This window comes from Acomys russatus, chromosome 8, assembly GCF_903995435.1.
Source record: "Acomys russatus chromosome 8, mAcoRus1.1, whole genome shotgun sequence".
Classification (NCBI taxonomy): domain Eukaryota; kingdom Metazoa; phylum Chordata; class Mammalia; order Rodentia; family Muridae; genus Acomys; species Acomys russatus.
Genome location: NC_067144.1, coordinates 64,453,324 through 64,520,133, shown reverse-complemented (window position 1 = coordinate 64,520,133; position 66,810 = coordinate 64,453,324). Strand labels below are relative to the sequence as shown.

Here is a 66,810-nt window from a genome sequence, read left to right as displayed (position 1 = left end):
TTTAGAGAGATCTGGGATTCAAGGCACTTTCCTCAACTAATAAGGCTATAGACAGCAAGCCAATAGCCAAATCAAAGTAATTGGGTGAGATACTCAAGGAAATTCCTCTAAATCGGGAACAAGGCAAGGCTAACCCCTCTCTCCATCTCTTCAATAGTACTCGAAGTTCTAGCCACAACATAAGACAACAAAAGAGACCAAGGGTATCCAAATGGGAAAGGAGGAAGTCAAATTATCCCTATTTGCAGATGATATGATAGTGTACATAGTGACCCTCAAAATTCAACCTGAGAATTCCTACAGCTGATAACATCTTCAGCAAATAGCTGGATACAAAATTAACTCAAAAAAGTCTGTAGCCTTCCTATACACAAATGACAAGCTTGCAGATGAATATTAGGAAAAACCACACCCTTCACATTAGCCACAAGCAATATAAAATATTTAGGAGTTACTCAACTAAGCAAGTGAAGGACTTGTTTGAAAAAAATTTCAAAACTCTGAAGAAAGAGATTGAAGATGACCTGAGAAGATGGAATGATCTTCCTTGCTCATAGATTGGGAGAATTAACATAGTAAAAAATAGCCATCCTACCAAAGCAATCTACAGATTCAATGCAATCCCTATCAAATACCTACACAATTTTTTAAAGACATTGAAAGTTCAATTCTAAACTTCATATGGAAAAACAAAAAACCCGAATAGCTAAAACAATCTTGTACAATAAAAGGTGCTCCGAGGAATCTCCATACCTGATCTCAAACGTACTATAAAGCAATAGTAATTAAAACAGCATGGTACGGCACAGCAACAGGCTGGTTGATCAGTGGAATCGAATAGAACCCAGATATGAATCCACACACATATGGTCACTTGATTTTTGACAAAGAAGCCAAATCCATTCAATGGAAAAAAGATAGTATCTTCAACAAATGGTGCTGGTCTAACTGGATGTCTATGTGTAAAAAAATGCACTGGACCCATATTTCACCTTGCATAAAAATCAAATCCAAGTGGATTAAAGACCTCAACATAAAACCAGAGACACTAAGTCACTTGGAAGAAAAAGTGGGGAAGAGCCTGGAACATATTGGCACAGGAGACAACTCCCTGAACAGAACACCAACAGCCCAGGCCTTAATGTCAACAATTAATAAATGGGACCTCATGAGGCTGAGAAGCTTCTGTAAGGCAGGAGACACTGTCAAGAGAACAAAGCGACAGCCTACAGACTGGGAAAAGATCTTCACTAACCCTACATCTGACAAAGGTTTAATATCCAAAATATAAAGAACTCAAGAAATTAAACACCACCAAACCAAATAACCCAATTGAGAATGGGGCTTGGAACTAAACAGAGAATTCTCAACAGAGGAATATCAAATGGCTGAGAAACACTTAAAGAAATGCTCAACCTCCGTAGTCATCAGGGAAATGCAAATCAAAACACTCTGAGATTCCATCTTACACCCATCAGAATGGCTCAGATAAAAAATTCAAGTGACACCACATGCTGGTGAAGATGTGGGGAGAGAGGAACACCTTTCATTGCTGGTGGGAATGCAAACTAGTACAGCCACTTTGGAAATCTATCTGGTGTGTATCTCAGAAACTGGGAATAGGGCTTCCTCAAGACCCAACTTTCCACTCCTTGGAATATACCCAGAAGATGCTCCAGCACACAACAAGAAAATTTGCTCAACCATTTTCATAGCAGCCTTATATAATATTCAGAACATGAAAACAGCCTAAGTGTCCCTCAGTAGAAGAATGGATAAAGAAACTGTGGTACATATACACCATGGAATACTACTCAGCTATTAAAAACAAGGAATTCCCGAAATTTGTGGACAAATGGATTGAGCTAGAAATGATCATAATGAGTGAGTTAACCCAGAAGCAGAAAGACTCAAATGGTATACTCACTTATCTACATACTAGCCCAAGGGACATGCCCTATGAAAGCCTTCACTTACCAGAAAACTGGGACAGAGGGGACATCCTACTGGGACTCTAGATGAGAAAAGCATGGGAGAATAGTAAAGTAAAAGGATCTAGAGGGTCCTAGAAACCTACAAGTAGAACATTACGAAAGGCAGATTTGGGCCCAGGGGTCCCGCTCAAACTAAGGCACCAGCCAAGGACAATACAGGCGGTAAACTTTAAACCCCTACCCAGATCTAGCCAATGGACAGGACATTCTCCACAGTTGAATGGAGAGTGGGGTATGACTTTCACACGAACTCTGGTGCCTCACATTTGACCATGTCCCCTGGAGGGGGAGACCTGGTGGCACTCAGAGGAAGGATAGCAGGTTACCAAGAAGAGACTTGATACCCTATGAGCATATACAGGAGGAAGTAATCCCCCTCAGGGACAGTCATAGGGGAGGGGGAAGGGGAATAAGGGGAAAATGGGAGGGAGGGAAGAATGGGAGGATACAAGAGATGGGATAACCATTGAGATGTAACAAAAATAAATTAATAAAAAAAAATTTAAAAATGTAGTAGAATCAGACAGAGGCCTAGGACCGGAAATACATACTAAAGAGGCAAGTGAGGACTGGCGATATAGGAGGAAGATGCCATAGCACGACTCTAGCTTTGTCTCAACAGGAACAGTGGGTTTAATATAACTCCAAGTGACCGATAAGGTTGTGTCTTTTCAGTCATAGCAAGGGTGCCCAAATTTACACTAAACTTCTAAGAAACCCTTCATTAGTCTCAAGTTTGGAAGACATTTTTCTCATGACCCTTTACTTTCTGGAATTTTAGCCACTACTACTGAGCACCTAGAACCCCAGGGACTGAGCCAATGTGGCTTCTCTTTCATCCTGACATTTTTGGGTACCTGTTATGGTTGGGAGTGTTGAATGGTTGCTGAGAGGAATAATGAAGTATTGGCTAGGAAAATAACTGAGGAGATAGAAAGGGCTTGTGTCTTAAGTGGATTGGTGTGGTAAAAAGCAGGGTAATCTTTTTGTCTTCTATTAGTCTTTGTGTCTTTTATAAACAAGGTTCACTAGCCAAACAACGCTGAGTGAATCCAGACTGTGAATCTTCTGTTGAGAATGAACTCATTTTCCCATTGCATTGGGGAAATTCCTACTACCTTGTGGGAAAAGAACTACTCTGCTCAAAATGGAAAACAAAAAGACATTCCTGGGATGACTATTTGTCTTTCTGTGCCCAGTAGGAGCCTGGGCTTTGTTGGTTGTTCTCCCAGGAATCTCAGCCACCCACACCCAAGCAGGAAATCAGAAGGTGTCCTGGGTTGGAAAAGGATGAAGTGCAGGGTTAAAGGAGCTCAGGGCTCCAAACCCCGAGCCTGGTAGCAAGGAAGGCGTGGTCTGGGTTGCTCACAAGGCAGCTAGTAACAGAGGCTCCCATGGAGCTCTGAAACCGAGAGAGGCAGAGGTGGACATTCTGTTTTGACTAGGCAGACAAAATGACAGCTTTGAAAACAGTCAGCCAGCCACTTGCTCCCTCAGACAGGCATTATAGTGGGCAGAGAAGTGTTATACAGAAAGTGGCAGCAAGCTGCACTGACACCTGTTAATGGCAGAAGCTCATGGAGGTCAGCAACACATGGCTGACTGACGAGAAGCTAAGCCCTGATGGTCCAATGATGAATCCTTCAGAGTGTGAGTTCAAGGCCAGCCTGATCTACAAAGTGAGTCTAGGACAGCCAAGGCTATACAGAGATACCCGGTGAAAGAAAGAAAGAAAGAAAGAAGAAAGAAAGAAAGAAAGAAAGAAAGAAAGAAAGAAAGAAAGATATATGAAAATTAGGAAAAAAATATTCTATAATTTTATGGTCATGTACAGTGGAGCTCTCAAATAGACTCTTGAATGTCTGAGATTTTACTTTAAAGTCCTCACTACCTGAGAGCTAGCTGCTCTATTGAGAAAAGTTCAAAATTCAACTATGTGTCAGAATTTGTCAGAGAGCATATGTGTTCCGACATAATATAGATAAAGGGGAGAATGGTAAAATCAAGCTGGGAGAGAGATGAGGGCCCAGAGCCCAGCTCTCAGTCACATCACCTGTGTCCTGCAGGGGCCCAGGTCTGCTGCTTTATTGGGGTTCCCACAAATCTCAGTCTAAATGGCAATGTGAAGCTTACGGATGCCCGCACTTAAATGCCCTGGATTCTGAAAAGATGATTCTGATTCATGCACTATTCTAAGATTTCAGAAACTGTGGGAAATGAGAGGAGAATAGATGAAGATGACAAGTCATAAATATAGATCTTGATTAGACCAGTCTTTGCTCAGTGAAACACATTGCTGTAAAGTGATTGGTACAAAAAAAAAAGCCATTTCAGTATCAGCTATCTTTTGCAGGAAATCAGGTCTCTCTGCCCTCCAACTCTCTTTCAGAAACTAAGTAAATTGTGCATACTAAGCTACTAACAATATTAAAAAAGAGTATATGGGTGTTGTTAATACATTTAGTAAGACAAGTTTGCTTAAAAATGGCAAGCCACACCTTGCTCACAAGTCCTGAGAAATAGTGTTCATGATACAGTTCGCACTTCAGACCTGAACACAGCTTCATAACCCTTTGTGTGTGCAGCGGCTTGGCAGCTATAATGGGGTTAGATCTCTTCAGCTGTCACAGACACTTGGCAGAGGGAGAGACTCCCAGAATTTCTTTCTCTGGCAAACACAGGTTTTTGGGTTTTGATGCTGTAATCCCACCTATCTGAGGAAGCTAAGATACCAATAACCCACTTAATCCTTGAAGGGTAAGTGGGTGCTTATTTTCTCTCCTATGGAGACCCTGAGGCAGTGAAATCTTATCTTAAACAAACATTAACTTAACATTCATTTCCTTTTTATTTATGTGTATGTGGGTCTGTCTTTGTGAGTGTCTACCATGTGTATACTGCTGCCTGTAGAGGTCAGAAGGGAGTGGCCAATAGTTTGGAGCCAGAGTTACAGGTGGCTGTGAGCTTCCCCATGTGGGTGATGGAAGTAAAACTCAGGTTCTCTGGAAGAGCAGCAGGCACTCTTAGCAGCTGAGCCATTTCACTAGGCCTCACATTAACATTAAAATTCAAATTCTTTATCACATACTTATACTTTTCTATTTAAAAATAGACTTGAAAGAAGGTAATATGCAATAAAGATAACAATACTAAAGTGAAGAAAACAGAACCAACAGGAGAAAAGCAAATAAATCAGCACCTTGAATCAGCATCAGATCAGACTGACTGTGCAACTAGAATCCAAAGAGAAGAAGAAAGAGTGAAACTCAAAACTCACCTCATTTGAAAGAAATTACGTGTTCCATTTCTTCAGTCTACACAAAGGCTTCAGGTATCTCAGCTGCTCATCTACATTTTCACCCTGGACATAAATTTGAATCTTCAGAGTGATGTCAAGCCCAGTGGTCACAAAGGAAGGTGTGATCACAAGCAACTTCCTGGTGTGCACGCTGACAGGAATTCCCACACTGCATGTCAGAACAGTTCAGGGAGTATGCATCTAGCATTGATCCAGTGCTGTAACAGATCTATGCAGAAATGGAGTTGAATCTTTACCTCATGACTTGGTGTCATCAGAGCTGGTGCAGAGACTGGTATCTGGAGAGCCCCCTGCAGGTTGGTCTGACACAGGTCTGACAGGAAGGATGGACCTGTAAAGTATGGGCACAGAGCTCAGTGGGCTCAAAAAGAGGCTCTAGGAATTGGAATAGGGCCTAGGAGTCAATTTGTAGGGTCTGGTGGATATCAGAGGAGATAGAAAGCACCTGTTTCTGGGGACGGCTGAGTCCATGATTTAGATAAAGCTATCCATCTTTCAGTGTGTCTCCTTTGCCAAGGAACATGTTTCTTTCCTCCAGCTGGTACTGAGATGTGTAGGAAGATGTCAGAAAGAGGATATGTTCTGTGGATATGGAGTCTCTGGAAGCAAATAAATACCCAGGCCACTGAGTCAGCTCTGGCATTACCCAGAACCACTGGGCCCATGGAGGTCTAGTGCCCCTGGCAGTGAATTAGTTCCTCTGATGGGAGTTGGGACACACTAAAAATTTGGCTACAAGGGGGCCACTGACCATGGGAGTGTCCTTGGTGGTGAGAAAGTCCCTTTCCTTCCAAAGGATGGAGTGGGTGTGAGCTATTTAAAAAGTATACTTAGAAGCAGTGTAGATGTTAGCCTGTTGGTCCTTGGCTATTTGGAGTACCCTAGTTAAGGGAATTAACTCAGCCTTTTGTTTTCAGCAGAGGTGACTATAAAATAGTCCATCTGTCTATGAGAGAGCTCCCATCCATAAGGAAGGGGAGTTGGAGGTCTGTCAGGGATTTGTCGAAAAGAAGGCTGGGTTAGTATAGGGCCTTCACAGCCTCTGTGCAAGAGTGAGAGGGAGTTGGGGTGGGAAGGAGGGTTGCGGGGTTCAGCACAGGACTAGAGAGAGGTAGGGGTCATTTGGAGGTTTTCTAGAAACAGGTGATAAAAGGGCTTGGACCTTTGAGGACCCAAGGAGAGAAAGAGAGGAATGACCGAGGAGGTCAGAGAGGCAATGGGCAGAGTATGCCATGATAAGCTGGAACAGGGTGATCTTGAGAGCTTCCTGGGTGAGACCCACTGTCACTGCTAGGGTTGTCAGACATGACTGCCATCCACATACAGTGGGATCTAGCTGTTTGAACAAGGAAGCCATTGCCTGATGAGAGGGCCCAACAAGTGGACCTAAAACACCTGTGGCCACTCCCATCCTCTTCTCTGTAAAGAGGTAGTAGGAGAGTCCAGGAATGCCAGGGAAGGGGCCTCTAGAAGGGCATCTTGTAGTGAAATGAGGTGATGGCAGGCTGTGGCCAGGAGGATGAGGAGCCTCGAAGGGGTCTCTCTGGCTGCCTAGTACAGTGGGTTAGATGTAATAGCAAAACTGAGGATACAAAGTCTGAAGAATCCCACCCAAATTAACAGAATTTGGTCCACTGTGGTTGGGTGCTGCAACTCGCAAACCACAAGTCATAGGTGAGGGTCTTAAACCCTGGGCTGAATTGGACTTTACACAACATTGAACATGTACAAGAACAGGAGAACACAGCTGAGCTTTAGAGGGAGAGACGCGATGACCCAGGGAACCAAGGTGGTTTAGGAGGGTAGCAGAGTTTTGTTGGTACAGAGACAGGGAAAGGCTGAAGAGTAAAATGTCATCTAGTTAATAAAGAAGTGTGCTAGGATTAAGGTCTAAGAAGGAGAGGTTCAGAGCTAAAGCCTGGCCAAAAAAAAAAAAAAAAATCATGGACTGTCCTGGAAGCCCTGAGAGAGAACTGTCCATGTGAGCTGTTTTGTATTTCATGTACCAGGGTCCTTTGAAGGCAAAGAGAAATTACGTGTGTGTGTGTGTGTGTGTGTGTGTGTGTGTGTGTGTGTGTGTGTGTGTGTGTTTCTCTCTTTGTCGCTCTTCACATGCACAATTTTCTGTGTCTCCCCATATGGCATCTTATCTGGCCCAGTTTGTTGGGATCAGTGAACCCACTGAGAGCTGCTCCTAATAAACCTACATTTAAATACTTAAATGAGTCTTGAATTACCTCATTTTACCATCCTGAAAATAAGGTTTATCATATCCCAGGATGGAAAACAAGCCAGAAACTAGAAGAAACATGCCTGGAACCATGGGGCCTAGACAGAAGTGAGCCTGGGACAGATTGCAAGGGGACAGATGACCACTTGCTTTGAAGGCCAAGCAAGGAGAGTCTGAGAAGACCACCAGATCAGCAACATGGGACCCAGACAGGGAGGTAGCCTGAGATGACCACACAGTCTGGAGACTGGAGCCACACAGGCCTGGGGGTGGGGGTGGGGCGAGACCATTCCTGGGATGACAAGTGCTCAGTGCCATAATGCATGGACAAGAGTTGGTCTCATTGCAGTCGAGAGCAGAAAAGCTGTCCCTGGCCCTCATACACTGCACAATTGGGGAGCAGGCCTTTCACCTCACCTTGGTAGCACAGATTAACCTACATCAAGGGTGTGGGCATAAGGTTATTACGTAATTTAGATGCTGATTTTTGTACCTCCCCCCATATCTGTTTGCAATCCTCATTCTGAGAATCTCCTGTCTCAATGTTGTGTAAACACTGCTCCCTGATTGTTCCCTGATATACCAATAAAATAGCTTACAACAACTTCCTGACTAGGTGAGGGAATAGGCCTGGACTTCCTGTCAGCCAAGAGAGGAGGAGTGAGAGGAAAAAGTAGGGGATTTAGCCACAGGTAGAGGTCCAGGAGTGAGAAGGATTCAGCTGGAGCAGAGAATGCCATAAAACACAAATCTTGTGGATTTACTCTGGAAGGAAGCCAAATTAGCTTAGAAGGTTAAGAATAAAGTTCATACTGCTCAGGGTTATGGCATGAAGCACAATAAATAACAGGTTCACACACACACACACACACACACACACACACCAAAAACATAATACAAAACAATAACACAGAGCCACAGGTGATTGGGCCCCAAGGCGGGTAGCATAAGAGAGATGGCCCAACAACTTGTCTGCCATGTGGCAGCATGAGACAGGCAGAGATAATGCCCTGCCCCACCCTTGCCCCTTGCCACCTACAGCAGGCTGGAGAGGTGGCCCTGTTGTCACAAGAGCAGGAAAGCAGACCTTGTTCCTCACCTGCTGCAGCACTCAGGAGAGCAGAGCCCTGCATCTCAATTGGGCAGCACAGTAGTGCTGACCCCGGATGTGTGGGTTGCAGGTGAGCCTGCACACAAAGGGTGTGAGCACAGGAGAGCTGGCCCTGTCTCTTGTCTGGTGCTTGGTGGTGTAGAGGGAAGAGATGCTCTCTTCTCTGTTGTCCCTCACCATCTATGGTATATGGGATAGTTGGCCATGATGATTTGGAGAAATGGCCGTGCCCTTCAGCAGCTGCAGCACTCGGGAGAGCAGGTCCTGAACCTTACCTAGGCAGCAGGATAAAGCTCACCCTGGTTGTGGATGTTCCAGGTGAGCTGGCCCCAAGGGCATGAGAGCCTGTGGGCTTACACATCTCTCAGGCCCAGATACAGGCCTCTGAATTGGCCCACCTCAACATTTACCCCATTAATGAATCACTGGAATACGTGAAGGGGCCAATTGTTCAGATCCAAAACTACAGCCTCTTCATGACACAGGACAACAGGATATCTGAGAGGAGTCCCAGTGAGGTTTCAGTATTGACAGAGTAGCAGAAGCCAGAGGCCTTCTACCAGACCAACAAGTCACTGCAACGGACATTTTCAAGCAAAGACAAATGGGTACTCTGTGAGACACATTGTAGCACACTACAGCTTCTACAATGAGATTTCTTTTTCTTCTCTTATTGCGGAGGTTGCAAGGGTGGAGGGCAGGTATTAAAAGGCAGGGGGAGAAACAATTCCTTAGAAATGGTGTTTTTCCCCCAAACCTTGCCAGTTTGAAAGGCAGCATGCTAGCTTTGTACACTTGCTTCCATGGGTTAGAACATTCCACAGGTGCTGCCCTTGGCTGATGACCATAGCTCAGCTCCCACAGAGCATCAACAGACACAGAAGCAATATCCTTCTAGACCAAGCTAGGAAATGGAGGTAACCAACTAGATTAAAAATGGAGGGTGCTTGGATCGTTTCTGGCTTTGCTTTGGTTATTGATGTCATGGACCTGGCTGCAGTATGTTCCACTGTGATCATGGTTTCTGTGCCCTCTTTCCTAAAGTTCAAAATAGAACAGACTTCAGTCGGGAGGAAACTGAAGGATGGAATGCTAAATTAAGAACAGTATGAATGGGGGAAGCAAAAGGACTCTTCCCAATACAGAACAGGTTAGTTGCTGCTGGAGATTAAAGCTCTTTGGCCACAAGATGCTTATCAGCTATTTCTGGGAAAGGACTGCTGATGCATTTTAGCAAACAACTAATTCCAAGGAATGACGAACAAGGCTTTGCTCTGCAGCTTGAGATGGCAAAACTTATAATTTTCTTCTTCCTTTGCTTGGTAGAGTTGTGATAATTTGGATTTGCGATGAAATATTTGAGCAGGGCAGTGGTGTCACATGCCTGCCCTTGATCCCAGCACAAAGGAGACAGAAACAGGCAGATATTTAAATGCTGGATCAGCCTAATTTGCACAATGAAGTCAAAGTGGGACCCCTTGCTGATAAGACAGGGCCACTTACAAAAACAGTCTAGGATTCCAAATGATGAATTTGTCCTTAAAGTTATTATATAACTTTTTTCTTAATATTGTATAATAATGTCATTGATATAGATGATGAATACACACCAATCTCAGTTTTATGTAAGGAGAGGATGATGTCACACTGCCCTAAAAGGACAGTCAGTCTCCTTAGAAAATGAGCCTGCCATGGGAAAATTGGTGCCAACAGGCATTTTGGCTTAAAATGGATATCTTGTTAATCAATATAAGGATCCAAAGCTAGGCTGGAAAATGAACACACAAGCTGCATGCCCCCCACAGACTAAGCTATTGAATTCTGACGGAGGCGAGATGTCACACTTCTCTGGGCAGCTGGTTTATCCCTTTAAATGTGAGGCACTTTCACGGAGGACAGGTAGCGGTCACACCTGGCATAAAGAGACACAGATGGCTATATAGGTGGTAAAGGTAGGTCCCCAAACTCAAAGGCTATATTATTCCTGTTTTTTGGAAGGCAGAACCACCCATTCCATATGGAGAAAGGGGTGAAACAAAAACAGCAGCAACAAATGTAAAAACCCAGGTACAAGATGCCTAAGGTGTACTTAAGGGAGTTTAAAGCTGGTTTTAAAAAGGCAATTGCTCCTATTGCTCCGAGCAACCAGCTTATCCATTTAAACACGAGGCACTTCCACAGGGGACAGGAGGCTGTTTGGCCTGATGGTACAGGTGCCCAAGAGCCCAGAGGAAGATATTTAGACACTTTAGTCCTGTTTTGATTTCAGCATGATAATAATTGCATAATCAATGATAATGGTGATATTATACATACTCTTGAGAGAGGTCCAAATGAAACAGATCAAGGTAAAAGAAAGACTGATAAATCAGTCTATTCTTACATGACTTCAAACTGCAGAACAAGCAGGTGATTTATATTGTTGATCCTGCCACATGAAAATAGCTCTGAGACTGGCTGAGACATGAGAATTATTGGCTATGCTTAGCAAATAATTCTTGTTGGCTATAGAATCTCCATGACTTATTGTTATATGTCATCCTTCATATGGCATTAATAAAGATTTTACAGATATCTTTCTTCTGCTAGTCAAAGAGTAGAGAACCATCTCTAGTTGATCTGTGCATAGTGTACAGCTTATGCATTTATTAATTTAGAACTATATATTAATTGTGAGAAAGTATTAGTCTTCAGAGCAAAGGAATTGGACACTCGTGATGCTGGATAATACCTGTCAGGATCCATCCTCCAGGATCCTGAGACTCTGACACATCTGTCCCAGCATCCTGCATGTTCCATCCTAAATTGCCTTGGTTGTTGTTACTCATCAAAGTCTGCTCCCAGGACAGCTTTGGAGAAAGCTGGTGATCTCAATTAGTCCATCATTTCAGACTGTTCAAATTAGGACTTTATATCAAGCCTGAAATTTCTCGACATTTAGAGACTGGACCACAAATGTTACTGCTAGCTTGCTTAACCATTTTTTCCCTCAATTTCTTTGAGGCCTATAAATAGGATTCCTGTGCCCCCAAACCAGAAGGAACTAACCTTAAGATAATGATGTCCCATTTCCCTCAAAGGGAGTTGAGTAGATTCTTGGTGGTTCTAATGGGCTATGAATTAAGTGAGTTGGTTATACAACATTAACGGTGTTAATCAGAAAAAAAAAAAGGTATAAAAACTTAGACTCAGGGATTTCTCAATTTTCCTTTTCTTTTTTCTATCTTTATTTCTTTCTTAGGTAAGGAGACAAGAAGAGGGAATATAAAATCTTATAGGAATAATAAGATGAAAGGTAGATTATTGCATCTACTTTTCAACTTAGAGATTTTGTTATATTTAAATAAGGTTATTTTGATACATTGGTATAATTTTTGCTACAAATTCAAGGGTACTTTGCTACACACACACACACACACCACACACCTGGTACTAGGTATTCTATCCAAACACCTCTTTTAAATACAAGGTTTACTTCCAGTGCTTTTAAAGCTGCTATTACAAATTGTTTGGAATAATAAAATAACTTAAGTTAATTGTTAGTCATGGTCAGGCCAGATATCAGTCTATTATATCACAGGAATATACATCCTAGCTTTAACAGATAGACATGATTCTATATAGATAGATTGTATAAAAATAAATAGATAGGTCATACCCCACTCTCCACTCATCTGTGGAGACACACAAACTCTGGTGCCTCATATTTGACCATGTCCCCTGGAGGGGGAGACCTGGTGGCACTCAGAGTAAGAATAGTAGGTTACCAAGAAGAGACTTGATACCCTATGAGTATACAGGGGGAGGAAATCCCCTCAGGAACAGTCAGAAGGGAGGGGAATAAGGGGAACATGGGAGGGAGAGAGAATGGGAGGATACAAGGGATGGGATAACCATTGAGATGTAACAAGAATAAATTAATAAAAAATTAAAAAAAATAAATAGATAGGTCTTCAAACACCTTAATGACCAAGAACATGACATTTAAGGATGTTTTATTATTTTAAGGACTCCTTGACAATGAGGCATGTCAGCTGCTGGCAGCACCCAGCCTACCTCTAAGAAGATGCTGGCCATTGATGAACCTACATCAGGAGATGGCTTTAAAAGTGGCACACAAACCATCTGGGCAAAGAAATGTCTCTGTTTCTACCATAGACAGAATTCTGCCTAAAATGGGCAAGATTGGATGCAGGCCAAGTTAACTGCTAAGATCTGCTAAGAAAGGGTAACTCCTTTGTAGTTCCTGTTTTACAAATATGCCTGTTAAATTCACTAGTCCAGAAAGCTTAAGCTAATGCACCAACATTTTGAGTGGGCACCCAAGCAGCAAACTGACTCTATCATTTTTATGTTTTGGAAGCTGCTAATCTTCAATTTCTGTTTACTCAGGTAATTAATGTTAATCCTTCTCAAGTCTCTGATGGAATTGAAGACAAATTAATTAGTTTTCTATTTTGACTTAGTTGCTTAGGACTTAAAAAGATATTTTAAGGTCTAGATAGATGTTCTTAGGTTGGCAGATAGAAACTATGGTAAAAAAATTTGGATACAGAACTCTGAATCCAGGATACGATGGAGAAAAAGGATACTTTTTTCTAAGTTGCCAAATACCTTTAGACTAGACATTATGTATCTAAGTCTTCCCTATAGGTCTTAATAATAGTTTCATAATTGTTTTTATTTTTTGTTACTATATTTAAAATGGCTTTTTGTTTGTTTGTTTTTCGAGAGATGGTTTCTCTGTGCAGCCTTAGCTTTCCTGGATTTTCTCTGTAGTACAGGCTGGTCTTGAGCTCACAGAGTGCTGCCTCTGCCTCCCCAAGTGCTGGGATTAAAGGCATGCACCACCACTGCCTGGCTTAAAATGGCCTTTTTATTTAGACAGAAAAGAGGATTTGTGGGGGCATGATCTGGTGCTTTGTATTAGATTGCTAATTATTTTCTCCTCTGAGGTCTGCTTGCTGTCTTTAACAAGCAGACACTCATGTTCCCCAAAATGACGTTTGCAATTCTGGCCTCCAAGTTATCCTCATTGGCTGAATAAATGCCTACACACCTGGGCAGGGAAGAGTGAGGAGGGTGGTCAGTGTTTGCAGGCTTCCAGGAGAGAGGGATCCTGGGTAGGAGAGAGGAGTACAGGAAGAGAAAAAGGAGCAGGATCGTCATGAGATAGGAAACAGCCACATTGCCCAGGAGGAGGAACTCTGAAGTTCCACTTGGAAGAAGCAGCCCGGGTGAACAACATAGGCAAATATTTTTGGATTATGGATGGGAGGCAGCCCAGATAGAAATGTTTAAAACAGATGACATGGGAGGGCTGGGAGATAATGGAAGGTAGTTTAGGGGGTTAATATCTGCCCAGGCCCAGGTAAAATGAGTCTATTCAAAAATACAAATAAGTGTCTGTTTTTCATTGGATATGATAGTGGGTTAGATAATACTACTTTAATCGTTATAGGCTAATATTATGATAAACATTATTAGATATTTATATTACTACAATAAGGTCTACTGGAAGTTTGTTCTCTTTGAAGGTAAAAGATATTTTCAGAAAATATGATGGATCCAATTAAAGCCCCTCACAATTTCCCTCATTTCTACCTTCATTTTAACCCCTCTCCTGGTAATCCTCTTACTAAAAAGAACACTGTCAGGACTTTTACTGAGATTGTGTTCAATCTGTAAATTACTTTTGGTAGAACTGTCATTTTCACAATATTAATTCTACCAATCTGTAAGCATGGGGGGGGGGGGATCTTTCCATTTGCTGATGTCTTTCTCAATATTTTTCCTGAGATTTAATGTTTACATTATACATGTCTTCTCCTCTTTTGTTGGAGTCATTTCTAGATTTTTTTTGACTGGCAGTGCCCAGGAAAACTTGCTCACAGATAGAATTGGTCTTTCTCTTCTCCTGCTCTGCTTGTCACAGTATGATGCTCCACAGCAGGTTTTCCATTTGGGCAGAACTTTGTGGGAATCATGCAGGGTCATTGGTCAGCCATCAGGAGCTCTTTGTTTCTTTTGTTTGTGGGGGGTGGAGAGGGAGGTTGTTACTTTGTTTGTTTGCTTTCTCTGTCTGCACTTTTGGCTTACAGAATGTTAGTTAGGGGGGCACTATACATAATTCAATTTTGGCAATAAAGTTTTCCAGAGATTTTTTTTTCTAGATGGTCATGGGTTAGTCATCCTTGTTCTCTTTGAGTCCTCTGAGTCATCTGATGTGACAGCAGCTTTGCAGTAACAATTAAGATGCTTGAAATGATTCACTGGCTAATTATACCTCAGGCAATAACCAAGAAGACAGTTAGTGGTTCACTCTTGTAAAGCTATATGAAAACAAGCATTTAAATTGCCATAGACACATAATGAAATTATCATAAAGTTTATCTGGGCATTCTCTAGATATGTGGTTTACCCTTTCTCCCTCTTAGGCATGAATTATTTTTCTCCTTGAACTATTAATATATATATAATATGGGTATGTCAGACATTCATTTTTAGGATGAAACTGTCCTTTGGCTAGCCCATGTAAATCAAATTATGACACTAACTATGGCAAAAACAAATCAAAGTCTTTTGTTGTACTTCTAAAGAATTTTGTTTTCATAAATAGCAATAAACCAAGAATGGAGCCATGCGAAACTGTACAGACAACACTCTCAGAGATGAATGTGAACTTCATCTGGATACAGGTCTAATTTTTTTATAAAAAAGTTGTGTATTAATCAATAGATTAATGTGATCAATAGAAGGAACCTACAGAAGGATATTTTATTGACTATCAACATGCAAATTGAAGAACTATAGAGAATAGAGTTGGCTAATGGATCTAGATGCTGTTCTTCTGGAATCCATCACCACATTTCACCTTCAAACATGTTTTCTATAGATTCAGTGATGTTAAAGCATTTTTGACCCTGGGATGCAGGATTCTTCTTAGTGGCAGCATTGTTTCCTAGACTGTGTGCCGATTTCCATGGAATGTCTCTTTGACTGGACATTATCCTGGCATGCTTCCACCAAATGATTCATTTCTTCTTCCTTCACTCAAAGTTTACTTTTCTTTCTAGTTCTGTGATAAAGACAAAAAACTGAGCTGCATACTGTTACTAAATAGAGCATGCTATTAAGAAGTATCAACGCTATTCTGTTGTCTCCCTCCCTCATCTTCTAGATATTTTATGGCCTAGTCCTGGGCTCACTACAGCCTGTGATGTTCCAGAAAATTATCATGTTTTGCTTAAGCCCAAATAGAACCTTCCCTACTATATTTGAATCCTTAGAGGCAGAGGCCAAATATTTGCCTTTTAATAACTTCTGCTAAAGGATTCACATTTAAAATGTACAAATTATTCCTATATGGAAGGAATGATGAAAAAAGAAGAAAGACAGAAAAGACAGCAGCATGTAAATAGGTACTAAATGTCGTCATAGATGATTCACATAGATCACAATGGCTCTGTGATCTATGTGTCACTATGCAAACTATAGAGTCCCCATCTCCTAATAAATGGTCAGCTCTAAAAATGTCAGAATTAACCTGAAAAAAAAAACAGAATTAAACCTATGAGGTGCTTCCTTTGAGTAAATCAGAAACTCTAAATGGAAGCGGAATATTTCATTGAAAGAGGCTATTGCCTTCAATGGCTATAAACAGAGCAAGAAAGCTCAGTGCTGACACAAACTTTAAGGGAAATGAAACAGGAGTCCTGTTCATTGGAACCCATGCATTGATTTCTTTCTCCATCTTTAAAAAGAATTTCAAATGAAGTCTAACATGGCAAGACTATATGAATCAAATATTGACAAAGTCAGAGAAAATGTGAGCAAACCTTTGATTCACTCAGCTTTCTAAGCTCTCTGAAGTATGGACAGACACATACATTATTCCACGTCAATGGTCATTCATCCAAGAGAAAAGCTGAAGGAGCAAGTCTTACTTATAAACTCTGAGTCATGAGGTTGAGCTGAGTCTAAGACAGGGCAAATGTATAGATCTCAGCACTCTTTTCTTTAGAATCTTCTTCCTCTCTACATAAATATATAAACTTACAACTGTGTCAGTATGTAGATGCATGTAACTCAGGCCTGAGTCATAATGTATCAATATATATCAAGAGAAATCAAACATGTCTTCAGCTCCTGAGAGTAATGTAGGCCCTGGACATTTTTTTTCCTTCCCTTGTTGAATGAGGCAACCTTATCCAAAGGAAACAGCAGCAATGCTCAGAAAATAAGTCACAGAGACTGTGGACTTCAAGTCCATCCTAAGGTGGCTGATGTCTCACGAGAACGGAAGAGGTGTTGTGTAGGAGATGACAAAAACAAACAGTAATGGGTAAAAGAAACTTGAGAGATACTGAGCTATGCCCTCATGTACAGTAGCTGCCACTCTCTGTAGTGATATACACCCTTAAAATAAGCTTTACCCTACCAATAGGTTACTAGGCAGCTATAAAAGCTCTGGAGATCTAATATTCAGCTCTTTCTAGTCTGTGTGAGCATGTATAGGAAGAGGACTGATGTCAGGCTATACAACATTTTTCTTCTCTTCTGAGCAAACCTAGCCAGACATCCTAAAATAACATGATCAAACTTCAGGACCACCTTCATGCAAATCAGGATTACATGGAGGCTTTTAGCTTTCTTCTGTGTACTGCTAGCTACCACAAATTACTCCTTAACAGTGAAGAACTAAAAATGTGAATTGAATTTTCACCTACTCCACTATTATTGTCAATTAGTTCCTGATAAAATGTTAATAAAACGACCCTTTAGTAGAAAGGTTTGGACCTAGGCCTGATTCTTAAAAGGTGTGCTGAGAAGAAAATGCCAGCAAGCACAGTGAAAGCAAGCTGCATGGAGGTTCATTTCACGCTCTTGTGTGCAGCGAAGCTTGGGCTGCACGGTTGCTGGCTCTTGCCTTCCTTAAAGCTGAGGACTGAGCCACTGCTACGGTCCAGGTTCTTTTATGGTAATATGTGACCCCAAATAAGCAGGACTTTCCTTTCCCCTACTGTTTTGGCTTTCTACCCCTCTACCTGTCTCCCTCACCCCCGCCCTCCCCCCACAGGAATATACACAATGGCAAACACTTTATCTTTTTTTTTTTTACATGTTGAATGTAAGTCTGATCATTGTAACAGATACCAAATAGCTCTCAGGTTTTTCACCATTAAGAAAGTCTAAATATTGGGAGGATTAAAAAAAAAAAACACTTTAGTTTCATTAATTACAATGATATATTTATCTAAAGACTCTGTAATAAAGGCTTCATGAATATTATCTAAATTTCATTCCCTCAACATACCAGTGAGATAGTGTAGCTGTTAAGGTTTTTGGGTTTTTTGTTTGTTTGTTTTGTTTTTGTTTTTTGTGATAATAAATACATTGTAAAGTACAAGCTTCAGAAACAAAGGGAGGTGACCTAGGAAAATGTTCTAGGTAATTTTGATTGGCTGATAACTTTTGATATGGAAGAAAATGTAAATGAGTATCTAATTCTCCACTAGAGCTTTAGCTTCCAAATTGCAAGGACATAGATAAGTGATAATTATTGGCACCTCACTAACAAAATGCTGTAAAACAATACAGTATTTTCACATTTGGCTTCCCATTTCAATTTGCTTCTATGTCAGTTATTTTTAAAATTGACTTAAATCATAAAAGACAACACCAAAAGTGCACACTACACACATACATTTATAGCATTAGTTGAGTATCAGTTTAGCAGTGACTTTTTCTCATTGCTATGACTAAAAATCTGGCCAGATTCAACTGAATGGAGGAAAGGTTTGTGTCAGCCTACATGGTAAGGGAGTGAGGCAGGGTCAGAAAAATGAGAGAGGTGAGCTCTGCTCACCTCCTTTCAGCCCTGGAATCCCAGCCCACAGAATAACACTGCCGAAATTCAGGGCAGCCATTCCCACCTCGGTTAGTCAGTCTCAAAACTCACTCAACAAACGTGCCCAGTGCTTTGTTTCCATAGCTGTTCTAAATCCTGTCACACTGACCACTACTATTACCACCCAGTTGTTCAATGTCTTTTGATGCAAATTAACAGCCACTAGTTCCCAAGAAAAGGACACTGTTTCATTGAAAGTTTGAAGATTTCTCAATGGTTTCTTGTGTCCTAATTCTTGAAAATCTGTCTTATTCTTTCTACAAATGCTTACAATATTATGTCAGTTTTGTCTCTAACTCTAGAATGAAAATAATTCTTCTCGTGTGTCTAAGTCAGTTTATTTCATATTTCCATGCTATTTTCTAAGCACCTCTTAACTGGTCAGTTGAAATGATCTTTACTTTTGCCACTAATTCTTATTTAATCATTTGGAATGTCAATATTAAAGGGTGTCTTCCTCAAAAACAATATGGCTCCACTTCTTAGAAAAGATCTATTCCTTGTGTTGTATTAATATGATTAATGTGTGTCTGTGCATACATGTGTACATTCATGCATACCTGCACGCACATGTGTGTGTGTGTGTGTGTGTGTGTGTTCATATGTGCAAATGAGACATTTTGGCAGGCTGGTGTTTGTGTATTTCCAAAGCCTTATTTCCTGTGGCCCACCATTTGCTCTAAAGATTGGGGAATTACCCATCTAAAAGAATGGTCCTCTTTTCCCTCATGTATCCTCAGAGGGTCCTGCCAACTCATTCTTCACTGGCAACTGTCATCGCCTAGCCTGCAGATCAGGTTTCCTTATTCTTCCCTTCTCTCTCTCTCTTGCCTTAGCTGGCTGTGTCACAACTCTGTGGGTGGTCTGTTGTCATCACACTCAGCACCTGTCCCAATTAGCAGGCCTGAGATGTTGCCAACACAGCAGGCTGTGTGCTGCTAACTGCCTTATGGTGTGACCTCATGGCTGGCCAGGCAGCATCTGGATGGTATGTGGTGTCTAGACAACGTTTGTTGGGAAGGCGTGGTAGGAGAAGGCTTTGGTGCTGGAGCTTTCTCACAGCTGTGTTCAAGGTCTGAAGAACACTTATGAGAAAATTAACATCTGGGACCAACTTATTCATCTCTGTCTTCAGCGGACATCACAGGACCTGACACATACTAGCCACAGATATTTGTTGAATTGGCAAAGCTCTTAGCAATTCTGATTTTCCTTTGTGATCACAAAACCTAGAATAGTCTTGAGTCCAAGGACATGACTGCTCATGGGAAAAGACATCTGAATTCACATCTTTCTCTGCTGTATTTCAGCACTGTGACACTGACTGTGTTTACAATGACCCTCTCTCTCAGCTTCCTAATCTGTTAAATAGGCTCATTGTGTGTATATATATATATATACACAAAAAACATGGCCTTAAAAGTGCTAAATATATAACTAATGGACAAGCTCAGAAAATACTGTATTTTTGTTTGATTTTTGTGACAGAGACTAATGTGACTCAAAATGGTCTTGAGTACCTAAAGATGGCCTTCAACTTCAGATGTTTTCTGTAACTAGCTCCCATGAGCTGGGATTATAGGCCTGTGCTACCATGACCAGTTTATGTGGTTATTGAGATAGAAACAGACCTCATATATGCTAGGCAAGCTGTCTATCAACTAAGCGTCATCCCACCGTAACACTGTCAAGCTTTTTCTTGTAGTTCTTTTCATCTGTAATCTTCTAGTCAACCTACTTACAATCACTTTTTTTTTCAGTCTGGTGTTCTATAGTGTGTAACATTACGTCAAATGCCTATGTAACAATATCACAGGTAAGTGAATTTAGTCAAGGGTGATTCTATACCTTCTTGTTCTCCAGTTCTTATACTGGCCTCAGTACAGCTGTCATGAAGACGGAGACTCCTGGCAGCCTTCCTGGGACTTCATAAGAAAGGAGAAGTAAGGAAGTGCCCAAATCCCTCTAAGGTTTTTCCTTAATTACGTGGCACACAGGCACCAATGAACCACACACCTCAATCTTGAATTGTGTTATTATTATATGAAGTTATATTGAAGTCAGAAAACAATAAGGTGACAAATGGAAACTGGGATCGTTTTGAAGCAAACATTCCCTAGAATGGAATGTGACTCTAGGTTTTGTGTCTGCAGTTCATACAGCGAAAGGATGAATGTACTGTGGCAGTCAGGTGAGGCACACACCCACAGAGGTGAGCTGTCCTCAGAAAGGCAGAAGGGAAATCAAGGCGTACCCTGCTGGAAGAACTCTGGCAGACTCTGATGACTGTGGGCTCAAGAGGATTTGGGATGGTGTCATTAGTTTATTCATTGCTTTTAGCCAGTGGCTAGAGAGCTTCCCTGGGGTGTGTGTGTGTGTGTGGGATGGTGACACCTGCTTTCTCCCTGAATTCATCATGAGAAGTAGAAATAAGGGGACAGTTAAATGAGTTGTTTTCCTGTATCCAAGACACCTACACCCACACCCACACACATACACACACACACGGGGTGTGTGGAGAGAGGGGGGGATTTTGTTTGCTATTTGTATAGGAGTTTGGTTTTAAAATATTAAATCATTCTGTCAAAAAAAAAATCAAGAACAAAGAACAAAAGGAAATGCTTTTGGCCTGCTCTCTTGTGTGTCTACTTTGTATGAATTTAACATAGATACAAACATATTCCTAAGTATAGCTTCCTCACACAACAAGAGTAGGTTATCTTGGTGGATCTATATCCAGATTATGGATAATTTCATGAACTATTAATTAATATGGAAGTAAAAAAGAAGATCTGTTTTACACTATCATTTTATGAGTTAGATAAACTTCCTTATTCAACCACTAGATGGCACTTTTAACCCACAATCTGCTGCCACTAAAACTATTATACTTATTCATACATTTTTTACAGTTTGAGAAAGGAATGTAAAGCTGAAATATTAGAGAATGTTGTGTCTTTAAAATCTTAATTTTAAATAAAATCTAGAAAAGTATGCTTGAGTATGGCTTTTTAAAACATGAGCGTCATTAAAAACAAACAAATGTATGGCAAACTATGATCCTAGACTTTTTAATGCACCAAATGAAAGATTTATGTAAGCCTACAATTTGAAATAGACTGACATGTAAAATGTAGCACCCATAAATAAGGCAGGAAGCCTGGATTTTCTATTCTACTCCACTTGACTCCTGAGAAACAGAATTCATGTGTCTCCTTGAACCTATGTTTTTGTAGTTTACACAAGTCAGAAAACCATTCTCTAACCAAAGGTTTGGGACAAGGTCTAAGTTTGACCTTAGCTGATGTTGATTACATGAAAACAAAGGACAATGTATGACGGGCATTCTCAAAGCAATGAGTACCAGCTGACCACATATGAGGAGAGGTGCTTAGTACAAAATGTGTTTTTCCAAAAGCTAACACCAGATTTGACAGTATGGGCCAGTGCTCAGTTACAGGAGATCTTAATAACCTCAAACACAGTTCCAATTCCCAGGAACACGGACAGTATACTGGGTCCAGAGACCACAGTTTGCAGGATACAATCAGTCATACTAGGTATCTCCTGGTAAAATTTAACCAACATTACTATCAAGAACACCCTCCAAAGAGCAACTGTCACTTTCAACAGGCCTTGCAAGAAGGTAAAGAGAAACCCTGTCTTAGCTGGCAAGAGGCTGGTGAAATGACATACCCAGGGCACCGGTGTCCAAGACCCCTTTCCATCTCCAAAGGCATCGTTCTGATGTCTCTGCCTCCATCTTCCACTTAGCAGAATTGTGATTATCAGGCAATCAACAGCTTTATCTACAGCTTAGTAGAGCCCCAACCCACCAAGTGTCTGGTTCACGGTAAGGTGCAAGCAGAACAGCAGATGTGGATGAGCTCATTAAAACTAGCTAGGACATTGCATACTCTGAAGACTGGGCATGCACAGACTCTCCTTGATGCCACCTAGTGCTGACAACAATATCAGATCCTCGTAGCACTGGTTCCCAGGCTGGCCCCAAGACTGCTAACCTTGACCTCAACTTAAATCCTGCGTCTGATAAAATGGATAGCTGTCGTTTATCGGTGTTTCCCACAAGGACTCCATAGAATAGCCCACTTCATCACCAATTCCACCTTCTCTCCCACACCATATTCACAGAGAGAGGAATGGTGGGAAGACTTGGGTCTTTAGTGCACTCAACTTTTGCAGGTTTTTTTTTTTGTTGTTGTTGCTTAGTTTTTTATTTTTTTAGTTTTATATTTTATTTTAGTTTTTATTATTTTTCTTTTTTACATATACATCTATATTATTATACATATATACAATAAACTGCCTGTAGCAAGAAGAACCACTAAACAATCAGGAATTATATAAATATTACATTTATTGTGTTTTGGCTATTTGTATTTGGCAACCTTGAAGCAAACATCTTTCCTATCTCAGTATCTCAGTGAGTCTAAAATTCTGAATGTCAATCAATATCTATCATATCTCAACTTTTGTGGTTTTAAGATTATAAAATCATTGTGTCCCTTCCTCAGAGATCCCTGATAGACCACTGCGGGGGTCCTAAATCCTCTCCAGGCTCCAGGTTGTTGGCTTCCTGGGAGGAAGCACACAAGTAAGGATGCCTTCCTTTTCCTGTGCTTGACTCTGCCTCTCTGAATTAGTTCCCTAGTGTTGCAGTACAGAAGCACCACAAAGACATGGCTTAAAAGATCAAAATGGAGCCTGAAGACATAGGGGGGAAAAATCAAAATGTCTAGAGTCACAATCCCTTGGTGCTCCCAAGTCTGATGGGGCTGTCGTTCCTCTATGTCCCTTAGCTTGCAGCTACACTCTTCTATCCTGCCTGTGTGGTGGGTGGCATTCAGATAGTGTTTCTGTTTTCACATGGTCTTCCCACTTATAAGGACCTACCACCAAAATGCAGTGCCCTGGTCCTCACTTGATGGCATGTGTGAATATTCTACTTCCAAAGACAAGACAGTCACATTCTTGAATCAAGGAACAGATATCAACTTATTCTTTTTAGTTAAATTGGCTAATTTTTGTGAAATTATTCTCAGCCACAGCTCACCACCCTTATGTTATCCTAGCTTGTTGGCTAAGAAAAATCCAGTATAAAAAAACAAACAAGCAAAATTAATCTGATAAAATCAAACTTTTAGGACAATACAATTTTGAAGTGATTTAGCTCCATTTTGCCCATTTTCTTCTCTAATGATGTCTCTGAGGCACACAAACCCAAATAGCTACCCACATAATTATCTCACACTTGCCAGCCAAGAAGCCTACAAGATATGGAGCTGTCTAGGCAAGAAGTCTCCACCAAGGGAGAAATAAACTTGCCTTTTCCAGTCTCTCAAAAACAGACAAGGACACACACACACACACACACACACACACACACACACACACACACACACACACACACACATACACGGGAGGCAGACATACAGACAAAGAGAGAATGTATGCATACACTAAGTATCAAAGTAACTCTACAATATAAACCAAGTAACAGACAGGTATGATATCCGCTTGATTCTTCCCTTATCATTTTACCTCAGTTACTCATTTTTCCTTCCTTGATAATGAAATTTTTTCCAATATTGAGAAAATAGGCTATTCTATATGGTTCATTTTACTTAATATTTCCGGGTGAGGTTATGTTATAGAATGCAGGAAACTAGTCTAACGATTTAATATTTGTGTCAAAATAGAACATAAAGTGTGTAACACTATCATCAAAATGAAAAATAGATCTATTTTATCTATATTCTTAGTCACAACTTCTTATGGAACATCAATATTGTTTATGAAAAAAAGCACCAAATTGAATTTTCTTTAGGGATGACATGGTGGCAAGATAAGATGCTGGCTTGGTAAGAACGAGGGAATGAGAAATGGTAGTATAAAAAAAAAAAGAGGAAGAGCTGAGACGAAAAGAAATAAGCCTAGGTAAGAGCTCTAGAAACAGCAGCCAATGCCAGGCCTCAGTTGGTATCCAGCTGTGGCCCCACTACTACTACAGTAACTGCCAGAAAGGTGGCTGCTCCTCCCGGAAATGGGAGCTACCACATCAGCCGACTGGAGAGGTACTGAGCAGACTCTGGAGATAGGCCACGGAAGGAGAGGGGATGACAAGAACAGCAAAGGCTCTGGGTGTAGAATCAGACATGGCCTGCAGAAACACAAAGTTGATCTTCCCCACTGACGTGACAAACTGTAAAAGGGAGGAAGACATAAGACATACCTCACTAAGTGCCACACACTAATCCTCGTCTATGTCATGAGTATGGAGTACTTGTGTGACTGCTACACAACCTAATCTTTCCATACTCTTATCCTCACATACTCTGTTTCTTGGGCAATGTTGTAGAGGGTTTAAGAAAAGAAGAGGTAACATTCAACATAGCCAGGTCTGGCTATAAGGAAGGCATCTTCATTTCAGGAACTCCTTGATTTCTTTCTTTATTTCTGAAAAAAAAAAAAAAAAAAAAAAAAAAAAGGCATCAAAGGGATTTTTCCTTGGAGTTTGTTAGATGGGTAATCACTGTGATTCACTGTGAAGACAGAAGTTTTAGAAACCAAATGCTTCCAACATCCAAAGCCTACAGAGAGCATTTGTGGCACTGGTTGAGCGATTTGTAGGCGTACAAACAGACAGGATATATGGTGCAAGATAATGTCATTTGAGGAATAATGAGACAGGGAGAACTTTGGCTCAAGACATAAGGAAGACAACCTCTCAGAGGCTCACTTCTCTGGTGCGTACTATTACAAGGTTGGATTAGCTAATGTTTGTGAAGATTTAGGATCATTATTTTTTTCCAAGTCAACATAATAAATATTAATTTTTATTGCACTTTGTGTGGGAGAAATGCTCAGTTGGAGAGCTCCTGCTGATGAGATGCTGGATAAATCACCTTTAACTGTGTACTTTTCATAGTACATAAACAGTTGCTTTCTGCAGAAATCAAGTTATGTCAGATAATAAATTGAAGGGCAAATTGAAAGTGGAATATTTTATTCATACTTAATGGGATATATATACACAGTTCATACTTATTCCAAACCAACACATCCAGCACAGGGCATGTATTTTAATGAAACTTTATAACCACAGGAGCAAAATGGAAAAAAGATTAAACATGTATTTATGGAATATCACCCCAGTTCCTAAGCAACAAGACATTGTTTGAACAAAAGTAGATAATTACAGATATAGGTATATTTGGCCTTCTGAGTCTACAGAAGGATATCAGTAAGAAATAGAACTATGTGTGAATCCTCAAGGGCACCTTTGCATGTAGGAAAAGTAAAAGCCATGTAATGCTCCTTTAAGTAGGACGCCTGGAGGTGTCAACACTCACACCTGGCAGCAGTTCATAGATCAAGGTACATGGTTCCTGTCCCATCTTGCTGTTGATGGGTTGGCATTCAGGGTACACTGAAAAGGAAACTGAAAACAGCTATCCATCATGTACTCATCAACTTGGATCTCACTCAAATCTCAGAAGAAATATCCTTGGGACAAGTCCTGTGCAGTGATGTGCCACGGGGTGTGTCAAAGGTTGTCCTCTCTGCTGATTTCTGTAAGAGTTTGGTACCAGCACTGCTGGAGCTTCAGTCAGTGATGACTGAATCCATCAGACTCCAGATTCTTCAACTCATAGTGCTAAGACATCTACTGTTCTTTATGTCCTAGCTCTTTTCTCTATTAATATAAAAATGCACAAGCTGGAAAAAGTATTTCTTACTATTGTGAATAAATCAATAATAATAATATTTTTTAAAAACACAAATAACCTGCTCCTAAAGGCATTGCAGCTGTGACTGCTCTGTCACATTTGCATCAACAGGTGGCAGAGAGGAGAAAGGCTATGTCTATGACGCATGTTCTGAACTATGAACATTTCAATGATTAGTAGCCTAACATTCCCTGAAAACAGTAAGCCTGGCACAACCACAGGCCAGCTTTAGGGGGCCCAGACAGGGAGCTGGCTTGAGATGACCACCATCAGAGAGACCCAGATGGGCTTCTGAAGTGGGGATTAAGCCAAAGACTAGAAGAACACCCCCAGGGATCACAAGTGCTGGGTGAGAGTGAGCCTGGGACAGAAGACCCTTGAGAAGAGCCACTTGGGCAGGCCCAAAGAGGAGTAAGCTAGAGACAGCCACCAGACCAGCATCATTGGGTCTGCACAGGGGCATGGAGAGGAAGCTAGCCCAAGATGACCACCAGTCCATTGCCACACAGGCCTATGGAGGCAGACCATGCTCCAAATGACCACCGCCTAGAGCCATAATGCACAAGCTGCACATAGCACTTCTAAGACCACTCCTTAGATGATCCCAACACTCAGAGACCCCAGGCACCACTAAGAGGCAAAATGAAAGAGAAAGAGAAAGAGTGGAGAAATGGAAGAGAAAGAGAAACAGAATGTGGGCACAGTGAAGAGAGGCAGAACTGGAGACTCAAGGGTAGTGAGGAACAGCCTGATGTAGGTAGCTGGTGATGCCACCTGGGATCATGGTGGGGTCCTGCCCCATGCTGCTACCAGGGGTCCATGGCCCTGCAGCAGGAGGGGTCTGTTACCACCCAAGGCCAGGATGATATCCTTGGTCTGGGCTGCTGCTGTCTGATGGATATGCAGCGCTGACCCCACCCCTCACCTGAGCATCATGATAGAGCTGGCTCTGGAGACATGACCCGACCCACAGCCAGCTGTAGTACTTAGGAAAGTGGCCTCAGACATTTTGGAAGTTACAGGTAAGCCAGCATAAAGATGCAAGCATGGGAGAGCTGTCCCTACCACATATCTCACACACACGCAATGGATATATTTCTTCCTCTTGCCTCTCACCACCATCAACTACTGCAAAACTGCTGGCTCTGCACTTTGTCTAAGCAACACAGTAGAGCTGGTTCTGGGTGTGGGAACTGCGGGTGAGTGGGCCCAAGGGTATGAATGCAGAAGAGCCAGCCCAACCTCTTGTCTGATTCCTTCACTCCCTTATCCCTCTCCATCTATGGCAGATGGGAGAGCTGGCCCTTCAGTCACAAGAGTGGCAGAACTGGCCATGTCCCTCACCAGCTGCAATGCTCAAGAGACTGGGTCCTGCACGTTGTCTGGGCATCAGGGTAGAGCTGGCCCTGGTTATGGGGGTTGCTGGTGAGGTGGCCTCAAGGGGATGAGAATGAGAGAGTCTGAAGATTCACCAGGTCAGATACCTCTCAGGCCCAGATCCAAGGCTTTGAATTGGTCCATCCCCAAATGTACCCCATGTGAACCGCTGGAGTGCATTAAGGGGCTTAATCCTACAGATCCAAAACTATCGGATCTCCATGACACAGGACAACAACAGACTATCTGAGAGGAGTGCCACTGAAGTTCCAGTATTAATAGAGTAAGTGAAGCCAGAGGCAGCATACCAGACCAGTGTCCATTGCAATGAACATTTGCAAGCAAAGAAGTGTGGAAAATAGGATATACTCTGGGATACACTGTGACACACTAAAGCTTCCACAATGACATTTTTTTCTGTCCCAGGGGAGGTTGTAAGGCTGGAGGCTGGAGGGATTGGGTGCCTGATGTGAAATTCAAAACAAAGCAATAAAAAACTTAAAAAAAAAAAAAAAAAACAAGAGGGAAGTTAAATTTCATTTGTCATTAAACTCTTACAAGTTCAGAAACTAAAATAAATAATTAAGTAAAAACATTTGGGACTGATAGCAGTCCTGAGAACCTGATACACTCAATACTGGCAGTGGAGGGCTCTCATGATGGAGTCAGGATGGAGATGATTTCACACACTAAAACTAAAAGTACTAAAGGAAGCATATTAACATTCTGAAAACTCAAAGAAAGCAATAAACTAAGTATTCACACTTTGGAAAACGACCTCATGTCATAATGTCAGTAAATTCAGATGAATTAGGAAATTTGAACACATGTATTGTCTCTATCCTAACCAATCTATTTACTATAGAAACGCCATGGAACACTTACAGGAGTATTTACTGCTGTATAGTTTTCTTTAGCACAAGAAAACTGGTAACAGCCTAACAGCACCTGAAGGGAGAATGCATTACCACAAACTAAAACAATACAAATCTATACATGCCCAAAGATAAGGCCACCAGAGGTGTGTCATTGGAAAAAAAAAAAACCTGTGGACCACAGTAAATGAAAACAATTAATCTGTAGGAGGACATCATTTACATGGGTTTAAGAATTACAGAACATCCCTACACCTCATTTATCAATATATGATCACAAGCTATGCATTCAAATTCAGAACAGCATGGAAACTTTTGTAAGGGAGCACTGGAATAGGATTGATGGCCTATAAAAGGAATTTGTGCATACTTTTACAAACACACACACACACACACACACACACACACACACACACACAAATAAGAATAAAACAAAAACAGGTTGTCAATTTGAGAACAGGGGAGGAGTTGAAGTAGTACCTTGGAAAAGGCTGGAGGGAGGAAAGGGAAGGGGAAAATAATATAATTCTATTTTAATTGAAATATATTAAATTACATTGCTTAAAATTATGAATCAGTTTTTTCAAAATACTGAGATTTGACAAAAAGCGACTGTGTTCATTATATTGTTTACCAAATTTTCTTAAAGCCTGAAGTACATACTAATAGCAACAACAAAAGATCAAATAGAATAAAAGGGCAGAGAGGACAGTGGATGCAGAAAATGCTAGGTCAGAACTGGCTGTAAGAGTGGAGAAAGTTTGCTCAAACCTAATAGCTACCACACAAACTTCTGACTTTTAAATTTATTTTTCTTAATTGGTGGTAGGGTAGGATATTTGTCTCAAAGAAAAGCATCAAGTAGATGGATTATGCAAGGAAAGTCCAGACATAACTGAAGAGGTGACAGTCATTAATGATGTGAGAAGAGACTGGATTCAAAGAACATGGGAAAGTTTGGTTCTTAGGATGAAAACAAAAAGAGGAAAAGAATCAAGCATCAAAGCAAACTCCTGACTATTATTACTACAGACATAGTTATCTTTCTAATTTATACTGAGGACATAATTATTTAGAATTAGTTGTTTTGCAAGGCATAGTGGTGCATGTTTGTAATTCCAGCACTCAAAAAGCAACAAACTAAGCCCAAAGCCAGTCTGATCTGTGTGGTAAGTTCCAGGCAGGCCTAGGATATTGAGTAAGACTGTGTTTTAACTTTCCCACAGAAAAATAATGGTTTTAATACAAAATACAAATGAGAGAATTATATGCACATATTGTAACTCTTATTTAAAAGATTTTTACTAGAACATGAAAGGTAAGTCCATATATTGATCTCAAATTCCACATAAGAAGTCTTAGTAAGGAATTACTGCAAATTTTAGGTCTAGTAGTCATCACTTGGTATCCAGGAGAAAGTGGCTCCAGAATCCTTACGGACTTCACAATCTGAGGATGCTCCCAAGTTCCTTCCTTCAAATGCCACGGAATCAACACATGAACTATGTTCATCTTTCCAGATAATTCAAATTATACCTAGCATCCTAGGTAGCATCAGCTGCCAACTTGACATAGCCTAGAATGATCTGTGATAGTATCAATTGACAGATTCTCCAGGTCAGCGTGGCGTGCAACCAGGCCTGTGGGGGATTGCCCCACTTATTAATTGATTTTGGAGAAGCCAGTCCACTGTGGGCAGCAACACCTCCTCTTCAGTTCCTGCTCATGTTCCTGCTGTGTCTTCCCCCAAGATGGACTCTGGAAGTGAAAGCCAAATAAACCCATTCTTCCCTAAGTTGCTTTTAATCAGAACATAGCGAAAGAGAAGCCAACTGGAAACTCTAGAGTAGTTACAGTGCTCCGTACGCTGTAGGCTGGAGCCAACTCATCATTTTACTGCATTGATTAGGAATAACGGCAGGAAGAACAGCATCCATGCTCCGTCAGATGAGTGTTTTCCCCACAGGGTTTCTTTCTGTGGTTGATTAACTCTATGGATACAGAGCCATGAACATGGAAGACTGACTACACATAAGAATTTTATTATTGTAAAGTGGCAATGTATAAAGAGTTATGCCAAAAAAAAAAAAAAAATGGCCCTAAGTAACTTCCTGGTGGCTTTGTCCCCTGATGAGGACGAAACATCCTGTCTCTCCTGAAGGCTGAGCTAATGCTAATATAGTCAGGAGAGTGGACAAGGATGCCACCTTTTCATGATTTCATTTTCACTTTTCTGGAGGGCTTTCTTCTTACAGATAATTCAGTAATTGCAATCCATTATTCCTTAAGTAGGAATATGTTCAGGCTAAGCAATCATAGCTTTATGATCATTTGTATGAATCAGTCTCTAACATCTAATACTTTTCTCAGAAATATTATCTAATAATCCCACCATTTCACAGCTCATTACCACCTTTACAGGAAATGAGCATATTGGAGTTGACTGGAGAAAGAAATTAAAATTTTAAAAATCATTTTATCTTGCAATCAAGTTTACTAATGTTAAATACATGAAGGAACAATGGTTCTGGAGCTTGAAGATCTTAAAAGATGCCATCCTTGTTCCATGCATATCCCATCATTTATAGACATTTTACACCCCCCTATCCCCCAAGTATTGAAAGGAGTTTCAAAACAACAGCCAGTAGCAATCAACTGCTAAAAAAATACAGGAGGGCCAGAGTTATATGACACTTACTATACTATTTATGTAGAGTAGGCAAGAATAATTTCCAAAGACGTCCATATCATGGTGCCTGGCCTGTAAAGTGTGTGTGTGTGTGTGTGTGTGTGTGAGAGAGAGAGAGAGAGAGAGAGAGAGAGAGAGAGAGAGAGGGAGAGAGAGGAGGGAGAGGGGAGGGGGAGGGGGAAGGGGAGAGGGAGAGAGAGAGAGAGAGAGAGAGAGAGAGAGAGAGAGAGAGAGAGAGAGAGAGAGAGAAGAAGAGAGAGAGAGAGAGAGAGAGAGAGAGAGGAGAGAGAGATAGAGAGAGATTGCAGTGTTCAAAGTGAGCTTGAGATAAAGGCACCACTCTGTTTGCCTATGTGAGCACACTGTATTCACAGGGGACTTTGTGAAAGAGAAGCAGGAAGGACAAATGTAGAAAAGATGCCTTTGAGAGATCAAAGAATAGAGAGAACGTGGGCTCATGAGCTAAGGAATGTGGGTAGTTTTGAGGACTTTACAGAGAGCTGGCTCAGCAGATAAAAGCTCTATAAAATCCTGGCAACCTCGGTTTGACCCCACATTAAAAAGTGTGATGACTGACATCTAGAATCCTAACTATAGCACTGTTATTAGAAGAATGGGCCCCACTCTTGCATAGGTAGTATGAGGGTAGAAGAGCAAAACAAAACAAGCAGCAAGCAAAAGTAGCAGCAAAAGCAACAAAACAACAAACAAACAAACCAAAAGAACTCTGCCTTAAAACAAGGTGCAAAAAGAACACCCACTTCTAAAAAGTTAACATCTGACCTACACATACTTGTGCTTCTATAAATACAAATACACACACATTACATATATAATATTATACACAATATATAATATATATAATATACACAATTTTTTAAAAAAAATCTAGCCACAGGATGGACAATGATGCCAAGTATGTGTTTCATTTTGTAGGGGTCCTAAGGGGAAAAAACAATTACTATTATTCTGCTAAATGAATATAATATTAAATTGACTCCTAATGACTTTCCATTATATTTATAGATTAATGTACTCTTCAACCATCATCAAAGAAAGTTCTATAGACAGTATATTAACACAAAACATCCATACTGGCCAAGGTGAATAAGAGATGAGACATCTATGTCACAACCCCTCCTCCCAAGGCTAAGGAATCATTGTGGAGGAAGGAGCAATGAGAAAAAAAAATGTTAAAGCCAGAGGAGATGGTAGATGCTGATAAGTGTCTTCCAGACACATCAAGGCAGCTGCAGATATAAATTCATAACACGTGAGAGAGCATGTGCAGCACCTGTGCAAGCCAAGCCAAAACAAATTCCAAGCTGGAGAGGTGAAATGGACACAAGATCAATTCCTACTCAAGGAGCTATTTGCAAAGGAAAACTATTGGAGGAGGGAGAGTCCATTTTCTTTAAGAGTATAGCCTCGGTTACATCAGCCATGATTAAAAAGGAGGACACAAAGTTGTCTGGGTAGGGTAGGTAGTGGATCTGAAAATAACTGGGAAGGAGTGAATGCAGTATTGTACAAAACTCTCAAATTAAAAAATAACACAAAAAACAAAGGAGGAGTAAAATACAGAAGAAAAGACAGTGAAGGTGATTCTCACTTGAGGAGTCTTTTCCTATATTGGATACATGCTGCTTTCTACAGCTCTTTTTTGAAGAGATCTGTGTTCTCAGGCATGTGTCTCTTTCTGTATACTTCTCTCATTTAACCCTCATTCTTAATACTATATTCAAGTATATTTGTTAAACCCCAATGCTACTTCATAAAAAAAAATAACAAGCAAAACAATACAAAGGCAATGGAACAAATGTGTCTTTGTAGCTTGTAGAAAGAATACAGCTGCAAGATCTAATTTAGAGCCCATTTGAAATTAATTAAATTCATTTCACTAAGCACAGAGTGTATACAGACCATTCTAACCTTGACCTCCCTACAACTCCTGCCCACCCTTCCCTACAAATCTCTCTCTGGTGTTTGTGTCTACTCATTTTGCTCCATAGCCTGTTGAGTTTAACCAGGGTTTTGATGTAAAAGTGAGTTTGCCAATATCCACAGTTGTGGCAGTGAGCACATGACTAAAGATAGTAGCATTCTCCTCTCCCAGAGTCTATAGATAGCTGGTAGTTCAGCAGTAGATGGAGGGCCTGTGGAGCCTTCTCAATGCTAACGAGCACAAGCTAAGTCACCTGGGAAGAGGATTCTCCACTAAGAAATACCTCCATAAGCTTTGCCTCTAGGCAAGTCTGTATTCTCCTTATTAGTGATTGCTTTATGGATGCCCAGCTTTTTGGTGTCAGTGTCACCCTTGGGAAGATGGTTCTGGATGGTATAAGAAAGCATGCTGAGTTGAATCATGGAGATCAAGCCAGTAACCTGCAGTCCCCCAAGGCTTCTGGCTTCTGCATCAGTTTCCACCTCCATGTTTTTGCCTTGACTTCCCTCCGTGATAGAGTGTGACCTAAAAATTGTAAGCTGAAATACAATGTTTCTTCCCTAGTTAGAGGTTTTTGTTTGTTTGTTTGTTTGTTATTTTTGTCAAGGTGTTTTATCACAGGAATGGAAACTCTCACTAGGCATCATCTATGAGTGATTGTTGACATGGCAAGTCTTATGTGGGACCAATGCAGGTAAATTGAGTTATTGTAACATAGCAATTGTGATAGTTGTGACATGTCTAAGGAATGGAATTTTGCATCTGTTCACTCTATCTTCCAGTTCTTACTTCTTGGCTTCCTACCCACCAATACTCTCAGAGTTTTTGAGCAGGGTGGTGTATGTTTCTTCTTCAGGACTTGCCATACAATTCTGACTTAATCTCTTTAATCTGGGCAGCAACAAATTTCTATATTCACTGCTGTTCATTGTAGGAAAATAGTTTTCTGATTAAGTCTGGGAGTCTGATTAAGTTTTCTACGTATGTAAGCATATATATGTAGAAACTAGTTTGATACTCTTTCACTTCAGCTTGAATACAAATGGCCCCCACAGACTCGCGTGTTTGAATGCTTGGTTCATAGGGAATGGCATTATTAGGAGATGCAATCTTGTTGGAGTAGGTGTGGTCTTGTTGGAGGGACTGCACACTGTGCGTGTGCAGGAGCGGGGGTGGAAAGGGAGTGCAGAGGGCAGCCTTTGATATCTCAGAAGCTCAAAACCAGGCCTAGCAGTTCACAGTTTTGCTTCCTGCTGCCTCGGACCTAGGTGGAGAACTCTGGCTCCTTCTCCAGCTCCATATCTGCCTGCACCCTGCCATGCTTCCCACCATGATGATAGTGGACTGAGTGTCTAAATCTGTAAGCCAGTCCCAACGAAATGTTTGTCTTTATAAGAGTTATCACGCTTGTGGTGTCTCTTCATAGCAGTAAAACCCTAAAGAAGACACTTACATTTCAAGAAGTGTGTTGCTTGGGCCTATGACCACCCTGGACCTGGGATGTTGGCAGAGCTTATAGCACCATGCATAGGTCCTCCAAACGGAACACTGATTCAGCAGTCCTGAAATACCAACAGAGATCAGTCGGTTATCCCTACCACAGTCAAGCCACGACTGCATAAGTGGGTATATCTTTCCTGGAAGGCTGGAATTTTTGTTCATACGTTTCATAGCTGTGCTGCAATATAGTAACTTTGTGCTAGTTTAAGCCACAAAACTTCAATAGTTAACAGCAACAGGAAGGCAGTGTCCCATGTCTAAAAACTGGCAAGGGACATACGCCATGTTCTCAATACCTCTGTTAGCTAATATTTTTCCTATTATTCCTTGTTATTTCTTTATAGATTTTGTAATTTAGTCATTGTTTAATTCTGGGCATTGTGCAAAAATGAGATTTGTATTGTGCTGTTATCATTCTTCCAGTTAGAGGATCTGAAAAGAATAATAATTAAAAACAGAACCCTGAAAACTCCTCAGTCTCAGAAGTAAAAGCATTTTCAAATGCTATAAGATTGTCCCGCTTCAGGAGTGACAATTTCCATGAGTAACTATGAAACTAGAGATAATAACATTCATTCTTACAGAAAAGCTGGCTGCTGTTCTTGCAAGATAGTCAAAGCATCTGGACCACCATGCTTCCCCAAAGCAGAGTCAACAGCGTGCACAGTTGCAATTTGTTTCTTTTCTTTGGATTTCCCAAAAGCACTGGATACTGCAAAAAGTCTTGCTTTAAAATATATACAAATAGTTCCCTCTTTCCATCCACTTCTGATGTCTATTTTATTTCCCCTTCTGGGTGAATCCAAGCATCTTCCATTCGGCCCTCTTTGTTTCTTTGTTTCTTTGGTTCTGTTGACGGTAGCATGGTATTCCTGTACTTAATGGTAAGTATTCACTTATAAGTGAGTACATACCAAGCATATCTTTCTGAGTCTGGGTTACCTCACTCAGGATGATCTTTTCTAGTTTCATGCATTTGCCTACAAATTTAATTATGTTCCTGTTTTCAATGGCTGAATATTCTATTGTGTACATCTACCACAGTTTCTTTATTCTTCAACTGAGAGACATCTAGGTTGTCCTCAGTTTTTGACTATTACAAAAAAAAAAAAAAAAAAAAAGCTGGTATGAACATAGTTGAGCAAGTGTCCTTGTTGTATGGTGGAGCATCTTTTGGGTATATGCACAGGATTGGTATAGCTGAGCCTTGAGGTAGCACTATTCCCAATTTTCTGAGAAACTGCCAGATTGATTTCCAAAGTGGTTGTACAAGTTTGCACTCACACCAGCAATGTAGGAGTGTTACCCTTTCCCCACATCCTCTCCAGCATGTGCTGTCACTTGTGTTTTTGATCTTAGCCATTGTGACTGGTGTAAGACGGAATCTCAGTTACTTTGATTTGCATTTTCCTGATGATTAAGGACATTTAAGACTTCTTTAAGTGATTCTCAGCCGTTAGAGAGTCCTCTCTTGAGAATTCTCTGTTTAATATTCTACTTTATTTCTTAAATTGGGTCATTTGGTTTGCTGGTGTTTAATTTCTTGAGTTCTTTATATATTTTGGACATTAGCCCTTTGTCAGGTTGGTGAATATCATTTCTTAATTTTTAGGCTGCCATTTTATACTATTGACAGTGTCCTTTGCCTTACAGAAGCTTTTCAGTCTCATGAGATCCATTTATTAATTGTTGGTCTTAAAGCCTGAGTTTTTGGTGCTTTGTTCAGGAATTTTTCTTCTGTGCCAATGAGTTTAAGGCTGACTCCACTTTCTCTTCTAATAGATTTAGTGTTTCTGGTTTTATAATGAGGTTGTTGATCCACTTGGACTTGAGTTTTATTCAGGGTTATAAATATGGATTATTTGCATTTCTACATGTAGACATCCAGTTAGACCATCACCATTTGTTGACGATACTCTCTTTTTTCCATTGTATGGTTTTGGCTTCTTTGTCAAAAAACAAGTATCCATAGGTGTGTGGGTTTATTTCTGGGTCTTTACTTCTATTCCATTGATTGACTTTTCTCTTTTTAGGCCATTATCATGTGGGTTTTATTACTATTGTTCTGTAGTGCAGAACAGGGATTGGGACTCAGATATAGGGAGAGGCCTCAGAGACAAAATGAAAATTAAGGGAGTATCTCAGGGATAGGGGAGGCCCCCAGAAGCCTATGGAGGTGACAGCTGAGACTCCTAGCGGTGGAGGATATGGAGGCTAAAGTGACCACCACCTCCAGCCAGGCAGAGGGAGGGAGACATGCATAAAACATCTGACCCAAGATGTGTCTGTTCTACCAGGCAAGGATAAAGATGGAGCAGAGATTGAGGGAACGGCAGACCAATGACTGGCCCAAATTGAGACCCACCCCATGGGAGAGAACCAAATCCTGTCACTACTAATGATAGTCTGCTATACTTGCAGACAGGAGTCTAGAATAACTGTCTTCTTAGAGGCATCATCTAACAACTGATGGAAATAGATGCAGAGACCCATTAGCCAAACAATAGGTAGAGCTCAGGAAGTCTTGTGGAAGACTGGGAGGAAGTATGGAGGGAGCCTTAGGGGTCAAGCAGATGTGAAGCTTTTCATCATGTGGGTTCCCTACCTATTGGAGCAGGAGCTGCCTCTGACTCTTTTTCCTGCCTTTAGGTACCTTTCCTCAAGCTGGGCTGCCTTGTATGGTCTTAGTGGGAGAAGATGCACTCACTCATGTTGTGACTTGATGTGCTAGGGTTGCTTGGTCCCCATGAGGAGCTTCTCCTTCTCTTAGAAGAAGAGCGGAGAGAATTAGGAGAGGGGGATGTAAGGGTGGGACTGGCAGGAGAGGATGGAGCAGGAGCTGCAACCAGGATGTAAAGGGAATAAATAACTTAAAGATAAAAATAAAAAAATTTTGAATTATATACCACTGAAATTATGCTTCACACACATTATGTATGTTTCTACTCTAATATGAGGTATTATACCTAAACAACTCAAATATAGTACAGGGTTTACTTCCAATATTTTCAAAGTGCTATTACAGGTTGTTCAGGAAAAATAAGTTATTCAATTAATTGTTAGTTGATCAAATCATGGTCATATCAATTACTAGTCTATTTTTATCTCAAGAATATACATCTTAGGTGCAACAGATAGATATGATTTTATAGAAAGATAAGATAAAATGGATAAGGTCTTCAAAAATCTCAGAGGCAAACAGCATATGACATTTTAAAATGTTTTTATTATTTTAAAGATTCACTGACAATGAGATAGGTTAACTCATGGCAACACTGAGCATGCCTCAAAAAGGTTGATGAGCATTAAAGAACCTCCTTATGGAGATGGCTTCAAATGTGACAAACAAGCCACTGAGCAAAATGTCCTCATTTCTGCCACAGACAGAATTCTGCCTAAAAATAGGCAAGCTTAGATGCCAGCAGAGTTGACTGCCAAACTCTGCCAAGACAGTGTAAGCAAGTCCTCAATAGTTCCTGCCTCACAAATATGTCTGTCAGATATATTGGGCCAGAAGGCTGAAGATGATGCTCCAATGTTATAGAAAGGTTTGGGTGACTTCTCAGGTAGCAAGCTGTCTCTGTCATCTTCTCATTTGGGAAGCTGCTAACCTGCAGCCCCTTTATACTCAAGTAATTAATTTTATTCCTTCTCAAGTCTTTAATGGGATTGAAGACCAGATAATTTAGTTTTACAATTAAGCTTAGTTGTTTAGGGGTTAAGATGTTTTTAGGTCTAGGTAGATGTTTTAAGTTGATAATGACAAGATATGATAGATAGTGATTTACATTCAGAATGTTAGCTGCACCAAGATAGGAAAGACGTTTTCTTCAAGGCTGCCAAATACAAATAGCCAAAACACTAAGAATGTAACATTTATATAATCCCTTATTGTGTCATGGTTCTTCTTACTGTAGGTAGTTTATTGTATGTATGTGTACTAATATAAATGTATATGTAAAAATATTTAATAATAAAAGATAAAAGAATAAATAAAATATAAACAATCCTGGGCCTTGTTTTTGTTGCTGCTTTCTTCTGAGAAACACTGGATTAAACATGCCAAATGGTATGGCTGCTTTTCTTAATTGCTCCAGCACATTCAGAACACAGTATCCAAGGTTTCCACAGTTTCCTCGGTGCTTTCAATTTAAAGCAAGTGCATGGGAAGAAGCCAAATGTATGTCTGCATGTACATACACACACATATAAAATATTATACACTTTGTAACCGACTGTGTCACATCTCACTGAACTGAGCCTCCAGGACTCTTGTCATCACCAAATGAACCCCCCAAACAGAATGTCATGATTGGCCTACTCAGAATTCTCTACTGACAAAGTTGAGAAACTTGGGAAATTTTTAAGAATCTTCCCTATCAATCATCAAGTTTTCAGAGAATCATGGCAAATAATCGCCTAAGTTTAAATGCTTGGGTAGAGAAATGAATACTGTGCTCTGTTAACATTGAAGATTATAAACTTTAAAAGACAATGTCCTAGAAAAATTGCTATCAATTCATGACATGTACTCAACCTCATTTATTTGTGAGTCTTTAAATAGCTTTTCACACACACACATTTAGCTAGAAAAGAAAGTGTGCTTTATGTGACTATAAAACAAAGGACCAAATAAAATATTCATAATGCCAAGCTTGCAGCCTTCAATACATGCTCTTTCTAGAATACCAAATATAATGAACACTCCAATTAGAAGTATGTTCAGCGAGTTTTAAAAATCCATTCATATTTTACATTACCTGTGTGCCTGTGTGCTATATATAGCTGCCCTTTCCTCATGTAACCTTCAGCTGTCTTGGATGAATTTTAAAGCTCTCTTCCCAAATGCTTAAAGCCTTTTAGTGTTAAATAAGCCTTCGCTGACATTTACAAGTCATACCATTTACAAGAGTGCACTGCTGTCTTCATGTTTATTCTCCATCCACTGCAGTAAAATGTGATGCTCAATGCTTTATTGATTACTGCTGCAGTAGCAAATGACACTTTTAATGGGTGATTTTTCGCTTCAGGCCTTCATCCTTGATACATGTTAAATAATAGTAAATATTTTATGTTTAAAAATGTTAAACTCCATGGAATGATAAGCCTAAGCCTCTTTCTTGGGTTTATGAAATATATAATACCATAGTTAATAAAGTCAAAATATTGAGGTATAAAATATACTCCCTTTTTTTTTTTTTTTTTTTTTTTTTTTTTTACCTTTTTCACAGTCAAAGGATGTTTGTTTGAGTGGTTAAGACATTATCCACTTGTGCTGAAATCATTAAGGGTTTACTGCTTCTTAGTAAATCTACAAGTTATGCATTAGCATACATAATCTGTTTATAGTCAAGGTATAATATCTGTGTGGGGGTCTTGTTTTATACAATTCCTTCTACCAGAGAACAGAGGACAAAATAAAAAATTCTATCTTTGTAGTTTAGAATGTGGACATATGTTTTGCAAGTATAAGTTTTTAGTCATTTTTGCTAGATAATTTCTTTGTCATAATGATTAAACAAGGTAAAGGGCTTTTGGGCATAATGTACTCATGTAAATTAAACTCAAGAAGCCAAAGAGCCAATCAAAGTTTTATCTGTCTGAAAAGTAATATGACTGTGATTATCCAGTCACTCAAAGAAGAAAAGAAAAAGATTGACATGAGTCAATCTTTTACAAATGTTCACTCAGCCCCTGGCATGGTGTGTATGCTTTGGATCCGAGCACTCAGGAGTTAGAAGCAAGTAGCTCTCTATTACTTCATGACCAGCCTAGTCTATGATGCTAGTTCTAGGCTAGCCCGGGCTACACAGTGAGAGCATTGTCTGCTCTTTCAGAGGACAGAAATTTAGTCCCCAGAACCCACAAGAAGGATCACAATAATTAGTAACTCCAGTTCCACATGATTCAAAGGCCTCTATTGGTCCCAGGCATGCATATAATATGCATACAAGCAGGTAAAAATTTATATATGTATAATAAAAATAAATAAAATCTTTAAAACCTGTTCACTCATTTTTTTGTTTTACTTCATATCTTTTACTACATAATTATAAAATCCAGTAGTCTTAAAGAGAACTGCCTTATCAGCAAAGTCTACAAGCCTTTTCAATCTTCACTCTCTCGTATCTTAGACTGCAAATATTATCTATAGCTTTTTCAGTTTTCATGATGATTTCTAGAAGATCGTACACCTTCTACTGTGAGGGCTGGGACACTACACCATGCCAGCTACTGACTTTGCAGCTAATGGCTCGTTACTGTCTTCTAACTTGACAGCTGGCTGAGGGCAGCTTTATGGAGAATGGGGCCCAGGGGCCAGAACAGGCGCTCCATCCACAGATGACACACAACAAAGGGATGCTCACATGAGAACTCTGCCCAGAAGCAGGCTGGCATATGGGAAAATATTCAGAAGAGAAAGAGGAAGAGGAGGGAGATGACTGAAGAGAGTATGGAGGGCAAAGGACAGCAGGAAGAGTCCCTTTTAACCAATCCCACACATTGTGAATTCCGTCCTAGTACTGGTGCTGCAACAGAAAGCTGAGTGCCACATACTAAAAATCATGAAAATGACAGCGTGGACATGGAAGCTCCCTGGAAGCTCCAAAAATATGCAGACACATGTATGTATTATCAAGACTACACTGGAGTGAACTTTAGTGGTTGAAAATGTTAGATTCTGATTTTAGAATTCACACAATTTCCTTATTTAAATTCAGTATCACTGCATTGCTTATAAAGTGAACAACTTGAAGAATGCCTGTTTATAAATGCCCTTTTAAGGAAAATCCATAACCATTATATGCTTTTTTGCCATCTTTGGCTCTCTGAGAAGATATGAATATATTCATATAACAGGTGTGTGAATCTAAAACTCCAGGAAGAGGAATAAATAAAAGGATTTTCAGAATCTGAGTCAAATAAGAGGAAATAAAAATGATGTCAGCTCGACCATACAGATGCCTGTTATAACAATACATCTCATCATTTCCCCAGGTTTCTGTAAGTAGGGTACTGCCCATACACAACATTCTTATATATTGTTCCGTAAACATACATGCGTTATAAGAATGAGAGCCTGAGTTGAGTGATACACAAAGCAGCAAACTGATGGAGGAAGGAGGATACAGTGGGGCACAGAAGGAAACAGGAGCTCAGCATCAATTCATCATGAAGCTCACAGAAGCAACCAGGAAAAACAGAGGCCTAAAGAGTGAACAATTTGCTAAACCCTTGTTGTGGTAGTCACATTCTCTAGAGGACCAGACTAATAGAAGTAATGCATTTTAGAGGAATTTGTTAGACTATCATGTTCAATATGGTCTGAAGAGTCCAACAATGGCTAGCTCATACTAAGGAAGCCAAGAACCCAGCAGTAGTTACTCAGTCTTTGAAGCTGGATCCCTTATCAATCCAAACCTGGCACCACCAATGGCCTGAAGGACTCCTGGAGATCTGCCTATCTTTATTCTGTGTTGAAATCCCAAAGAACCTGGAATCAGTATCAGCAGCTGCAGCAACTAGGTAGATGAACTTGCCAAATGAGTGTGAAGGCAAGGAGGCAAAATTAAAGATTCCTCCTTCCAGCTCCTTTAGCCAGGTTGTCACTGGACTGCGCTAAATTTAAAGTGGTCTTCCCACTTCAAATAATCTGGTAAAAAAAAAATCTTTCACAAATGGAACAGCAGCTTGCCTTTTAGGTGAATCCAGATCCAGTCCAGCTGACAACCAAGATTAACCATGACATTCGTTCAAATGTCTTTCTTGTCTTTAGCAATAAACATTCAGAAGCAACTTACTGTCCCAGTAATGAAATAGTTCTTTTAAACCTCTACACAGGAATCTAGAAAGAATAGAATCTGAGTATCTATTCCATTCTTTAAATTGAGATGTGAGAAGCTTAGATTCAGTGCGCTTCTTTGGAAGCATATGCTTATTCAAGAAATAACTACTGAGTCCGTGCCTTTAGGCACGTAAGATGCACTGAAGACTGAGGGAGAGGTGATGCTCACTCTAACACAGCATCATGTGTTTTCTCTACTCAGCAAATGAAAAATACTCTTGCTTGAAGAATTATGCTGTTTTCAAATCTTGATAGGGCAGAGAGAACTCCGCCTCCTAAAAGTGCTGAGAATGTTAACTATTTCCCAGCCTCCCTTGCAGCTAGTCATGGTGACCTGTGAGTCAGATTCTGCTGGTAAACACTATTTAAATAAAAAGAAAAGAGGAGGTTGTTTTATCTTGCTCACCATGGTAACAATAGTGGTGGCTATTCAGGGACAGTGGGTTATTTCCTATCAGAGTAGAGTTTAATAAAACAGTCCAGGGACTTGAGTCTGACATTCCAGTCTTATGACCTATCACAAATATTTTATGGTTTTTGCCCAAATGGGCTTCTTCAGAGAATCCTAATTGGCAGGCCAACCACAGAGCCATGCAGCCATCAAAAGAAGCAGCAATTGGAGCAACAAGCATGTTGAGACCTAAGGGATTCAGCAGTGTTATCAGTTTCTCAGCACACCAATTTCTCCAAAAGTATTTCCCTGTGTAAACTACAAAAGCATGTTCATTTTGACATTGAGCTCCCTCTGTTAAATATTTGTCTTAGTCTTTTTATTGGACCAATGAAGCAGCTTCAGAGACAGAGGACTTAAACAGTGCACACTCAGTTCTCAGAGCCTCACAGCTCTAAGAGTTCAGGAGGAGAAGCTCTCGAGATGCCAGCAGATTTTTCTCTTGAGGCTCCTATCCTGGCTTACAGATAGTCATTCTCTGTGTCCTGGCTCCTCACAATGCAGAGAGAGTGGCCTCTTCTTTTTCTCAGGAAAACACCTTGTCTCCCCATGAGGATTTCACCATGATAACATTATCTAACCTTGGCTACCCGCCAAAGACTTCATTTTCAAAGCCATTACACTAACATTACGGCTTTAACATAAAATCAAGGGACACATTGCCTATAGCAACATTGTATATAGGCGTGTTTCTAATTAAGAATGTTGAACATCCCAAGTCATCATCAAACTGTGTTGTTTATTTCAGACTCCTTCTCTACCAGGGACTCCCAAGATTTTACCCTGATGAAGAACTAATCAGAAATTTCTACTATCTCCATCTGGCTCTGCCTCACCCTCATGGCCTTATTAAATAAACTTACTTCCTGTACAGGCTTTGTATAAGCAACCCTAGTGTTGTCCTCTATCCACAGAAATTGATCCCTTTATATATCCCTGTGTTTGGGTGTCTGTTACAGAACACTTCATAATGACACTATATTTGGATGCTCTTTGGGGCTACCTTGAGAATGAGTCACTCTGACTAACATTGTAGGATATCTCATTGACAAGGACACTGAGCCCATTGCTGCTTTTGCACCCATACTCCTGCCCAGATAACTCCAGTAAATGACCAAGCACAGACACACAAGAAATCCCACTATTCCTAGACAGGATACATCCTTGGCAGTGATTTTACTTGAAAACTTTGTAGAAGTGTGTGTGTGTGTGTGTGTGTGTGTGTGTGTGTGTGTGTGTGTGTGTGTGATAGTCTTATGTATAAATGACTTAAAATAGTCATTTGAGTCCTGACTTCTCAGGTTAAATACATGAGTTGGTGGGATAACCACTTTATCTTCTTAAACTGAGAACGTAGATGTCATGGACATACACTGTGTGAGAAAAGATGGACTTGCCTATATCAAATTCTGCAAGGCTTTCAATTTGCCAGTTTTACAAGCTGACTACAAAAAGTATGGGTAATGCATATTGTAAAATATTAGGAATCATTATATTGTAAGTAATTAAACTACAGTAATGAAAATGGGAGCTTTTAGCAGGAACTCAAGTGACTTCCAAAAGCCATAAATAAAAGCGAGAAAGCACAAAAGAACTCTGTGCACAAAGCGTTAAGGCCTCAAAGGGTAAAGCTCTTTTCTGGAATAGTGGCTGAGCTCTCTAGTTTCTAAAATAGAATTTGGAACAACACAAATTGATTTTGACTTGTCCTCTGAGTTTGGGTCTTTTAGACAAGATAGGATAGTGTCCAGTAGTATTTTTAAATTGCTAATTAATTGTGATGGGAGAAAAATTACTCTACAGAGAAATGCAACTGAGTCTGTAAGATGGTTTTGATACAAACATATTAGTTTATGTTCTGTGATCTGTTTCAAGAGAGATAGTTTAATACTAAGCATGGTACAAATAAAGAATGCCTTCTTAACATTCTTTCATTTTTGCGCCCACATAGTTTTGCCACAATAAAAAGTTAAGTTATTTTAGCACAGTATTAAAAGTGTGAAGCTAGGTTCACCAACTGTGCAAGTCTCGTGAGTCAGAAACCTTACACACATACAGCAGAAAATGGACTTGCTGAAATAGGCAACAAGGCATAGGGGATGTCAGGAGTTCATTGCAAGTTCTTTCTTCCCCTGAGGTTCAAGAAAGCTCCCAGGGTTACAGAGAGATGTGTACTCTTCTTGAGCCACATCTAAGGAGCTCCAGAAAAGATCTCAGTCTTGTTTTCACACCCTATGTAGGGCAGTGGAAAGAGTGATGAAAGAGCATCCAGACAAATCCCAAGTACATTCCAGCCTGATCCTGAAAGGCTGTCTCTTTCTCAGCACATTCTGCAACCACTCTTAAGAACTACCAACAAAGGACGCAGTAGATGACTCTGTAACTGCTCACAACAGTGTTTTACAAAGAGCACAGTTTTATGCAAGTAGGTCACCCACAGCTTTACTCATAAATTGTCTGAACTGCATAATGGAATAAGTCATGGTACTTTCGAGTAAATGAGGTTTATAATCTCAACACTCGGGCAAATGGGATGGAACCAAAAAGGAGATGTTGCTCAGCTTTCTCTTCTGCCACTATCACTATTAGGAAATGGGTTTTTAATTATAAGATTATGCTATTGAGCAGAAATGCAATGTGAACAATTACAGCACTATCTGAAACACCCTATGGTTGTTTTTTTTTTTTTAATTCAAAATGAAGTTTCACTGGTAAAATATGCAAATGTTCTTAAAGACATCTTATCAATTACAGTTTATGAAAGTGGTTTATTATTAGGAAGGTAATAAGAAAGTGACTTTTATTTAATAAAGTATTGATCTGAGAAATAGACATGTGAGGAATCCATTCTCTCTAAAGAAAAAATTGGGTCATCCAAAAAGGAAAAAAATAGTAAGGACAGTAATGTTGAGGCTTTAAAGGTTCTGTATAAAGCTTTGTACAAAGAGAAAATTATGGTGAGGAAGACATTTTGAGAAACTATATTCTCTAACTCTTCATTTAGGATGGATGAGATTGGATTTTTGGGGACCCTGAAATCTTATATGTCTTCTCAGACATGGCAAAGTTAAAAAGGACAACAACAACCCCCAAACGGAAGCAATGTCAGGCTCTGGATGTTAGAGTTTTGAGCCACTGTCAGTGTCCACAACAGGCCTTCTGACATCCTCACTTCTCACAGTAGCCCTGGCTGCTGTGCTTCTCACTGAAAGTATAGGGAGGAGAAATATAATGCTTCAAAGGCTCTCTGTGAGTGTTACCGCGGTCACTGAGTTGAGAGTCCTGTGATACTGTACAATACTTTGCTTCTTGAATCAAAGATGCATAAACATTTTGGGTGTATGTCTTGGCTAAAGGTTAGAATCTTCTTCACTCTCATCTTAAATCTACTGGCTCATCTTTCCCTCATTCATACAAATCTCTTTTCATGCTATCACAAGCTAGAGAAGCGTATATTCTTTGGATTCTCTGTGTTGTAGAACACTAGCAAGTAATTTAGGATGCAGACATTTTCTGTTCTAATTTTGAACCCAAATAATGTTTCAAAGACCTCGTGTCAGTTAAGCTTGCTTATGATATAGAATAAGGATTTTTCTGTGCATAACACAATGAAATAACACAGATAGGGAAATTACAGTTATGACAGTTAGTCAAAATCAAGTAACAGAGACTATAAGAATAAACTACCCCCTAGCTGAAAAAAAAAAATTCAGGTAGATTCTCTCTCAGAAATGATTAGAGACAAATGATAGCCTAGAGGTCTTGAACATAATGCATTCCCCCTTCCAACAACCTTAATATTCTTCTTAGTCCCTTGGTCTCTTACCATCTAGCCCTAACTAGAATTTTCGTTTATCTACTCTTCATCAACTTGCTCATTACTTACAGAAGTCTACTTTCAGGTGCATTCCTCAGAAGGACACTGGCAGGAGACCCCTGTTCTCCATTAAGTGACAACTCCTTTATTGCTGTTCATGATGCAAATTCCTGTTAATTCCTAGAGCTAGATAGACATTTCTCTAAACTGTGTTTGTGATTACATTGCTGTGGTCAAGGTGTCAGGTAAATAATCATCACATTGATGTGCACTCTGAATCTTACTAAGCCACTGAACTGTCAAGCCTCTCTTGATAACTGCTGGTCCCAAAGTAATTTTCACTCCATATGCTATTTTATCTTCCAAATATCTAAAGCTTGTCCAGTAAAGCTCTGCAGGTTATGGTACTTATCTGCCAATATGAGTTTGATACCCAGGATCCACATGGTGGAAGGTAAAAGTCAACTTCTGAAAGCTTTAACCTCCACACTTTGACAGACCACAACACACACACACACACACACACACACACACACACACACACACACGTATCACATATAAATGAACAATGTGGAACAAAGCTGTGCTATATTAGGTTCAATAAAGAACAAATCCAATGTTCTAAGCAAAGTACCAGAACAGTACTTCATAGAGTTCTGAGATACAGCCGCAGCATGAGGTTTCACTGGCTTGAATGTTCATGATTCTGTTAAGATCATACCCTGAGATTTAATTCTATTAATTTCTTGGTTATAATATTTGGCATAAAACAAATCTATCCTGTTAGTTTCAGGGGATCTATTTTTACCTTAAAAAAAAAAAAAGACCATCTTGGAACAACAACAAAAACCATTCTGAGCTCAGGCTTAAGCATCATTAGCTTTTTACAAATAATTTATTTTTCTTTTTGAGATTATCATACAAATACAACATTTTCCCATTCCCTTTTTCCCCTCAGAACCATCCTGTATTACCCCTTGCTCTCTGTCAAATTCTTTGAGTTTTCTATTTTGAAGCTTGTTTCTCAGAATTTCACTTACTCTGACTCCACGCATGGGTTTGAGAGAGTTATGGCAAACTCTTGCTCATTGCTGTTTATTCCTTCACACACACATGGAGCAGGTCTATTTCTACTCTAGACGACTGAAGAATGCATGACACCTTTGCATTGGGGGCGATTGATTTTTGTCCATTTGACACTGTTATGAAGCATATCTGTATGAATACTTGGAGGTATAAATAAACACCCTAGTCCTGTTGAAACCAGTTCTCAGATGAGAATGGCTTCCCAGAATGGCAAACTTACTGGTGTATTGATATTTAACCTTTATACACAAATAGGGAAATCATTTGATATTCTTTTGCATGTCAAACATCTCTCTTCCTTACCCTCAGTCCCCCATATTATACCAAAAAATTCATATACACATTTAAGGGCTAAGGATTTTTCACACTGTGCAACTATTACTAATCATCTCCAATATCCATTTTCCCTTCTTTGTTGTAATCACATAGTCTCGTCACCACTCTCACTGCCTCACCCAGCAACTCTAATTCCTATACCTTACTGCATCTGAGGGTAGCCATATGATGAATAGGGTGTGAGGGGAAGTGATGGAGGAATGGATTGTATCTTTAGAAGGGAAAATGTCTACACACCTGAATGAACATTGAGATTTCGAGCTGGTGCTTAATACAACCTTCTCTCCTGCTGACTAGTGTTCACGGCACTGGAAGATACTCTGCAGCTACCAGAGAAGAAAGGAAAGCACCAAACTAGCTACAAATCATTAATCTACAGTGGTCCACTGCTTCGGTGATACACTGGTATAATAGTGGCACAAAAGTTGTGAGAGTAATCAATTACTATATGATTGGACTTAAGGCCAACCCCATGAGATAGAACCCATGCCTAACACTCTTCACTCAGGCCAAGAACTTGAGACTAGATAGGCCATATATCCAGAGAAAAACCAAATACCACTGTTCAGCTAAAGGAACACAGCATTGAAATCTCTCTTAATGACATTCTATTATATCCATAGACGAGTATCTTACACAGCTATCATCAGAGAACTTACTACTGCAGAAGATGCAACGAAGACAGAGACCCACAACCTGACAATGGGACAATAGTGAGTAACCTTAGAACTCTCAGTCCTAACAGGGATGTTTTATTATCAAACCTGTCCCCTCAGGGTCTGGATCATCCTGCAGGAAAGGAGGTAGAAGATTGTAAGAGCTAAAGGGGATAGAAGACATCAAGAAAACAGTGTCTTCCAGATACTACAGAGCTGATGCACATATGAACTCACAGAGATGTGGCAACATGCACAGGGCCTGCATGGACCCAAGCCAGATGGGGTCCCCAGCACTGAGAGGGGAGGTGGACACAACCCCCACCCTAAATCCAGAATCTATCTCCAACTAACAATTGTCAAAGGAAAAATTAGTTTTCTCCAAGAGTCTCACTAAGAATACCAACCACACTTAAGAGAGGCCCTATTCCCAACAGCAGAGGGACAACACAACAAACTCAGTGGTGGTTTTGGATGTGTTTTGTCTCACAACATTTTGCTTAAACATTTTTTAAACTTGTTTGTCTTTTGTTATTATTGTTTCTGATTTTGTTTTTTAATGGTGTGTGTGTGTGTGTGTGTGTGTGTGTGTCTGCATATGTGTCTATGTACATATGTGTGGACAGGTGTGTGTTTGGATGTGTGTGTGTGTGTGTGTGAGTGTGTGTTTCTCTTACTTTTTTTGCCTATTTGTTTTCTAAAGAAAGAGAAAGAAGGCCTGAAGCTGCATGCAGGGCAGTGTGGAGGATCTGGGAGGAAAATGTGATCAGAATTTAATTTAATTTTCAATTGAATATGCAACAGCAGCAGTAGAAGAAGCAGCAGCAACAACAGCAAAAATCCAAGAAAGGGAAGGCAGAAAGGGCACACCCTCATTCTCTGTCCCTTGTTCTGAAATAAGGAAGCAACACTGGGCTAAACTAGACTCCGTATTAATTCCAGAGGCCATAGAATATTGTCTGAATCTTCTACCCAGAAGTAGATCAGCATATAAGAGAAATGGATCCATCTATGAGTTAAGCAAAAGTATATTTGCAGTCTATGCTGTACCTTAAATAATATATTGAACAATAAGAGATATGTTTTTTTATGAATAACATGGCATGAGTAATATTTGTGACAAAACTGTAAGTTCCAGTGGCAAGCCGGTGTTCCAACTACAGTGCTGTATGAATGGGGAAAATTAAATCACAGCTTAGAACTTGTAGATTTTCAAACATATGCTAAAGTTATACATTAGTTTTATTTCTTCTATTTATATTTTTTAATAAACATTTCCTACCACTTTAACTAATTTAACTATTTTTCCTTTCTTCATTATTTTAATTTAGTGAAATATATTTATTACAATAATTATAATTGCATTAATAACAATATGTAATTATACTTCAATAATATGTGTTTTTAATAAAGCATACAAAGATAATAAACGTTTGTGAAACTTTCATCTAAACTAGTAACTAAAATCTTGCCAGTAACTTGCACATGCTTATTTTATGATACAGATGGATTTAGGAGAAATATAAATTTATGCAAGAGTTCATCATCACCTCAAAGGTGGTTGTGGTATTAATCTTAGAAATAGAATCAAAGGTATATTGGTATCACTTGTAAGTCATGTAGAAGGTAGCAGCATAGAAGTTAGTCCACGCTACACACTTCGGGGTTATTTCTTGACTGTTCAATGTTCCGAGGCTTGTATTCATCCTTCTTGTAGAAAATACAAGCTTAAATATTCACCAGAGAGCCCCTAAAAGTTTATATGAGACAGTAGAGGTGAAAGATGATTGCTCACAGTGCACTTCTAGTGATCATGACCTAGAAAGGACTGGGGTGCCGGTTGGGGTGGGTGTGAATAGTGAGAAATCTTTGGCGTACACCTGAAGCAGAGGGAGTGCTCAGTCAAAAAATGGAGTCTGGCTGGAGTTCCTGCTGAGATATGAGTCAACATCGTAGGGAGAAGAGGGGTCTGGTGACTCTGCCTTCTAGGATCTATTATAATGTGTTTTGATTAAAATTTGTTTTCTTCATTTGCTTGTTTTTGTTTTTCTAGACAGAGTTTCTCTATGTAGCATGGCTGTCCTGAACTCACTCTGAAACCCAGGCTGATCTAGAACTCAGAGATCTGCCTGCCTCTGTCTCCCAAGTGCTGATACTAACGGTGTGTGCCACCACCACCGCCTGGATGGATTGATTATCTTGATGCACATAAAATGCTTAAAAGATGCCCGGCTCATGTGCAGCATTGTTGGCATGTTTACTAATGTAGCTGAGCTTGGGCAAGAGTGCAAAAAGGTTGCCGTACTGAATACAAGTAATTACTGTGGATGAGGGCCATTCAATGTGAAGGTGTCCCTTTATGGACATTGATTAATTTGAATATAAGCTACCAACATGTGTGTTCATTCTAGTGACTCGGTTGTCTAGAAAAGCAAAATTTCCTGAAAAATATCCCCATTACAATAGGCCCCAAGCCACTCTCACCTCTAGAACGATAAATATGGTGGCAGGCAAGAGACAGTAAATTGTTAAAGTACTGTTTAGTCAGATTCCATTGATTTTTTAAAAAAATAAGTACGAAGTCCATCTGCTAAATCGGTACTTTTGCTTGTTTCAATTAGTTGAGGTCAATCTGCTGCACAAAGTAAACAAAATGCTTGTTTTTTAAGATACCAATTTCATATGCACAGTTTTTCATGAATAAATAATACTATATTAAATTAATATCACATTTTAAGGAATACTTAGGTTGCTTATATTCTTCTGACACAATAATAGATTTTAAATTAATTTGAGACTCTGAAGGTTTATTTGTTGACTAAAGGTAAATTGAGATTTTTTTTTAATATTGAAGACTTTTTTCCAGTTTTTTCCCCCTGAAGTTAATCAATAGCTTCCTCCATACTTGTAAGTTATAGCAGAAAGAAAAAGCTAAGATCTAGGCCAGGCACATTCCCAAGTCAATATGAAAAACGGGATATTCCCTGGATGAAGTTATGTAAAACTCTTTGGGGACCGTGTCAAGTACAGTCATCACTCCAATCCACTGAACACATGGGGATGCTGAAATTGTAACCAGCCTAGTACAGATGGAGATAGTCTGGGGAGACACTTGTGTCTTTCACTGTGATTATTAGACTAGTGAAACAATGGCTCCTTAGAAACTGGTATCCCTCCAGGAATCTCACCCTGGAAAAGGAACAGCCTAAATCCTTGGTCAGCCATAGAGCAAATGTTTCAAAGCCCCAAACAATTTACAACTTGTTAGATCACCTTACAGAAGAGATAATGGAGGGGCAGTAGGTGGGCAGGACCACACCTTCACTGGGGACTGCAGATATCGATAACGCTAGCCCTCTGTTTAAACCTTAGCCTAGCTGCCTAGCTTAAGGACCCAGAAAATAAGACTTGGAGAAATCACCTGATCATTTTTCCCCTTTCTTTTTTTTTTTTTTTTTTTTTTTTTTTTTATTTTTCACATCAATTTGGCTCTTTTAATTATCTTATCAAGGATGCATGGCTGAACCTAGTTTGTGGGAAAACAAGTTGTAACCTTGTCTGATAATAAAACCTTATGCCATGCTTTTTCTCACTTGTACATGGTAAAGTTTCATTTATATCTTTGGCACAATTAGAGGTTATCAAAATCTAATAAAGACAGAGAATGTGAATCATATAGTAAAGGGCATTCGTGATTGAAGTCTCCCACACCCACGTGAAGTATCTTACTGTCCTGTCATGATGTGAGATGCCACTACGCCTGCAGTGAGGCTGGGGTGAACGAAATGACTAAGTTCTTGGCAACTGTTTCCTGGACTTCTATGGTTTGAGTTGAAGCAGCAAAACCATCACGGATTGACTTTTACCAACTTTATAAGCTCACAGAGAGATTTATTTGTCCATAGTTCTTTATAATTTGTTTATGATTTCTCTTTGTAAGGCTCAAATTGCTGGCTAGCATTTATTCACTTATTATTAAATAAACTGATGCTTATTTGAACACAGAACTACAGTACTGTGACAGCCTCTGGGATGATCTAAGTGACAGCTAGGTCACTAATGGCTGGGTAGCCCATCTGACATGGAAATGTCAGGCAGAAATGATTCACATCTTGAGCAGGACAGAGAGGATTCCATCACACTGCTCAGAAGGGCACACAGGTTTGCACTCACAGCTCCCTCTCTTCTGTAGGTTTTCTTCAAAGATGTTTGGAATGCCAAAGACCGTGCTTACCAAAACCACAAAGGGCAGAGGCGAGGATGAGTGTGAGAAATGACAGACATCAGACCATGCCTTCTAAGGAGGCCAAGGTGAGAAAAACTGAGACATGTAACTTCATCTGGATCTTGTTTGATCTATGTTAATTCCCCTGTCAATACAGCAAGAATCCCTGTCTCAGTTTTGTTTTCAAAATGTCTTAGGTAATTAACCAAGTCTAGGGCTATTGCATCGAACCATACGTATGAAGGACTGTTATCTCCTGTGACAGTTTGCCTACTCTTTAAATTTCAGATTTACATCCCAGGTAATCCAACTACATCCCAGTTTAAAGGTTTAAAAAAAACAACCCAATGTTGGGCAGTGGTAGAACACGCCTTTAGTCCCAACACTCAGGGGTCAAGAGGCAGACCTATCTTTGTGAGTTTGAGGACAGCCTGGTCTATAGAATGAATTTCAGGACAGCCTGGTCTCCAGAGCGAGTTTGAGGACAACCTGGTCTACAAAGTGAAATTCTGTCTTGAAAATCAAACAAACAAATGGAAGACAAACGTGACTTTTGTTCAAATGTAAACACGGCATCAATATGAAAGAATTGATAACTGAGAGAATCCATAAGCTGATAAAATAATACCAGACTAAACAGGATGCAAAATATATACATATATGTTTATTGAGTGTATAAAACAAAAAACATTGACCTGAGATTTCAAATCGACACAAACTTGCTAATGTTCTAGAAGACAATATATTATAATGCTTAGGCCTGTCTTTTCTACTGTGAAGGAATCAATTTTTCTCAAACAAAATTTATTTTTGTAGCCATCAATTTCTACAACCTAACTTCTTTCTCAACCCAGCTGTAATATAGCTCTGTCAATAGAAAGGCAATCAAAACCACCCGTTCCTAAGCAACCAGATAAATCCATCACTTTACTGCAAAGACATCCAGTAGTCATTTCTGTATCAAGTACCTTTTAATTATTCCTCATACCTGTGTCAGCTCTCACTATACAGTTTATGTCACAACTGCCCACCTACAGCCAAATTAATCACTCTAGAGAATACTTTCTATCCTATGAATATAAATTGACAAACACTAAGAATGTAATATTTATATATTTCCTGATTGTGTCATGGTTCTTCTTGCTACAGGTAGTTTATTGCATATATGTATAATAATATAAATGTATATGTAAAAAATAAACAATATTTAATTAAAAATTGGTATACCTTCTTGTACACTCCATAATTATTCTTTCTGGTCGGTCTTCCTCTTTAAAAATCTCCCTGACAGCCAGGCGTGGTGGCACATGCTTTTAATCCCAGCACTTTGGAGGCAGAGGCAGGCACTGTGAGTTTGAGGCCAGCTCGGTCTACAACGCAAGTCCAGGACAGCCAAGGCTACACAGAGAAACAAAACAAAAAAAATCTCCTTGCTGCCTGTATGGTAGATGCTTGGTCCTTAACAGTGAATGGCTAGGTGTTTTGGCATCAAGGTATTTAGTCTAAAACAATCTCTCTTTCCCCATGAACTTAGTCCATATCTATTGACCCTCACAGAATTCAGTCTCCTCCTGTGAAATCCCTTTGCTCTGGTGCCTGCTTACACTAACTCATTTGCCATAACTATCATGACTGCAGTGTGCTATGTGGGCTTTGGATCTCTGTTTTAGGATGGTGGTCCTCTTCTGGCCTGTTATTTTGAATGACTTCTGTGATGTCTATTCGCTTTTGATTAAAGTGGTTGAGTTCTCCTTTCTATGCAGATACCGTGTAGAAGACTCACTGGCTGCTCTAGTCTCTGTATGAAGAGCATCTGGAGCACTTTTGCTATCAAACTTCCTTGATGCAGCTAATTAAGTTTATTTTAATTTAGAATTCAAGAAGCTTTGATTTCAGAGTGATGGCTGTCATACAAATATAGATTAAGATGAGCATAAATATGCAGGTGTTGGCGTATAAAAATATCTGTCTGGGAAGCAAAACACTTATAAGACATGAAAATTTCCAAAAGGAGAAGGGAGGAAAAAAAAATCAACCAAACAACCATTTTAGAGTTTGGAAGAGAACAATTGTTTCTTTAATGTGTCTCTTAATGAACTGTTGTTCCTTTGATGAACTGCCCTTATGATGGTCATCTCATCTCCCTTCTCAAGAATGAGTAGGCAGAAAATTTTCATCTCTATGAGACTGTACATTTCAAACAATAAGAGAAAATATATACTCTCTTAGGTTAAAATATTAGCATAATGCACTTTCAAGTCCTTGCCTCTATTATTATCATTTTTAACTATAACACTCGAAGACAAGTACCTCATATAGTAGGCCCGAATGGTTCAAATATTTTAAATGCAAATAGAAGTTCTGATCTGCATGGAAAGCAAAGTGCCATCCCACCACCGTAGTTTTATGTTGCTACTCGTTTCAGCTTATTAGTAACTCTAGAAAATTAACATGAAGAAGTGCTACTAAAGACATTTATTTTAAAATTAAAATCTCTGGCTTGTAAAAGTCTTATAGCAGGCACTGCCTCCCATTACTTTCCAGCAGAAGGGAAATGTGAAGTTGAGGGAAAGTCGGATGCTTGGCTCATTAGTGGGAGGCAGATGATTAGAGATGAGAGGTTGCCCTTTGGCCCAAACAGACTAAGCAATCATCTAGAGACTTCATTGGAATGAGGATGACCTTCAGGCCTAATTATCAATCAAACTGACTAGACATTGCAAGACAAAAGTGCAGGCTTACAGGCAAAGTAAAATATAAATTCTAAACAAATTCATTTTTTTTATTTCTGTTTTCCTAAGCTCTCTTCTCTCTTGTCTTTGTTCAGATCATAATGGTTGAGAGCAAAATTACAGCAATATGTATCTCCATCCCTTTGGAGGTACCTGAAGTAATAATGATGAGAATCATTTAATTTCCCACTCTTAACCAAAATTTCAGACATCTTCATTAGTAGCACATTAATACTTCTTATTAAAATGAAGGACCAGTAAGCAACAGTGAATTTCTTCTGATAAAATAAAAGTTTAGCTGATAGAAAGCATTCCTAAAACCAAAGACTTCAGGACCAGCTGAACAGAGCATGAAATCCATTAGTAAGTTTTACATACAAAATTAAAAGATAAAACGATACATATTTTCTATAAAAGATACATCAACAAGAATCTGTAATGGAAAAAACACAATGAGCTTAGAAGAACATATACTGGAAAATTCAACAGATTTAAACAGAATTAATGCATGAAGTGCATTGAGAAAACAATCACATGATGTCATGTTTACTTCAAAAGTAATTTGTGTAAATTTAATATTAGCTTACCTGTTTCTTCACAATATTTTAATTGGAAAAATTGCATCTGCACCATGTATGTAGCAAACCCCAAAAGAAAGTGTGTTTCCACAATTGACTGGAATTCACAGATAAACTGGTCTGCATTCAATATCTTAATACATGTATAATACATATTAATAAGTTAACTTTGGTACCTACTGATGTTCATATTTCTCATGGATATTTATTTCATTTTATGAAGTTTCATGCTTTATCCAAAATATTTTAAAATATCTTAACTTTCCTCTTTCCACATTGTACAATTCCAGAACTATTGACAAAGAAACACATCTCAAGAGCACCCAGACAGTGCTGAAGTTATTGGCCTGAAACCATTCTAACAAAGACAGCTTTCAAAAGTTGTCTACTCACTGACTTCAATAGTAAGCATTGTTAATTCATCTTATATAACTGAGGCAACAGTGGATGAGTCACATAATTCAGTAGATTAAAATCAAGGTCGATACATACACTCGTCCGTCACTTTGCTAATTTATTAAATTTGAGATAATTTTAAGGTGAAATAATGCTCCTAGACACTTTTTGGGTAGTTTATGAGAAAATACATCCTCCCATCAGTTTGTAAAATGAGAGGATATCTGAGACAATTCTCCTTCATAGGCTTTCAAAATGTTTTGTATCCTGTGATCCCATGAAACAGGGGACTGGGCCCTTAACATTATGTCACTATTGGATGATACTACATTAAATAGAACATTCTACCTGGTTTTAAAAAATATTCAAAATGATACCAAACACACAAATGATCTCCAAATTTATTACTATCCTAGCCACATGATACTCTTTCCACCCTTCAATACAAGAATGCAATAAAATATTTTTAAAATTCTGCTTAGAGGGGTTGGGGATTTAGCTCAGTGGTAGAGCGCTTGCCTAGCAAGCGCAAGGCCTTGGGTTCAGTCCTCAGCTCTGGAAAAAAAATTCTGCTTAGAAATGGCTAAGAAGAGTTAGTACACATGACAATGCCTTTGATAGTGGCTAATAACAGGACCCCATTAAAAGAAGCATGTTTTAAAATACAACCACAAAACAAGATGCTTTTGTTTGTCATGAAACTCATTCACTCTTTACATTTTCAAACCTTTTTTTTTTTTCTCTATTTTAACTTTTCTTAGCTTCAATAGAGCCTGTTAATATACCATTAAAAACAAGAATTTTCAAAAAGTATTGTATGAACCCATTATACCGGTTCATTCCATGTGCATCATTGGTGTTGGCTTTTAATTTCAGCTCTCTTCTCCCCTCATTGGGCAATCCACTTTCATTAACATTCAGGAAGCTGCATGCATGATTTAAAAGCAAAGGAAGGAAAGAAGGAAAGAAAGAAAGAAAGAAAGAAAGAAAGAAAGAAAGAATGTTCTTTTAGAGTAACATGGCCAGAAGGCTATGACATCACCATGCACCCTCCTGGATCTGTACTCACATTCAACACCACTCTGCTATCTCAAATACACCTCAGCATGATTTAATCAACAAGGACATACAAGATCATTCTGTTGTTTCCTAGCTACTTACACTATACTTTTACACACAGGTAAACATATTGGGATGAGCATTTCCAGAATGAGAGAAACAATTCAATGGTATTTTTCTAACATATGCCCACTTCCATGCATGGAAATTTATTTAATTCTGCCTAGGAATATGCTAGGTGCTATTGAAGAGCTAACAGAAGAAAATTCCTGACACATTTGTGCATATAACATAAAGAAACAGAGCACAAGATAGAGTAAACACAACAATTTGATTTTGTGTAGTTTTATTGATTACAAATTGCTTGCATGTGTCATGGTCAATTTTCAAAACTGTCTTAAGAGTGTTTTATATACTGATAAGACCATGTTATGGACAGTTTGTTTGTATATTGTTGCTACCTATAGAAATAATGTGATTTTATGCATGTTTCATTTGGAAACATGTGGAGTGTGTGTGAGTGTTTTTGTGTATTCATATGGTTGTGTGTTTGCAGGTGCACTTCTGTGTGCAATTGTATACAAACATGCTTGCACTCAAATGTGAAGCCCAAACAACAATACCACATGCCCACACACATGCATATGTGGATTGTATTTACCATTTTGAAGCAGAGGCTGGGAGTTAAAACAAAACCAAAAATCTTGGGTCAAAAAACAACTTACTAAACTCTCTTTATTTCTGAATTAAAGCCAACATGACTTTAGACAAAAACTGAGAAATAATAGGTAGTCATTCAGAAAATAAAATGGTAGATACTAAGACTAAAGTAAGAAAAATGGAGAAGTGAGCTAGTGAGGGAGAAAGTGACTCTATGGGGAATCAAATTCCTTCATGTAACAGCATGAGTACTATGTCCAAACTACTTGAAATCTTACATGGTGGGAGACAGTGGGAATAAAGGAAGGAAAATATTTTTACTGAAATCTTAAGAGGCAGAAGACTGAGGGTGGAGCTCACTGAAGATCAGAGGATAGAGGGAGTAATTAAGCTCCATCAACAAATCATCCAGAAATAATATCTTGTGCTATCTCTGCTGATAGTTCCCTGCCTTTCATTACCAGGATGTCAATGGATGCTCTTTGCTTGGTGTCTGGGCGGCTCATGGAAGCATCTTCAGGCCCTTACACCAGAAGTAGCATCTATGACCGGACAGATACACTAGCTTATTTTTGAAAACCAGGCAGGAGGTTTAAAAGTTTTCAGTCTCCTACTACAGCTTATGACACTGGGAAAGAAGAATTGAAATGAGGTTTATATTCTCTTAACTGCATTGCGTTTGGGGCCAGGAGAACCCAGTCAAGCCCACACACTAATTAGAACTTCTACGTTCACCTAAGCTCGGGTGGGAAGTTTTTAAGATTAGTCAAGCAGAACTCTAGGTCATAGTTTATTTAACTTAATTGAGTGTAAAATATATCATGAGAGGGAATGGGATTTAAAACAGCTGGATTTTGTCAAAAAGGTCATGCTGTAGGTGATATTCCTGGAGTCCGATTTAAGGTTATTAAAGTAGCCAATGTGTCTCTTTTGGCCGTATACAAAGGCAAGAAGGAAAGACCAAGATCATGAATTTTGACAATGCAGACACACTAATAAACTTTCATATTCTGAAAAAAAAAACAGCTTGTTTGTTGGTTTAATTTATGAAAATCTTTCTGTTTCATATTTTTGGTTACTAAGCCTATCTTATCTAATTAGTGCAGATTGTTTTTAAGCAAAGCATATAAGCACGAATTTTCCATGCACAAAATATACTAATTATTTACATATGAGCTCATTAATAATAGTTTTATTTTGTGTCAAACCAAACTTCTGTGGTCCTCATTAGCTTATCCAACAGAGGGACTTTAGCCACCCAACAAAATGAATAAAGCAAATGATCCAAAAACCAATTAGAATATATTTTCTCAAGATTTTGACAATGTTAAAATAATACATACAGACAACTTTTAAACTTCACAGGCTAAATATCTCATTATGTAAAAATTAGATTCTAAGTAAATAAGTCTTAAATTTTAGAGTCAGGAGCAAGCACTAATATTTTTTTAAATAATACATATTGGCAAAGTTTCTTGCTCTTTCAGGGGCTGTTCTCTGTTCAGTGTGGGGATAAAAAACAGTGCTCTAACGTCTCTCATAATACATTTGTGTTCAGAGCCATAACAGTCTATCTTCAACTGAGTAGGGCATTGCTCTGCTCCACTTGTAACACAAAGTGAAGACTTCCCACAGATTCATTAATTTAAATTATCAAATAAGCTTATGATCACTAAGTAAAGAAATAGAATTCCGCTTTATTGGATGTTTTTCTTCTAAGTGATGGTATGGTCAGCTATATCATCAATGCCTTATAACTGGAAGGCTGTGTGAGTCAGGGTTCAATGATTTGCCCATATATTCATATTTTCATGATGGTAGCTTTTAAATTGCTTGAATTTACTTTAACTCCTTTGATTTTTAGCAGAAATAGTAGCTATTAGGATATTCTGCTAAGTTAAAAAGGGCAAACCATAACCCTTAGAGATATAAGCCTATATAACCAGGCTTGCGTGTTTGGAAAGCTGCCCGCTCATCTGGGCACCACTCTAGAGAAAACTTCCCAGGCTTTGTTTCTCTGCAAAGTTCTTAGTCACCCCTTGTCTTCAGGGATATACTCAATGTTCCTGAGATTGCCCATCTGTGACAGTATGAATGTTCCTGTCGTGACCATGGAAAACAGAAATCCTGACACACTGGAAGAATGAAGTCAGCAACAGTGTGAGAGAGCTGAGAATGAAGGACATTTACATATGACAAAGAAGGCCAGAACAGGAGGTGTAAAAAGCAGATGAGTACATACTAGAGGGTGATATGTTAAAGCTGGAGTACATTGAAGCCTAAGCATTGCTACTTTGAGTACTGTCTGTCAGATTCCACTCACTATGACAAATGCCTGTAATAGTCTACTTATAAAGAGGATAGATAGATGATGATGACAGACAGACAGATAGATTACATAGTTATAGAGATCCTAGTCCTTGATCAATTATCTCCATTGATTAGGATGCTGTGGAGGAGTGGCAGTAGAGTCAGGTGGAAGGACCCACTTGTCTCATCACTAGGAAGTAAGAGAATGGGCAGGGCTTAGAATCCTCTGTTTCCAAGAGCATCCCTCAGTGAGCTAAAGTCCTTCCCATCCTTCCCCTCCCTGGGCAACACAGCATCAAGGCTGTAGCATGTGACATGCCAGCTAATTTTAGCCAAGCTTCCAAAGAGGATCAAGAGCCCAGAAGCAGAGCAAAAAGATCTGAAACCCTGTACTCTTTCCAGGAAGGGTGCATGAACACATTTAACTTGGCAGACAAGGCAGATACAGACAAGACAGCTGAAGCTGTCAAAGAGATTAGCACTATTAAGAAGATGCCACCATCTACGTGATGCTCGTTTGACGGGTATGCAGAACATAAGTGTTACAGGGCTGAGGAGAAAGACAATGCATAGTAGTGCTAGAAGCTTTCTAAGGAGCACTTCAGTAGGCTATGTGTGTTTTTTTCTTAAGGGAAGCCGAAGTTGTATTGGAAGCTCTGAGATGTTGGAGATGTCAGAAACATGAAATGTCTCCTGAGGAAAATTGCAGGTACTGAGTGAAGCCGGCACAAGAGAAGCCATGTGTGTGACAAGAGGTGGGACCATAGAGGCAGGACTTCCAAAGACTCGGTAGATCATGACACTGTGTGCCTGAGATGCTAGACACAGTGGTAGTCTGTCTGCCTTTCTGTCTTAGAATTACTTTATAGTCTTTTTGTCTTTCCACTTCTCGCTTTTGAAATGGGAGTTTTATTCTAATATAGAATATTGGAAACAAATTCTTAATATGTATAGGAGACTTGAAATGGTCTTTTTCTCTGTCTGTGAAGTAAAATCTTCACATACAACAATGGATTTACTAAGTAAAAGTTTTATTATAGTCTTTAAAATTGTACTAAATGGAGACACAAAAAGTTCATATTTATCGGTACTGTATGATACTGTCACACACATAAATAAGACAACCTTTAAATTTACCAAACATTTATTTCCCAAAACATTTATTATTCTACTATGGCAAAAATATTCAAAATCCTTTCTTCTAGCCTTGGTGAGCTCTTCAGTGCATGCTCACTAATTACAGACAACCTGCTGTGTAATGGTTCAATAGAGCTTACAGATTTGAACTGTGGCTGGATAGCCGTCCACCAACTATCTCCAGCACACTATTCTTTATAAGATCTAGAAACTATAGTTACTATGAGCCCTTTACTTTAAGAATAATGTATGCCTTTTAAAATCCCTCCAATTATATTTCTCCCTTCTTTAAAAGTGTGTTAAATAAAATCCATTTATTTAGTTGGCAGTAGTCTTAGGAGAGGCAAAATGATGAACAGAAACGAAAAAAGATTTGCTTTGTTGACTGAAGAAGCAGTGGGATTCCTTGATTTCATTATAATTAAGCTGTTCATGTCAATGTAATTCTGCAATTCCATCTGAGATGCCATAGTTACTAGGTATGCTTTTATCCAAGTCATGAAAATATTATGAATTTTACTAGCTATGATACTGACTCAAGGATATTAAATTTGGAACTTTGTTATTGAGCTGACTATATTTTAACACATTTTTTACTTAAACCATCCATTTTTTAAATTTAGACTCTCCTACTCAAAGTCTAAATGAAAGAGGAAGAGACAGAAGCAGGTGATAGGAAGAGGGTGGGGAGTGGAGAGAGGGAACGTCACATCAAAAGTTAATTGATGTTGTAAAAATGTTAGTGGTGGGGCCCTTAAGAGGTGACTCTGTCAGATCTCTTCACAAATAGATGGCTGATGTTGTGGTCGGAGGGGTCAGCTGTGAGAATAGATTTGCTGTAAAGGCAACAGCAATCCCATTTTTCTTTTTCCATATTGTACATGTTTTCTTGCCTTCTTTCTACATTATGATACAACACAGAAGCCCTGCCTGGATGGTAGAGGCATGCTTTAAGGCTTTCTGGCTTACAAAGCCAGAATTAAAATAAACCTCTATCACTTACAAATTGCCTATTCTATGTGTTTTCCTACAGCAGCAGAAAACAGGACAGCACTCTTTCTACGCCCACATTCTCTCTCTCTCTCTCTCTCTCTCTCTCTCTCTCTCTCTCTCTCTCTCTCTCTCTCTCTCTTTCTCCTTTTCTCCTTCCCTCTCTCTTTCTCCTCTTCCCATTTTGCCCCACCCCCTTGTTCCCCATCTTTCCCCCCTATTTGCTTTTTGATTCTCCCCAATCCTCCTCTTATCTAGTCAAGTATTTGGTGTAATTCTCTTGACATTCATACCCATAGACGATTTATGAAAATTCCAATTAACTGTTTTTATTTTTAGGTGGGGACTAAAGAATAAGAAGTTTAAATAAATTTTCTAGGTAGAAAGTGATTATCTAAGAGCTTATAATAAAATCATTTTATTTGACTAAAGAATGTCTAACATTCATCTTATATCCATCACTAATTATCACATAATTTAGTATGGTATTAATATTTATAAATCAAATTTTAAAATCTCTATGACCTCAAAATATTATCTTTGTTATTGTTTAAAAAACAGTAAGTCCTTAATGATATAAACTTTCATTACATTCCACAAAAAAATTATGATTCAGAAGAAACAGAACAAAAATTGACTCATAAAATTAACAAACTATTTATATAATCTAGTGATATTATTGTAGATGGATATTTAGTCCTTCCACTTTTTCAAAATTTATTTAAAAAATTTAGCACCAAATAATTTTACCTATACCTTTAACATTTCAATGTCATCTAGTTCTGCTGTATTTGCATCAAAGAAGTAAGCTTACCTCAGCCAACACAATTCTGAGACTGAATTACTCTTTGCTTGTCAAACAAGTAACATATTTTACTACCTTATACTTCAAGCAAAGGAGAGGAGGGAAATGTCTAATTTATGTTATACATGTTTATTTGCAGTCTGGTTCTGGAGGAGAAAGGTGGGGGAGGGGACGAATAAAGGAAAGGAGAAGGCAGGGAAGGGAAGTAGATGGCCACATGCCACTTTGCTATATTCAGTGTGCCTTCTAAAACCTAAGCGTACATTTAATCACCAGTATAATAATATTGAGGGATAAAATCCTTAAAAGATGATCAGTTCATAACTGTAGGCATTAATGATGTTGTCACTGATAAATCTTTGGGATTCCTACCAAAAATGAATGTACAAAATACAGCATACACTAAACCTTCACAGTTTAAAATATCCTATAATATGCATGTATTCATAAAAGGTGAAAGAATGTTAAACAATTAACAGAAGACTGGCATTGAAGAGGTACTCTGTGCCCTCAAGAGCTAAGGCTACTCAACAACCTGGGTCAAAGTCCAGCTCTGTCACTTACTAGCCATGTTATCTTAGATACATTCTGTACCTCTTCTTTCTATAGAGCAACTGTGACCCCCAGGTTGAAGACCAGATGACTTAACAGTTATAAGGTAGTTCCTTCACTAAATAATAACTACTAAGTGATTTATTAGGCACAGTATAGTCTGAATAAGAAAAACACATTCTGAGGATTTCAAACATAAAAGATTAACAAAAGTTGTAAGATTCTTAAAAAGTGACGTGTTTGCAGTGGTATTTAAAGACTGGAGGAACAAAAGAACACCGACATTACCAAAGATACAAAGGGAAAGAAGTGAGTTGACAAAAAATTAGAAACTGGCCTAAGCCCATCAGCCTAAGTGTTACTGAGATGCTAGACCTTCCCACTGTTCTGGTTGCTGGAGTCCTCAAATTTCCTTAAGTAGCTGGAGTGAGCAGCTAGTTGTTTTATTTTTCTGCCTTTCAAAGTTGACTAACGTACTCCTATGGGCTGAATGCTCTAGGGTAATATAGGAGATAGAGTTGGCCAGTATCCAGCCCCAGAGATGTAGAAGAGGTTCAGGTGGACTCTAAGAGCCACTTTAGATACCTCTTTCTAAGGTAAGGTGACTCATCACCCATCTTTGTTAGTTGCTCACTCTGGAAAAAAGGCCTGACCTTCCAGGCACTTCACAGGTAGGTGAGGAGTCCTATCCACTTAAAGTAATTCTCAGAAGGGTATGGCTTTGGGTTATTTAGAAGTCAGTACTCTACTTCTGCATAGATACTCTACAGGCATTTGCAAATGATTTTTTTCATCTTCAGTTATCACTAAGGTTGAAATAGACTTCAAATGTCAAACCATTCTCTATATTAGCCCATTATTAAGGCATAGAAAAATATAATGGCTCTCTCTAAAATTTCAAAGTCATTTAAAAGGGAACAGGAGCCCCAAATTAGCAATAACTGTTTAGTTGGCCTTCCACTATATCATAATTCTTTGGTGTTGCACTATTTAATATAGATTAAATTATATACTTATAATGTCATCTGCCTATCCATCTATCATGTGTGTTACCTAGTTTATATGACAGCTCACTTCAAAAAGTATTTAAGCTTTATCAAAATATATAATATAATTATATCATTAACATTTATTACATGAGGTCAAAGAGAGAAAGAATTTGATGAAAGTTGACTGAAGTCATAATTAATATTATTGGCCAGCTGCATGCTCTGTCTTTTCCTCTGCATCAAATGTGAACATAAGCTGAGGTTGGTACTCAGTAGAGAAAGAGGCAGTCATATCAGCATGCATCAGATAACTGGATCACAGTAACCACAAAATAAAAATAAGCCAGTTTCTCAAGACTGCAGTCAATACATTCCCATAAAGGTGATCAACATGTCTCTTGAAGAAAATTGCATCTCTCCAAAAAAGAATAACTTGGAAATAAAAACAACTTGATGCCACTGCCCATTTCTACTCATGCGTCTATTAGAATCTCCAAAGAGACTAAGTAGAAGTGTTTTCATTACAGTTTCACAAGTTATAAATTGATGTTTGTGATAGTATAGCTTAAAACATAAGTGTAAATAAACTTGTGCCTTACTATAATTACACCAGTTTATTTAAATGTACACTTAAATAAATTCATAAGAGATAGTAAAACCTCTCTTTCATGTTATGATTTTCCAGTAAGGACTGAAATTCTGGAAATTCAAGGTGAGAAGTCTGAGGTACATGGTGGTTTTTTTTAAATAATTAATTTTATTGTGTTTTGTGCATTAGTGTTTTGCCTACCTGCATATCTGTGCGAAGGGGACAGATCCTCTGGAACTGGAGTTACAGACAGTTGTGAACCACCATGTGGAAGCTAGAAATTGAACCTGGATTCTCTGAAAGAGTGGCTGGTGCTCTTAACTGCTGATCCATTTCTCCAGCCTGAAGTACATAGTGTCGTGAAGGTAAAAAGGACATAGAGTCTGACAACTGAATCATCATGACTATCGTCACTGCCTAAAGACAGGAAAAACAAGCCCAAAATGGCTACTGAGTACTAGCTAGTTTTTCTGGGCATGTGCTAAATGTACTCTACCATTACTCCAAAACCTATTTAAGTTCTTAGAGAGAGGGAGCCCCTGTTCCAATCTGACCTTTGCACTCACAGGCCAGGCTCATTAATAGGGCATCAGTGAGAGAGGGTGCCTAGTTATTCAGGCTGAGAGCATTTCTGATAAATGAAAACACATAAGGCAAAAAGCCATCAAGGCAAAGCACTTCCTCATCTCTCCTCTCTCTCTCTCTCCTCTCTCTCTCTCTCTCTCTCTCTCTCTCTCTCTCTCTCTCTCTCTCTCTCTCTCTGTGTGTGTGTGTGTGTGTGTGTGTGTGTGTGTGTGTAGTCCCTTTGGTCACTTAAGTAAATATTCTCTGAGATGTACCCTTCCCAGGACTCAAGTAATATACTACCCCAGTCAAAAAGCACACGCTCTGAAAT

At 39.3% G+C, this 66,810-nt stretch overlaps 1 non-coding gene across 1 annotated transcript; it reads left to right on the top strand.

Annotated features, from left to right (window-relative positions):
- The first annotated feature begins 26,372 nt into the window (after nt 1–26,372).
- LOC127193468 (small nucleolar RNA SNORA17) lies at nt 26,373–26,504 on the top strand. Its single transcript, XR_007831121.1, has one exon. It is a non-coding gene; the product is annotated as a small nucleolar RNA SNORA17 (small nucleolar RNA).
- Nucleotides 26,505–66,810: the final 40,306 nt, after the last annotated feature.